The sequence below is a fragment of the Podarcis tiliguerta genome (genome assembly GCF_965153285.1).
Source record: "Podarcis tiliguerta genome assembly, chromosome: Z".
NCBI classification, from domain to species: domain Eukaryota; kingdom Metazoa; phylum Chordata; class Lepidosauria; order Squamata; family Lacertidae; genus Podarcis; species Podarcis tiliguerta.
This window is the reverse complement of record NC_139553.1, coordinates 6,119,586-6,191,674: the sequence shown is the minus strand read 5'-3', so window position 1 is coordinate 6,191,674 and position 72,089 is coordinate 6,119,586. Positions and strand designations below refer to the sequence as shown.

The 72,089-nt window shown below is 43.8% G+C and overlaps 2 long non-coding RNA genes across 5 annotated transcripts; one reads left to right on the top strand and one right to left on the bottom strand.

Annotated features, from left to right (window-relative positions):
- Positions 1-48,506: 48,506 nt before the first annotated feature.
- On the top strand, positions 48,507-68,731 carry LOC310669338. Its single transcript, XR_014507097.1, has 3 exons — positions 48,507-48,516; positions 68,117-68,209; positions 68,573-68,731. It is a non-coding gene; the product is annotated as an uncharacterized lncRNA (long non-coding RNA).
- Positions 50,923-64,295, bottom strand: LOC310669340. 4 transcript variants are annotated; one of them, XR_014507101.1, is made up of 4 exons: positions 64,136-64,295; positions 54,423-54,552; positions 52,985-53,185; positions 50,923-51,691 (listed from the first exon to the last, which is right to left on the bottom strand). It is a non-coding gene; the product is annotated as an uncharacterized lncRNA (long non-coding RNA). The 4 variants fall into 4 exon arrangements; XR_014507102.1 differs by lacking the exon at positions 64,136-64,295 and adding an exon at positions 61,199-61,825; XR_014507103.1 differs by lacking the exon at positions 64,136-64,295 and adding an exon at positions 58,587-58,858.
- Positions 68,732-72,089: the final 3,358 nt, after the last annotated feature.

The window sequence follows — 72,089 nt, the reverse complement described above, 5'->3', positions numbered from 1 at the left end:
CAAATTCAATGGAGTGAAGATGTAAAAAGGAGCTCTCCTGAAGGGAGAGCCAACAGCCTGGAGGTTTGGAGCAGGCTAGGGAGAAAGAGAGACCTTTGCTTTTAGGTCTATTTGGATCATTCCATATTTTTTTAAGATGCTGAGTGTGTGCTGGGCAGCGCAAGAGATTGTACTGATATTTTGGATGTATCATTTGATGTATTCTATTTTATTTTTAAGAGTTCTGTCAGTAAAAGTTTGGACAATGATTTATTCCAAAAAGAGTCAATTCTTATGCTTCCAGTTGCTTCAAAGTGCAGAATATTAATATCTGCAACAAGAAGATGGTTCAGCCTTGCCTCATTTCACCTGGCTCAGTTTGCCTTCTAGTCAGCAAAGTGCTGCATTGATGCGTTCATTTGGAAGCATCTGCTTTTGGATTCCGAGCGGCCATAGATTCTTGCTTTTCTCCTCCTTGCTTCCTCCAAAGACAAATAAAAACCCCATCTGTCTCCCCTTTGCTATAATCAAAGCCTGTATCTCTGAGTGGGAAAAATGGAAGCCATGGCTGAGAACAGCGGTCTCCCTTCTGAAGTGCCATTCAGCAGGCAGAGAGAGCTATGGTTGGCTGTCGTGACAGCTTCTCTCTTGCATGATATACAAACAGTTTGCACAGGCACAGCTCTGTGTAGATCATGGGGGGGGGGGGGGGGTTGGAGTGGTGGAGAGAAAGATCAATGGCAGAAATTTTCCAAAAGGAAAAGGAAGTCACAGGTTTGCTTCTCCCCTCTCTTAAGTGGCTCACCTGCCTGCTCAATCACCGCCATCTGAACTTGCTTGGAAGGTAGAAGGTGGAACCTCATGATTTCTGCTCTATTTTCAGTGCACGTGCATGCATTTCAAGGCATGCTCTTCCCATTGCTGCCAAGACAAGCCGCCCTTTCATTCTCCAGTGGGGACACGTGTGATTAGTAGCTTTGGCTAGAGACTCAGGGAACACAGCAGGTGATGTGTTGTGACAGATGCCTTTTGTGGCGGTGCTTGTTCAACACAATGCCCTGTCTGCCTGGCTGTGTTTTCCTGAATCTGCTTGCAGGATCTCAAGACCTAGGCAGAAAGCAAGGCTGGTGATGGGGGGAGGGGTGACAATAAAACCAGCAGGGCTGCAGAGAGGACAGAGAGGAGCGCCAAGTGTGGAGGGCCATGGGGCCAAGGCTCCCACAAAATTCTAAAACAGAGGGCTCCCCCCCCCTAACTTCTGTGGCATGCTGCTGAGCATGTGCAAGTGATGTCAGCACACTGCCAGGCATGCACATGTGACATCAGCACACCCCACAGCATGCATAAGCAATGTCAGCATGTCCTGCAGCATGTGCGTGCAATGTCAGTATGCCCCGGGGTTGTGCACATGTTGTAAGGCATGCACACACAGTGCACTGACCTCACACAGCTCTCCGACCTCTCTATCATAGGGGCAAGGTGACATACGTAATTGCTACTCTCCCCACCAGCTCTTTCTGGGGAGGGCCATCATTGGGGAAGATCCATAAGCTTAGAGGTAGAGCTCATGCTTTGCATTATGGATGGACAGGTCAGCCAATCTCCATTTTCTGTCAGTTTTGGATGTGCTCAGCTGTATCTCAGTGTGTGTGTGTGTGTGTGTGTGTGTGTGTGTAAAACATGTGTTTAAATTGTATGCATTGTTGTATGCCCTGTTGCTTAAAATACACATTTTGTACACATTTTACCCCCAAATATGCATTTATGTGTGCTTTCTCCCTGAAATACATATTTTATATGCATCTCCCCCATTAGCTTCCCATAAATTCCCCCCCATTTTTGAAGTGAAACCAAAATTTGCAGCATTTTCACATTTATATACAGAACCAGTTTGATGCAGTGTTTAGTCCAGGGTTCAAATCTTTGCTCAGCCCTGAAATTCACTGGGTGGTGAACTTGGGCCTGTCACAATTTCTCAGCCTAACCTGCCCCAAAGGGTTGTGAGGATAAAATGAGTGGGAAGAGAACCATGTATGCTGCCGAGTTTATTGGAGGAAAGGTGGAATATAAATGTGACAAATTTAAAAGAATTCTTGCTTGCAACCTTGCATAATATGCATACCTTTGCAAGCAATTTCTCCTAGTATAATGCACTTTTGCATGTTATTTGCACAAATGTATCTATTTTATGCAAACTTCATATGCAGTTTTGTGCATATTGTTGGGTTGGAGAACTGTGCCACAAAATTTGGAGAAGCGCAGATTTCAAAGCATAGCTGTATTACGGGTTGATGTTCACATTAAATAGGTTGATGTTCACATTAAAAATATGAGTTAAATGAATTTCTCCCCTGCTCCTACCTCAGAGGTATCTCTCGTTTTAAATACTGACTGATTTGCTCCAAACCTTGAAATATATGAAGGAACAAAGAAAGAGGGATGAAATGACTAGAGCTGATAAGCCAGCCATGTACCTTCCCCGCCTCTCATCCTCCCAACCCCTGGCCACCTCCTACTTTAAGGTTCAGCATATGCTGGGAACAAGCCCCCAGGGCAGATGAAAGCCAAGCATTCCTGTGCTTGTTGGCACCATGGAACAGATGGCAATAGTAAAAGGAAGTGTGTTAATTAGTGCTATTATTTTAAATGGAAACATATTGCGTGTGGTGTGGCTTTTGTGAGCGGCCTGGGCCCCACAGAGTGAGTGTGAAGGTCACAGAACCCCACAATACAAGAATGCAATGAGGCTGACTTCCAGACCTCCATCATCTGTGTTTGGTGGGGCATGTGCCATAATAGGCAAACTGCTGCAGTGGAATAGAATCCCATAGAGGGCTTCTTCCCAGAACATTCTCTGACACATGAGACACATACTCCTAGGGATCAGTTAGACAGTGTCACTGAAGGAATGCACAGCTAGAATAGGAAACCTTCCTGACAAGGACACAATGGCCAGCTAGTGAGCTGGGGTCAATTTGGAAGAAACTGCAGTTCAGCGATTCACTACGTGGGACTGCTTTATACAGATCTAGAAGTGGCTCTCCAAATGTTGTTTGCATCCAGTCCCCATCAGCACCAGCCACTATGGACAATGGTAAGGGATGGTGGCAGTTGTAGTCCAGTAGCATCTAGTAGACCACAGCTTATCTGTCTCAAGTCCACTGTTTAGGACAGGAGCTCTTCACCACCTGCTACCTGAGATGCTTTGTAACTGAAGTGACAAGGGACTGAACTCAGGACATGCAAAGCTGGTGCTTTACCACTGAGCTATAGCCCTTCCTACTGGAAAACACAATCTGAGCAGTGTTTTGGAGGTACTTCAGTAACTGCCAGTGAGTAACTGCGCAGAAGCTCCAATATAACAACTAGAGAGACAGCAAGACAGCAACTTGCTTGAGGTAAAGCTATGTATGCAGAAGACCTTCGCTGAATTAATCAGAATAGTCATGAGCAGCTCCTGCAAAAAAATATGATAATAATAATAATAATAATTCACTGAGTATATTACTCAAAGCAACCCGAGTAATGCATTCATCAGATTCTGCTCAAAGAACTCTGGTGGCTTATTTCTGTTTTCTCATCTAATTTCCTCAACCGGAAGTCTGCCAAAAATGGTAAATGATGCTATTAAATAAAGGAGACCAAGGTGTCAGTGGGATTGTGGCCAAATGGCTGAAGATTCTTGACAACACAGCCACTTAGCGGTAACTTAAGTCAAGGGCTGGTTTTGTTTCTGGTTTTTTTTTTAAGTTTAGGAAGCGATGGGTTTTGATTGGGCTGGGGAAATGGGGTGGAGAGATGTATTTGGCAAAAGGTGGGAATAGACTCAGAGGTGGCTTCATTAAGATGGATGGATGGGAGGTGGCAGCTCCTCTATGCTGAGCTATTCAAAGTGAAATGGGATAATTGCCACCGTTGCAACGAGGCTGATCAAGCTGAGAGAAACAAGGTTTAAATTGTACCAATCACTCCTAATCCGGCAGAGTTATTAAGAGAGTTCTACCCTGGTGAGACTGCATCTGCTAACTTGAGATAATGATTTATATCACAATTTATGAAAGTTCCAATTTATCCTAATTCAATAAGTGAAGAGGCAGCAAGCTCTGGGGAGCCACAGATGCCGATTCAATCACGGCCTTTCTCCCCTACCTCCAATGACTTTCTCCAGCAAGGAGGAGGAGGGGGAAGAAGCAGCACTTCCTTCACATTACACCTTTCCTCTTGGCAAACCCATGAACAACCAAGAATTTGGAAAAGGATGCATTTCTAGGGTTTGGATGTGGGTTGTTTTAGGGTAAATGCTTTGGCATAAGAACACAAGAACCATCCTGCTGGATCAGGTCACAGGTCCATTTAGTTCAGAATCCTGTTCTCACAGTGGCCAACCAGATGCTTATGGGAATTATGCAAGCAGGAGCTGAGTGCAACAAGGAGAGAATGCAAATTTCAACTAGTAGAAACGCTACTCAGCTTACATTATTTCTATGATTTAAGAATAAGGATGGAGAATCAATGGCTGTGTGTGCATGTGTGCGATGAGGAACCTTTGGTGACTCTCCATCAGACCTGATCAACAGGCCTTAGAAGGCTGACTGATAAGAATTGGGGTCCAACAACTTCTGGAGAGCCACAGGTTACATATTTCTGGTTTTAGAATGTAAGGTTCATTATGTTGGATGTTAGCATCCCAAATGCACATGTAAAGGGCTGTGGAACCCTGTGATGTCATACACTTTGTGAAAGTTGTTTCAGTTATCAACAGTTTTATGAGTCTTAACAGTCAGAGCGGTAGGAATGTTGTGTTGTGCTGTTGTGTGGTAGGTAGCCATGTTGGTCTGCCGTAGTCAAAACAAAAGAAAAATATTCCTTCCAATAGCACCTTAGAGACCAACCAAGTTAGTTATTGGTATGAGCTTTCATGTGCATGCACACTTCTTCAGATACACTGAAACAGAAGTCACCTAGACTCTTATATATAGTGAAAGGGTGGGGAGGGATATTACTCAGAAGGGTGGTGGGAATGGGTGATTGGCTGATAGGTGTGGTAAACCTGTTGAGGACTGTTAACAACTGCAATTGGTCTTACAGGAAAAAGCAAGGGGTGAGATGGCTAAAAATAGATTTATCATGTATAATGAGATAAGAATCCAATGTCTCTATTCAGACCAGGTCTCTCCATGGTTTTAAGTTTGGTAATAAGTTGTGATTCAGCAGCTTCTCTTTCCAGTCTATTTCTGAAATTCTTTTGTAATAAGACAGAATGTACAGAATGTCCTGGGAGATTGAAGTTTTCTCCTACTGGTTTCTCTGTCTTGTGATTCCTGATATCAGATTTATGTCCATTTATCCTTTGGCGTAGGGTTTGGCCTGTTTGTTCAATATAGAGAGCTGAAGGGCACTCTTTCAATTTGTAAATGTTAGTTGGTCTGTAACAGTTTAATCTATGTAAAATACTTTAGCAACTAAAAGAAACATCCACCTGCATTGTATATGTATTTAATCTGAAAGTGCAAGGATATACGGTAAAGTAAAAGTTATATGTTCTTTAAACTTTACACGAGAGTGTCTTGCGTAGTTTATATAGGAGGGGGAAAAGAACTAAATGGTCAAACAACCCAGGGCTGCCTTCTGCATACTCTGCAGATGGGAACTACAGTCTAATTTCCACACACTATCCATTATGCATTGTCACATTTCTCCAAAATAAAGGAATTTAGGTAGTTTAGTCTGGAAAGGACTATAAGAGGTTCTTTGATAGCCCTTTGCAAATGGCTATCACATAAGTGAGAGAGAAAATTTGTTTTCGCTTACTCTCTAGGGAAGGTCCCAAACAAAAAAGCTCAAATTACAAGAAAAGGATGTTCATCAAAACAGTAGGATGATCTTTCTGATGGTACAAGCTGTTTAGACAGCGGAGCAGTCTTTCGGTTCTGCTGACAGGAGTGTCAGCAGCTGGTGATTAGTCTGCCATTTCCCTCCCAGGAACCCCCTCTAGATGTTTTGGATGATGACTTCTACCAGCCCCAGCAAGATTTTACTTGCTCATCTTACTTACATTTGGGATTTGTAATTGAGCAGTATATTCAAATGGGGTTTAGGAGTCCACCGCCTACATCATTTTTGTGCTGTTGAACGTGGAAAACAAAACTGAATGTTATTGATGTCGAAATGGAATGCGGTTTTAAAGAAACAGTCACATTTTTCTGGAAGCAGAGACTGTCAAGAGGGAGTGTAATAAAACCCAAGATGGCAGAAACACCGCTGAATATCTCTTTGAATGTCGATATTATGTAAAAATTACTAGATAAGCACTTGATAGAATTAAGAGCTGGGATGTGTGTCATGTTAAAGGAGATTGGGTCAGAGAAATATCAGACTGAAGAATGTACAGGACCTGTGGAAAAGGATGGTGATCCAGGACTGCTTGAACCTGAAAAAGTAAAGTCAAATGCACAGCAGCAGATGTTGGAATGGAGTGGACATCCACATAGCTGTCTGGAGGATTTGATCAGACAAAGGATGCCATTGTGCTGGAAGAGAAACAACCCGAGATGGCAGAACACATAAATGATGCTGTTGTGCCTCTGGAAGAAATGAATGGAATTATAACCAGAAACATTAATAAACATCTGTAGAAGGCAAAGGTGAGAGAGAAATGCCCTTGTGTACAAGCTAAACACAGAAGATGCTCCCAAAATTTTGGTGATTGACTTGGGGAAATAATTGAAAAAATGGGAGGAAAGTGACCTTTTCTTTTCTCTTTAAACCAGAATACAGAATCATGGCCAACAGCAAATCAGACTGGAATATATGGAATTGGGTATGAATCAATGAAGAGATAACAAATAATTATGCACTATCATACTGTTGGGATTTGTTTGAACCCTTGGAGAGAAACGCATCATACTGGATTGGAAAATGACTATGATTTAACGATAATAAAAATTGAAGAGCTTTGATTGGACTTTTTTTGGGGGGGGAGGGTGAATGCGAGAGGACTGGTAATGAAGATTGAAAAAAAATCATCTAGCAGATGGAGAAATAGCTGGACAGTAGTACAGCCAGATGTTATCCTGGAGTGCATAGTCTGAATATTTTGAATAACTGTTACATACGTAATTGGCAGACAGAGAACTGGAAGCCCTTCTAATTTCTTTTTCTTTAGTTCCTTTATATCTTGCTTTTCTATGACTTTCCTTTTTCATTATTTATATTTACATTTTGTTTTGCAATTTGAAATTCTCTATCTTGGATTAAGGAAGATACACATAGGAAAGTGCTAGATCACGGGTAGGTAAACTAAGGCCTGGAACCTGGATCCGGACCAATCACCTTCAAATTCCGGCCCGCGGGAGCTCTGGGAATCAGCGTGTTTTACATGAGTAGAACGTGTCCTTTTATTTAAAATGCATCTCTGGGTTATTTATGGGGCATAGGAATTCGTTCATTTCCCCCCCAAAAAATATAGACCGGCCCCACACAAGGTGTGAGGGACAGTGGACCGGCCCCCTGCTGAAAAAGTTTGCTGACCCCTGTGCTAGATTGAAGATGAAAGCCCCTGTGTAAGGGGCAGGGCGGAGAGGATCTCCTAGAGTGGGAGGCTAGGGGGAAGAGGGGAAAGCTCCCAAGTGGAAGCTGGGAAGGTTCACTCTTCTGTGTGTGGAATAAGGGTTAAGATTTTGTTTTAATAAATCTGATAGAGAGCTTTATAATTTCCTTTTATTCTTCTCTTATTTTCTTCTTCATTTCATTTCCCTATTCCTTCTTTTTATCTTTATTTTCTAGATTAGTGTGACTTTTATTGTATTTTATGTTGAAAACTGTTAGTAAAAAAGTATTGAAAAAGCAAAATGAAACACCTGAAGGGCATGAGGCTATCAAAGGCTGGACAAGAGAAATAAAGAATTGCTTGAAACAACTTTATTTTCGAGGACCTCTCAGGAAAAGTTGTGAAACAGCTTCTAGGTTTAGGGAATAACCTGGATCGTGTGCCTTTTAAGGCAAGTTGTAAAAAATTACCAACTTCGTAATACTAAGGGAATCTCCAAATTAAGATTTTATATCATTACATGGATTAGATGGTGCACTTTAATTCAATATAATCAATCAGATAGCAGTCAAATAGTAGAATTCTACACAAGCCATTCAAATATTTTAAAATTTTATTTATTTAATGTGAGAGCTTTTTATTTTTCTGTTATTAACAGCATTGGCAGTGGAATCACAACACTGAACTAGTTGTGCTGTTTTGCAAATGAATAAAAATAAAAATAAAACGAACTCTTGTTTCATAATTTTTTTGTAAAATATTCCAAAGTACTGTTTCTCGTTCTACGCCACCATGATATGAGCAGGAAACAATTTCAGAAACACAGAATCAACAACATCTAGGCGGAATCTTCCAGTGGAAGAGGATTCTCTTACTAATTTTTTTCCTGTAAGTTGCCCCTATGTCAGGAATGGGCAGGAGCCTGAGGAGTGGGGAGAGGAGACAGGTTGTGGGCAGAGGAGACAGGTTGGAAGGAGGGTGTTTTGGGAAAGGGGTCAGTAGTTTGTGGAGTTCTGTGCCACCGTTGCAGCAGCTGCCAGTAGTGGAGAAATGGGGTTAGAAGCAGGAGACCAGGTGGCCAGAGACAGGGGGAAGGAAACAAGAGAAGAACTGTAGGACGTTCCACGGCCACGAGAGCATGCAGAACTCCAAGAGAGAGTCATGTCTGTGGAATCCCGTAGGTCACCCCCTCAATTGTTGCCTGGTGTTTGAGCGTATCATGTCAGCCAAGGGAGTCTGGAGTGGGTGGAGCTAGGCTGTTGCTCCCACCATCCAAGATAGGACACAGGTCAGGTGAGAGGTTGCCTAGATAGCTAGTTAGTGGGGAGTGATGTTGTATAACACCTGCACATTGGGAAGTGATGTAACTGAGCACTTCACCAATTGTTGTTGTTGTTTAGTCGTTTAGTCGTGTCCGACTCTTCGTGACCCCTTGGATCAGAGCACACCAGGCACTCCTGTCTTCCACTGCCTCCCGCAGTTTGGTCAGGCTCATGTTTGTAGCTTCGAGAACACTGTCCAACCATCTCATCCTCTGTCGTCCCCTTCTTCTTGTGCCCTCCATCTTTCCCAACATCAGGGTCTTTTCCAGCGAGTCTTCTCTTCTCATGAGGTGGCCAAAGTATTGGAGCCTCACCTTCATGATCTGTCCTTCCAGTGAGCACTCAGGGCTGATTTCCTTAAGAATGGATAGGTTTGATCTTCTTGCAGTCCATGGGACTCTCAAGAGTCTCCTCCAGCACCATAATTCAAAAGCATCAATTCTTCGGCGATCAGCCTTCTTGATGGTCCAGCTCTCACTTCCATACATCACTACTGGGAAAACCATGGCTTTAACTATATGGACCTTGGTTGGTAAGATGATGTCTCTGCTTTTTAAGATGCTGTCTAGGTTTGCCATCGCCTTTCTCCCAAGGAGAAGGCGTCTTTTAATTTCGTGACTGCTGTCACCATTTCGAGACTGCTTCACCAATAAAGAACTGGAAATCCTTGTTCTGGTTGGTCTGGGTATGAATCTGAACACACAGACATACAACTAAATGCATTAAAAACCTAATTTGCTGGATTTGCTGCTTGGCAGGGGGTTGGACTCGATGGCCCTTGTGGTCTCTTCCAACTCTATGATTCTATGATTGCTAAACCCTCTGTGATATGCAGATATTGAGCCCAGTTTTGCAGAAGTCCAGAACAGTTCCTAAAGATGTAAAATAGGGATAGAAACAGAGTATTCTGACTTATACTATATATTGTGGCCAAAAACAAAGACAAGCACCATCTTATGCTTTGAATATATCCTAACTGTTGAAATACAGTGGTACCTCGGGTTACATATGCTTCAGGTTACATACACTTCAGGTTACAAACTCCACCAACCCAGAAATAGTACCTTGGGTTAAGAACTTTGCTTCAGGATGAGAACAGAAATCGTGCGGCGGCAGCATGGCAGCAATGGGAGGCCCCATTAGCTAAAGTGGTCTTCAGGTTAAGAACAGTTTCAGGTTAAGAACGGACCTCCAGAATGAATTAAGTACTTAACCTGAGGTACCACTGTAATAGAATCATACAATCATAGAATTGTAGAGTTGGAAGTCGATCCCCTGCAATGCAGGAATCACACCTAAAGAATCCCTGACAGGTGGTCACCCAACCTTTGTTTAAAAACCTCCAACGAAGGAGAGTCCACCAATTTCCAAGGTAGTCAAATAGCTCTTACTGTCAGAAAGATCTTCTTAATGTTTAGCCAGAATCTCCTTTCTTGTCATTTGAATCCACTGGTTTGAGACCTATTCTCAGGAACAGCAGAATAGAGCACTGCTATTCCTTCCCTTATGGGACGCGGGTGGCGCTGTGGGTAAAAGCCTCAGTGCCTAGGGCTTGCCGATTGAAAGGTCGGCGGTTCGAATCCCCGTGGTGGGGTGAGCTCCCGTTGTCCGGTCCCAGCGCCTGCCAACCTGGCAGTTCGAAAGCACCCCCGGGTGCAAGTAGATAAATAGGGACCGCTTACTAGTGGGAAGGTAAACGGCGTTTTCGTGTGCGGCTCTGGCTCGCCAGAGCAGCGATGTCACGCTGGCCACATGACCCGGAAGTGTCTGCGGACAGCGCTGGCCCCCGGCCTCTTGAGTGAGATGGGCGCACAACCCTAGAGTCTGTCAAGACTGGCCCGTACGGGCAGGGGTACCTTTACCTTATTCCTTCCCTTGATCTGGACACTACTTCTGTTAAAGCAGTCTACAATAGCATTGGCCTTTTTTGTTGCTGCATCACACTGCTGACTCAGAATCACATTTGCTACTATGCTTGCTTTTATATCAGACCCTGGCCACCTGTAGAATGCAGCCCCTGAAATGTTGTCTGCAGGGAACAGAGACACTGGCCTGAAAAGGTTTCTACAGTCCTGCCTTGGGGTTTCAGCCAGGAGTCTTTCCAAGACCTACCTGCACATTTTATGGACCGAACTTCGAAACATTTGCATGCAAATTAGCTGTACTGCCATACTACCAATGAGCTACAGCCCTGCATTGGACAGAGCCCAAGGCCTTGGTATCTTCTTCAAGTTGAAAAAGCTTCACAGGCTCGCCCTCACTCTCAGATGCCTCCTCCCCTCCCTCCTCCTCCTCTCCCTTTCAATCCAAGTTTTGAAGTAATTGCTTTCAGCTCGTCGTGTGCCAGATGTCACCACCGTTAGACATTCAATCTGTAACAATGAGGGAGACATTAAAAAAAAAACCCCACCAGTGACTATTAAATATTTATCAAGATTATCTTGCTGACCTTTATTTTTATAACTGTTTGCACACTCACAAGGTGCTGGCAAGAGAGATAGAGAGAGAAGGAAATAGCTTCAAATGCACCCACGCCTGTTTTCTGCTCTCCATGGTCTCTTTTCCCTTTCCTCTTTCTGAATCCTCCTACTGTTGAGTATGGAAAAAATCCCACCAGGCTGACAACTTGGCAACATCAGAACAGGCTGTACACTAAATGGGAAAGAGCATTAATTACTACTATTACTTTTAGTGAGAACATATTGCAGTAGCAGAGGGAGGAGGAGGCATCGTGTCAGAATTCTCTGTAGGCCTTGAAGAGGCAACACTGCGGTCAGCAAAGCAGGCAGAAGTTTCCTGCTTCTCCCAGATGTTTGGTGTGTCCCCCCCCCTTGATGTGCCCTTGAAATAAAGTTCATCCTCCCACCCCATAGCAAACTGGAGAGATTTGAGTTGACCCCTCCCCTCGCTTCTTTCTGGTTTGACCGTCATACCTAATTGAATTGCTTTCAGTCACTGCCAGACTTTGATGACTGCCTTAAGAATATGGCTGGCAAAGTAACAGAGAATGACAGCTGTTTTTTGCAGCTGGTTCCAAACTATGGAACAGGTCAATGGGCAAAAATGAACTGGAGCTTGAAAACAAGGAAAGCATAAATTTAACTCTTGGCTGTGCACTGCCTGACAGGAAACTTGCACAGTCTCTCTCTCTCTCTCTCTCTCTCTCTCTCTCTCTCTCTCTCTCACACACACACACACACACACATGTGCGCGCACCAGTTGGTTAGGTCCCAGAGAGACCTGTGGATAAGAGCAGTCCTCTTGAGATGTGTTGCCAATACTCGCTTCCAGTAGCACTTCATAAAGGAGAAATTCAGTTCAAGGCAAAAATTGTCTAATTCACACTTTCCATAGCACAACCATTCTTTCAAAATTTGCACTTCTTTAAATTTTTCAATGCAGTTCTCCAGCAAGGCAATGTGCACAAGGGTAAAGTGTACACAAAAATACATATATACATGAAAACAACATATGAAAATGAATTATGTATGGGGAAATTGCTTTGCAAAAGAAAAGTGGGCATGCTGGGAGGAATTTACATGAAAATGCTTTAATAAAAATAATTCACAAACTGACATGTAAATGTGAATTTAAGATTAGAAAAAATGAGTTACCCAACCAGGGTGCAGGGCTGTGGGGAGCAGGGGGGGGGGTCATGTTGGTGCTTCCCATACATACAGTCCATTTCATTGGGATGTTTAAGGCTACACAGGCCTCATTTGATTTCTGTAAGGTCTTAATGAGGGTTATTTACCTTAGAGTTTCAGGGGGCTTCCAGCAGGTTCTTCTTGCAGGTAGCATTCAATCATGTACCAGCAAATTCAGGTTGCACAATTGAAGTTGATATGGTGATCTTGCCAACAAATCTTCTTTCACCTTCAAATCATATTTTCTGTCAAACGTGGTAAACTGGAACGTGTGAGATAACATTTGCTTGATGCAACATCGTTTTGACTGTGAGTCCTGAGACTCCTGGAAGACATGTTCCATGTCTTGCAGGCTCTTTTCCTTCTTGCCTGGGAAGGTGGGTCCCTGACTGATTCTAGCTACAAAAGCTGATGCAAAAGTTGAAAAGACTATTGGGCCGAGGTACTGTTTGGTGGGTGGGAGGGAAGCGTTCTTACATTTATTGATATTAATTTTTGTATATTTATTTTAGATATTAAGATTTACGTTCAGTTTGGTTGTGTACTTTTTGATGTGTTTTATTTATTGTTTGTGACTACTTTTGTTATGCTTGTAATTATGTAATTTGTTCATGTTACAAGCTGCCATGAGCATGGTTTTAACCATGGAAAGGTGGCATACAAATAAAATTATGTGTATGTATGTATGTATTCATATATGTATGTATTTAACTTCTCCTCAAAACAAATTGGAATGAATACTCATTAAATAGCTACTGTCATCCAATGTCTCGAAATGGCACTGCAAAAACACACAACACATAAAACTGGGTGGTAGTGGGGAAGTGAGTGGAGAATTGCAGTGAAAACTGGGAGAACAGTCAAAGTAGTGGCAATGGGCCCTTCACGCATGCTGAGCTTTAGGTGTTGCCTGACGATTAGGACTTAAGAACACAAGAAAGGTCTGCTAGATCAGGCCAATGCCATCCTGTTCTCACAGTGGCAAGTCACATGTCCATGGAAAACCCAAAAGCAGAACCAGAGTGCAACAGCAATCTCCCTGCTTGTCAGTCTCAGTAACTGCTATTCCGAGGCATATTGTTTCTGGTAGTGGAGCTAGAACATTGCCATAATGACTAATAGTCACTGATAAACTTATCCTCCATGGATGGTACTATCTTTCCCCGAAAGTAAGACATCCCCCGAAAATAAGACCTACTTCCAGTTTTGCCTCTCGATGTAATATAAGGCCTCCCTGGAATATAAGGCCCCCGCAGCTACCGTAAGGCGTCTGACTCCTCTAGACCGTAGCGGTGGGCGCCGCTGCGCAGCTCACTGATTGGCCGCAGCACAGCCGGAGCTGTTCAGGCAGTGCGAGGTCTCTTTAAATCAGAGAGCCCGCGCCGCCGCCAGGACAAGCTCCCGCCTGCTGCTCGCTCTGCCCTGACGGAGTCTGGCGGACTCACAATTAGACAATAAATGTGTACCGTATTCTTCTTCATGGAAAAATAAGACATCCCCTAGCGCATCTTTGGGAGCAAAAATTAATATAAGACACTGTCTTATTTTGGGGGGAACAGGGTAGGATGACATCCTTTAAAGTCCGCTCAGGCCACTTTGGGACTTGAAGGGTGAGCTATGGTCTTCCAGAAATCCTACAGCAAAGCAAATTATTTTTCTCCAAGCATTACAGGCATAGCACTGTGGCCATCCAAATACGTTTGCTAAATCTGAAGGGAGGTGAAGAACACGCAGGATCTTTTAGCAATACCAGCTCCCTCCTACTTTGGAGAAGAGCTTTAGCTTAGTGGTAAAGCATGTCTTGTGCATGCAGTAGGTCCCATGTTCTATTCTTGATATATCCAGGTATAGCTGTGGATGTAGATGACCTGAAACCTTGGAAAGCCCCCTGCCAGCCAGTGCAGGTAATACTAAGTTAGATGGACAGTACAAGGCAGCATCCTATGCTCTTCCTTCCTTCCTTCCTTCCTTCCTTCCTTCCTTCCTTTCCTTTCCTTTTTCCAATAATGTTTATTAAGTTTCTTGCAAATATAACACATACTGAAAAACAAATAAAAAATAAAATAAAAAGAGAAATGAAACAAATAAAGCAAATAACAACAAAAGATATCACAACAAACACATAAATACAATACAAATTAATAATTGATTAAACTTCCAACATCATAAACATATTATTTGACTTCCTCTAATTCCTCCCATCTGAATTTCCTTGTAACTAAATGTAGCAGTTTTCCAGTATCATTATTCAAAAACAATATTCCAATTATAGTCAAGTTTCTTAACTTTTCTTAACCTTCTAAATCTCATTTGTTTAATTAAATCCTAATTTAATCCTAGGCCTAATTGATACTTTCAGGTAACTTCTAATTTTTAATGTTACAATATCTATTCAAATACTCTTTAAATTTCTTCCAATCTTCTTGATATTCCTCTTCTTCCTGGTCAGGATTCTTCCAGTGCAGTCAGCTAGCTCCTTGAAGTCCATCATCTTCATCTGCCATTCTTCCACAGTTGGTAATTCTTGTGTTTTCCATTTCTTGGCTATTAAAATTCGAGCAGCAGTTGTGGCATACAAAAATAATTTAACATCTTTCTTGGGCAATTCCAAACCTATTATTCCAAGAAGAAAGGCCTCTGGTTTCTTAATAAATGTATATTTCAACATTTTTTTCAGTTCATTATAAATCTTCTCCCAGAAGTCTTTCACCTTGGGACAAGTCCACCACATATGGAAAAAAGGTACCTTCTTTTTCTTTACATTTCCAACAAAGGTTAACACTGTTGCGATAAATCTTTGCTAGTTTTACGGGGGTTAAGTACCATCTACACATCATCTTCATAATATTTTCCTTTAACATCCATCCTTCCTTTCCTGACTGGATGATTTTAAGGAGAGGGCCCTCCTCTAAACCAAGCACCCCTAAACTCGGCCCTCCAGATGTTTTGGGACAACAACTCCCATCATCCCTAGCTAACAGGACCAGTGGTCAGGGATGATGGGAACTGTAGTCCCAAAACATCTGGAGGGCTGAGTTTGCCTATGCCTGCTCTAAACCCTCAATCTCACTCAGATTGTGGTAGCCAAGAAGCTCCATTCCAGCTGTGTGAATGCACTTCAATTTTAAAATTTAATGTTGTAAATTTGTTTTTATGTTGTAAACGCAATGGGCTACATTGTATGATCTTAGAGGAATTTTTTTTTTATTCTGTGTTGTCCATTGTAAAGGCCTGTGGCTATATATAATAATACTGACCAGATCACTCGGATTGTGCTCACTATGTTAAACTTTCTAGCGGTGGGCCTTAAATGATTGAATACTTCTCCACAACCACACATAAAAATACAATGAAAACTATACTCTCTTCCAGCATGACATGGAGACAGCTAACTGGATCCGTTCTCCCTAACATGCTAGTGTCTACACGGAGGGATTTTTGTTGTTGTTTTAGTGTTTACTTTTGACAATGTTCACTTTTGACAATACGAAGAAATGCATTTGGTTGTATGCATGGAAGGTCACTTGACTTGAGAGCTCCATCCAAGATCAAGGTCAAGCTTGAGACACAGGGAAAATCCAGCAGTGTTGGTTCAAGAGTTTAAAGACCCAGCGTGCTTGTAGGACCTTGGAAGTCTCCCAGGATTCTTCTATGATAATGTAAGCAGGTACCTAGCTCCAACTGAGGTCTTATATATTTTGGCAGGACTATAGTGCAGTAAGCCCCACCTCCCAAGAGGAGCTTGTTGGCTATTAAAGGCACCTTTGCCTTATTCTGCTGTCTTGGGATTTGCAGGACTGAAGAGAAAAAGACACTGAAAATGACTCCTCTGAATCAGAGGAGAGAGGCAACACTATTCTGGTTCTGAGGGTTCTGAAAATGGTCCTGACAGATCCTCCCCCAAGGATAGAACTGTAGCTTCATCCTCCTCTGAGTCAGTTACACAGTTCATGTTCTCTGGGTTGTATGCCATGACACTGGGACAGAAATCCCATGATAAATTTCTATCCTAAAGCTCATGTTGAATGGGCACTCCAGTGCACAGATCCTAAAACACAAGGAAAAATGGGATGCATACACACACTGTGTACAAGAATGTTGTATGCTGCAGAAGTGGTTAGTGGTGGGTTAGAGGGCTTGGGATATAGAGAAAATTTAGTAGTAGGGGGTCAGTTCAAAAAAGTTTGAGAAATGATGAGTTAGGTGTTTGGTGCAAATGTTAAACATAGTGGGCCTGAGTCTTATTATTTGATGCAGCCATTTTTTCCTGTGCAGTGGCAGACCAGGAATCAGTAATCGAAAAAGGGCTGCTGCTGAAATCAATTGCAAAAGCCATTAAGCATATATATATATATACACACACACAGCAAACTCTCCAGCTGACGCCATTCATTCCTTCTCCTCAACAGCTTGTTGTTCTATTGGCTCTGATTGTCTGGTTGGGACTCTATATCCGGAAGATCCATTGGCTGCACTCAGGCATGACAAAACCAGTCACCTGTTAAATTTAGATTTCTTGAATCTGCCAACAGCCTGACACATTGATAAACAGCCGCGGTTTTTAGAAAAGGTTGGGAAAGCTCGCTCACTCTCCGTTAATTGCTTTGTGGTACTGAACCATAAAAACAGCATTGACTCAGTTCTGAGCAATCTCCCCATAACACAGGGGAATGGTGGCTCCTCGTAACAAGACGAAGGGCTCTCCATCACTCTCCAGACGGTGGGGTCAGCTGACCCTTTGAAAAACAAAGGCAGTTCAAATTTACTGCCAGCACAGCTGCTGTGTCAAGAGAAAGGAGGAGCAATGGCCACCAGGCCACTGTTAACAAAGAAATAGACTTTCCAGATGGTGACTACCAGTCCATCCCATGATCCATGAGAAAGAAGAGGTGACTACAGGAAGTATTCACTACATTTATGAGATAGTTAGAAGGCAGATTAGGCTTTTGAGAGGCCTTATGGAGTGATGGAACTTAACAGGTAGAAACATAGAATTGTAGAGTTGGAAGAAGAGGAGTTTGGATTTGATATCCCGCTTTATCACTACCCTAAGGAGTCTCAAAGTGGCTAACATCCTCCTTTCCCTTCCTCCCCCACAACAAACACTCTGTGAGGTGAGTGGGGCTGGGAGACTTCAAAGAAGTGTGACTGGCCCAAGGTCACCCAGCAGATGCATGTGGAGGAGCGGGGAATCAAACCCGGTTCACCAGATTATGAGTCTACCGCTCTTAACCACTACACCACACTGGCTCTACTTTGGGAAGGGACCCAAAGGGTCATCTATTCAAACCTCCTGCAGGGAATCTCAGCTAAAGCATCCATGGCAGATAGCCATCCAACCTTTGTTTAAAATCCTTCAAGGAAGGAGAGTACACAACTTCCGGAGGGAGACTATTCACTGTCGAACAGCTGTTACTGTCAGAAAGTTTTTCCTGGTATGTTTAGTCTACTTCCTTGTAGCCTGAAGCCATTGTTTTGAGTCCCACCCCCCAGAGCAGGAGAAAATAAGCTTGTTCCTTCTTTCATGTGACCACCCTTCAGATATTTGAAGATGGCTATCATATCTCCTCTCAGTCTCCTCTTTGTCAGATTAAACATACCCAGCTTCTTCAACAACTCCTCTTAAGGCTTGGTTTCCAGACCCATGATTATCTTGGTTGTCCTCCTTTGCACATGTTCCAAATTGTCAACATCCTTCTTAAACTGTAGTGCCCAGAATTGGACACAATATTCCAGGTGTGGTCTAACCAAGGCATAATAGAGTGGTACTATTACTTCCTTAAAGGGACGCGGATGGTGCTGTGGCCAAACCACTGAGCCTCTTGGGCTTGCAATCGAAAAGTTGGTAGTTCGAATCCACGTGACAGGGTGAGCTCCCATTGCTGTGTCCCAGCTTCTGCCAACCTAGCAGTTTGAAAGCACACCAGTGCAAGTAGATAAATAGGTACTGCTGCGGCAGGAAGGTAAATGGTGTTTCCGTGTGTTCTGGCTTCTGTCACAGTGTTTCATTGTGCCGGAAGTGATTTAGTCATGCTGACCACATGACCCAGAAAGCTGTCTGTGGACAAACACAGGCTCCCTCGGCCTGAAACGAGATGAGTGTCGCACCGCAAAACCACCTTTGACTGGACTTAACTGTTCGGGGTCATTTACCTTTTTAAAAAGTTATTACATCCCTTGATCTAGATTCTATACTTCAGTTGAAGCACCCTAGAATACTCATATTAAGCTTGTGGTCTACTATGACCCCTAGATCCTTTTCACATGTACTGCTAGTAAGCAAGGTGTCCCTCATCTTATATTTGTGCATCTGATTCTTCCTGCCTAAGTGCAGAACCTTACATTTGTCCCTATTGAGATTCATTTTATTAGCTTGTGCCCAATTCTCCAATCTGTTAAGGGCATTGAATTACAAGAGGATCTGTCCTGGAGTGTTAACACAAGGGGGCTTGTGAAGAAGGCGCAGCAGAGACTGTACTTTTTGAGAATACTAAGGGAAAACCATCTTCCGCAGAAACTGCTGCTTGCCTTCTATCACTGTGCCATTGAGAGCGTGCTCACTTATGGCCAATGTGTGTGGTACGGAAGCTGTACTACCCAGGACAGGATGGGGTTGCGCAGGGTTGTTAAGGCAGCAGAGAGCATTGTTGGCTGCCCACTCTCCACCTTAGAGCAGATTTATGCCACAAGGTGCCATAGGAAGGCACTGGACATAGTAAAAGATCCATCGCATCCTGGTCACTGTCTCTTCGACAGTCGGGACAGAGATACAGGACGATGAAGACAAGAACGAGCCGTCTTAAGAACAGCTTCTTCTCCAGAGCGATCTCGGCCCTGAATGGGAAGCCCGGACTTTGAAAGTCATCTAATCTCCCTTGTTGTATTATACTGTATTGTTTAATTAGTGTTTTTATGGAGCAGTCAAGTAATTTCGTTGTCCCCGAAGGGGGCAATGACAATAAAGATATTATTATTATTATTATTATTATTATTGTTGTTGTTGTTGTTGTTGTTGTTTTGAATTCTGATTCTGTTTGGATAGGGAATCAGGGGGAAGTAGCTGGTGGCTCTAACCACACCTTTCTTGTCTGTTTGTCAATGAGGACAAGATTGAACTATACATGCAGCAGAATGAGATGGTCTAATCCTGAGCAGGAAGGGTAGGCCATATCACTTCATATTGTTGGCCCGGAAGGCCTGGGAACATGGAACACCATTCCCCTACCCACTGTATTATAATACCCTTCTGCAATTAAAAGTCAAACACACCAGAAAGTAATGCTATAGCCTAGAACCAGAAGTCTGTCTGACCACCTCATTTTGTTGCATACTCTCCCAGTGTCCCTATTTTCCAGAGTCAGTCACAGAATTACGGAAGCCATCCCAGCTCCTGATTTGATAGTGGAATGTCCCTATTTCCAACACCAGTGAGCTCAGGGAGGGGGATGAGCTAGCGCTTGTCCTGAGCAGCAACATTTGTGGCAGTGGCAACTCTGAAGGAGCATCGCGTTGCCTCTACATGGCATCTGCTGTTGGCCTTCTCCCATGGGCAGCTTGTAGCAGCTGCTAGGGAGCAGGTGAGGAGGAGGAGAGGCTGCCACCACCTGGGGGGGGGGGAGACCAAAAAATGGGGGGGGGGGGGTTGAAGATTCTCAGTTGCGGAATGAAAAATGTCAATATTTTCATCTGACCAAAACTGCTGGGCATGTTGTTGCATGTGTAGATTAAGTCTCAGAGCCTGGCTCGCTGATTTCTTCTGGAGATGGACCATGAGACTTGTTGCTTGTGAAGTCACAGAAGATGAGTGTGGAAACAATACAGTTTAATATTCTAATCAAGCTTGCTTGCATAGACAGTTGAAAAGTCTTGGGTTGATTAAGTTGGTCAGTCATGAAAATGTGCTGATGATAAAGCACAGCCTGAACCCAAATGGACCATTTATCAATGTGATGCAGACTTTTTGCAAAAAGTGAACAAGTGACAAGGAGAGTGTACTTAGTGGCAATGCACTGATTCATTGCCCCTTAGGGAGTTTGCCAAAGTTACCTGCTATTCAGCAAAGAGATTCAAACGTTTTGAAGGCAGTTCGAGGGAGGTCTGTTGCTCAGTTGTAAAACATCTGCTTTGCATGCAGAACACCCCAGGCTAAATCCCTGGCATGTATAACTAGGGTTGGGATAGACCCCTGCCTGGAATCCTGGAGAGCCACTGCCAGCATACACTAGGAATGGGAACTTCCGGCCCTTTAAATGTCACAGCACAACAATCCCCACCAGCCTCATGCAACACGCTCAATGGAAGTTGAAGTCCATCATCATCTAGTGGTCCACAGGATTCCCACCCATGTTGTAGACACCAGTGAGCAACAGGGACCAATAATATGCTTCACTATAAAGCAGAATCCTATGCACCTAGGGGTAGATAAACAATCAGACCAAGGTGAGAGATAGTAATAACAATTGGTTATTGTTAGGGTTGATGCGTACCTTGAAAGCACATCACTCAGCATCTGATCACACCAAAACTTCCCACACATTGATTCACTGAGAGCAGGGGTGCCAATTTAAATAAAATATGGGGGGGGGGGGCAAGTAAGCCCCATCCTGCATAATCAATCACAGAATGTGATGCACATATGCTATTTGAATGGCAATGCCCATGAGCTATTCAGCTGCAATTTTAACAGATGCAGGATTTGATCGCCTTTAAGGGATGATGGTGTTGTCTCACATGTGCACTCCCAGTTGTTGATGATATTGTGGTACTGTAGTATCAGCCTGTGTTGTCCTGCCCAATATTTGTGAGTTAAAGGGTCACTCACTGGGTGCCGTTGACTGTATAGTAACTGAAATTATTCCTTCCTCACACACAGAGGAGTATTGACCATGTTGAAACAGGACTGCAACAGGGTTCTGCAACATATTACTGGTAGTTCTGTCTTCATACGATTTTCAGCAGATGATGCTCAGAAGGCACAAAATGCAAGGACCTTGCAGAAACTTCAGAGAATGGTAGGACTGAGCATTTGCTGGGTCCCCTAAGTAGCCAAACAATGCACTGCATAGGACACTTTAGGAAGAGACTTTAGAAGACAATTCCCATTTTGCATGCCTCCTTCTTTTGTAGGTTAAGGAGGCCCAATGAGGATACCCCAGCAGGCCCCACCCCGCGCCAGCACAATATACAGCCCTTAATAATGCACTGGACTTACTACCCCAATTAAGAGCAAAAACATTTCAGCTTACCAATGCCTTACTTCTGCTCTTGCAAAAAGGATTGGTAACAGCAGCTGAAGTTTACTTAATTAATGCCTGAAATCTTAGTCTTCATGCAGGATTTAAAAGTTGGTGAATTATTTTTATTAGTTGTTGTGTTTTTTTAATTCTTGAAATAGAATGGATGTTTGGTTGTTCATATATGATGATAGTACTGAAAATGAATTGAACTTTAAAGTGGTAAAAAAATAACTTTGGGATAACTCAGATATTATATTGGTGGGGGCAAAGGGACCTCAGTCCCCCAGAGCTGGCTCCTATGATGGAGAGATTTCATGGTTCAGTGGCAGAGCACATGCTTTGCATACAGAAAGTGTGGTATAATTAACCTCATATAACCCACATTATAAAGTCAAATTGATGCATCAACGGGTTAATGCCATAGAGTAAGCTTTCCTGCAAGGCTTAGCTGGATCACTCCCCCTCACCTAGCAAAAAAAGTAATCAAACATTTTGTTCTCCTCTCTGTCTACCTGAGAAGCTCAGTGTGTAAAGAGGTCTGAGCTGGTTGCTTCAAGCTTAGACTGCATGGCTCTTACAAGCCCTTATTGTCTTCTTATACCAATAATTTAGGAACTTTCATGACTATAACTAAGCCAAGTTTTACTGCCTGTGTTTTCTGACTGAAAAGCACATGAATCTGACCTTTGGAGAGTTTGTAAGCTACGGTAACCATTTTTTAACTTACTATATGTGTGGTCTTTTTCTATGTTGGGGGAAGAGGGAAGTTTTGGAACTGACAATGACATATTTTAAAGGCCCAACAGCCTATATTTCCATGTTTTACCTTGCTGCATATTTTGTGATTTTTAAAACTCTGCTGGGGTTCTCTCACTAAAGAGTATTTGTCCCAAACTTGGATCTTGGCATTCAGGGAATTCTGTTTTTATATCTTCTTCTCCCCCCCCCCCTTGCCATCAACAGCAATTCAGTGGGGAAGGGTCACCCCACAGTGGTAATCTCATTTGCTTGCAGAAGGTTCCAGATTCAACTCCCAGTATTACCAGGATGAGCTGGGAATGTCCCCGGTCTATGCCCTTCAATGTACTTGAGCATAAAAATTTTCGTGGCCCCTGCCCTAGCTGGTGTGCTAATTTACTGCTTTAAAGGAGGAGTTATTGATTTGGTAAAATATATCACCACTCACTTGCAGTCTGAAACGGTACAGTCCATTTTATCTCCCTAGTATTCTGCCACTGCAATCCCAACTCATTCTAGTCCATGTGTAGTAGGGCAGGTTCTATTTAGGCAAATATGCCTTTCCTTTATCAATTCCATCTCTTGGGAAAATCTTCCCTTTCCGTTCACCTCCTTGATTTCTGTCACCTCTTGGCACCAGAGTCTATAATTCTCCATCTCTCTCCACATTGATGGATAGCTTTTTAATCTCCCCTCTGTCCTCTCTGCCACTATGCCAGGTCAAAGACTGTTTAAAGGCCCTGGCAATTAAACCAGATAAATAAAATCACATTGCTTATAATTACTGGGGACAATTTGGTTTAATTAGATGTTAAGCTAGCTCGCCTCTCTTCTTTACAGGCCCAGATAAATACCTGAACCTTACATTGGAAGGTGGTCACTTGGAAGCTGTTACGGCTTTGTTGCTCTTTGTGTAATTAATGACCATTAAAATCACTAATTAGGTCGTAAGTTTTAAATAAGTTGCTCTAATTATCACTGGGTGCACAGTGAACTGATTCACTGTGGACAAGGCCTTCAAAAGATGAAGAATGCCATTCAGCGGCTTTGAGGGTTATTTCAACTTCACTATTTGTAGGTCTGCAAAACAAGAGAGTCTGTGTTAGTAAGCTATTGCAGGGATGATTTGCACAGTTCCTGGGTGAGGCACAGGAAGTAAGGCACTTAAACAATGTCAAGAGGGGTAATGCAGTGAGCAAGGTGGAATTTAAATGCTGACTGAGGAAGGGGAGATAACTGAGGATTGCCAGTAGGCTTTGTGTCACTTCTCTAGCTCTTAGCTGGGGACAACAATGGCATAGCATGTGGCAGGGCCAGAGGGGCAGTTGCCCTGGGCACAAAATTGTTGGCAGTGAAAAATATCGACACTCAGTGCTGCCTCAATACAGCTGTGCACTTTTGTCACTGGGCTCCATTGAAAACAGCTTCTCCATGAGAACCAGGAAGTAACCTCTCCAGACAACAGAACAACTCTTCTTTCCTTATGTCTGCAGCAGCACTCTCCTGGGTGATGTGGGTGCCATTAGGCAGTTGAATGTCCATGCATACTCAGTCTGTTTTCCTCCCTTCCTCCCACCCACCACTTCTGCATCGCCCCAGCTCTGGCAACCCACACTATGCCACTGGGGGACAGTTTTGTGGCACTTTCTTAATGCTTGAATGAGAAAACATTGAGGAAGGATCATGGTGTTCCAACACCAACACCAGTTGGCTAATGGCACACACCCAGCACCCTCCTGTAGCTGAACATTGTAGCAAGCAAACAATATTTCATGCAAGCTAATTTGTCATTACTAAACCTTCCCTATATCTTGGCAAATGTTCATCAGAAATATTGCACATAGACTCTCTTGAAGAATTGAGGCCCAACTTGCAACATCTAAATTAGTAGCTCTTCAGCAAGGACACACAACAGGTGTTGGAAGAGCCACTTCATATTACTGGCACCATTATGATAATGATGGGTGAGGACAGCAGAGATGGCAGAGGGGAACAAGTGTTCAGTATAATTGGTTTAATTCACACTGCAATGGGAATGGCTATGTGTATTGGTGAAAGAGTTTGATTGGAAGACTCCACTGAAGCTCAATTAAAAGCAAAAAAAGGACCCCTGAACTTTAACCAAGTTGATAATTAATCAATGTTGTTTTCTGCTAGCTAACTTGTGAGTGTTTAACCTTAGATCAGGTGATTAAGGTAATGAATTCTAAATCACCATTTTGAAGGGAGTTGCCTTTGGTCTTTGGTCTCAGACTCTAGAGAGTTAGAATGTAAATGAAGTTCTCCAGGTAAATAGCCTCAGGCATGATGCAGAATGGAATGCAAGCAGTGGGGAGATACAGCTTTCTGCTTCTAAGTCTGGCATATTTCATATTTTGTAAGATGCTGAGCCTATGCCTTTGACTGGTATATGTCTTAAGGAACTGTTTGGATGTATCATTTGATGTTTCTGTTTTGTTTTGAAGAAAGTGCTGCAAGTAAAGTTTTAATGACACAGCAGTGGTGGAGCTTCATGCTCTGGCACCGGGGGACGGAGAGCCGGCGGGGGTGGGGCTGGTGCATGTCCCAGGGGTGTTGTGCGCATCCTGGGGGTGTGGCGCACTGCCTGTGGGGGCGTGGCACCCAGCACGGGCAGGGGGGCAGCCACAATGGCACCCCACCGGGATCACACTGCTGGGGGCGGTGCGCTCCCCCGCACTCCTCTTCCTCTGCCAGTGACTTGCGGGCCTTGACAATGTTTTATTTCTGAAAAGGACTCAGTTTTCATGCAACCAGTCTCTTCAAACTGCACAATATTAATATCTACATCAACAAGATGAATAGGTCATCATGGCAATGGAGGCCTGCATCCCATCCTGCCTTAACAGGAAACCAGAAGTGAAATGGGGCTAAAAGGACCACGTTCACTCATGACCAATTTTCTGGGGACAACATTCCAGTGGTGGGAGGGGTCAGAGGGAAAAGTGGCTGAAGCAATAGATGTGGCTCTTGCCTTTTTACAGTAGGCTACTTGTCAACAACACACTTTTGAATTCAATACAGGATTCCATACACAAGTACACATATTTTCCTACTCAATTATTGCAAGCAAGATGCATTATAAGAGTGCAAAAACACATTCCAGCCAGGCTAAAGAACTTGAAAAGGCTGTAAAGCAAAACTTGTAAGAGGTGTGGCCCTGGGGTGAGGGAGTGTAGCCTGATGGTGGGCATGACCTGGCGATAGTCTTGGGGGCTTGATAGGAATGCATAGGGAGCCATATTTGGCCCATAGAACTGAGGTTTCCCACCCACAATCTAAGTAATGAAGGGTTGCAATTAAGCTGGCATCATGTGAGATGATGGTAGTCAACAAAGCTTTCTTTGGGGGAAACTGAAGAAACTGTCACTTCTGTCTCCATTTCCCTAAAGTAAATAAAGCAATCTGTATTGCAACGTATTGTGTGTCTTTGCCAGGACACACAGTCAGAACATCTTCTTCTACCTTGGGACCACTTCTGGTATTTCATTTTGGGAAGAAGCTGGCAGGAGGGAAGAGGGTTTTCAGAAAATCTCTCTGACCTTTCAAAGAGGTCCCTGTGAGCCAAAGATGTTTACAGGAGTGAAGAATTCAATTACTTGCTACGTGATACTGTTGCGAACTTAGGCTAGATCTCAACACAAGGCAGAGAAAGATTGTTCCAGATAGATAATATAATTATATCATCACTTGGCTCCTGCATCAAGGCTCCCAGCTAGGATCAAAGCTGCTCTGACAATAGGGCAAATGATGAATTTGCACCATGCACAGTCCTAATGGAGTGTGGGTATGGGTGCATATCAGAAAATGGTGTATACTTCCAGGCTGCTGATGACCCTAATAACTAGGGATGTTGTACAACAAGAGTGGGAGTTTCTCCCACATTACTTTATGGTTTAGCTCTAGCCAAGCTAAGGGATGATGGGATTTTTAGTCCTAAATAAACAATGTATATCTATAGGATACCAGGTTTGGGAAAGCTGGTCTAGAACGGTGTGCAAATGACCTTTTGAAATTTTGCTCCCTATTTGTAGGCAGAAATTGGGGAGGAGGCATTTCACCAAATTCCTCCAGTGGAAAATGCCCCAGTAGCACAATGGGTCAGTGTGTTTTTCTGTTAACCAAGGCACTCAGGTTCCGCTGCAGGCAGGATTCCTGCATTGCAGGGAGTTGGACTAGATGACCCTTGGGGTCCCTTCCAACTCTACAATTCTATGATTCTCTAACAGTTGCTCATGGGCCAGGCTCACCATTAGCTATGGCAATAGCACAGATTCTTCACTCCCCCCCCCCCTGATTTCTTCCAGTTCCTGCAAGTGATCCTGCAAGCAGCATTGATTGTGCAGCCTGCCAGACCCCCAATATGCACCCCCTCAACAGTGACTTGCACCAATCACCATCCAGGAACATCATGGTGAGGAATAATAAAATTGTGGAGAATATTCAAAGGACAATTCTGCACATGTAGCGTCAGGAAAGTAAAATAAAATTGCAGACATTTTCTCAAGAGGAAAAGTATTATGACAAATTTTGGATCTGTTCTATATTAAAAAAAACCCTGCTCAGTTGTGTGGCCTGGTCGTGTAATTTTACAGCCATCTATTAAAGTTTTATCAAGAATAAAGGAGAAATATTAAACTAGACTTTTGTACATGCACTTGTAAAGCTTTGTCATTCATGTAGTTTCATGGTGATCAATGAGGAATTATAGGGAGTAAGGAGCTACCAGTTCAGTCTGAATGTTGGCTGCACCTACACAGAATCTTATTTTTTATATCCTGAAATACAGCTCCCATAATTTAGGGATGGGGAACCTGTGTTCCTCCAGACGTTGTTGGACTACTACTCTCATCATTCCTGACCATAGACCATGCTGCCTGGAATGATGGCAATGCTGGATGGAAGTTGGGGTTCACTGTATTATTTTGGACAGATAGCTGTATAAACCACCTTGTGAGCATTGTTGCTGAAAAGCAGTGTATGAACAGAAGGAGGAGAAGGAGGAGAAGAAGGAGAAGGGGAAAGAGAAGAAGCAGCAGCATTCAAGTCCAGCTTTATCGGATGCACAGATGTGTTCAGTGGTGTGCAGTGAAATTTTTCATAGGGGAACTGTTCAGGACAGAGTCGCCAGGTTGCGAGGGCGATGGGGGGGTGGTGTTGTTGTTTTGACATCATGCATGTGAGCATCACACCTTCCTGCCTAAGCCAGGCAGAAGCTTCTCAGGCTTTGGGAAGGAGGCATCAGGGGAACATTTTTGGGACTAGCCTAGTCCCCCATGTCTACTGACCGCACGCCACTGGATGTGTTGTTTACAGAAGGAAGCAAAACACATTTCTAAAGACTACTCTTTTCTGCTCCGGCTGTCTGTAAGGATATATGGGTCAGTATATTTCTATTTTGGTCTGTTTCCCAGTCATAGTTCCCATCTATCCCATGTATACAATTTCTGCAACAGACAGCATGTTGTTGTTTTTAAAAATAGTGCATGACCATGTTATGCTTGTATTTTTTAATCATATTTTTGGTCCATATTGTATGCACCTTGGGTTATATTTTGCATATATTTTATGGGAATCTATGCATAAATGAAATGTAATGAATTAATATGCCATGCACTTTTTTTGCAAAAATCTATATTTTTTTTTCATAGACGACCAGCTACAAATTTCAAAGACGTGGTACCTGGCCAGTCTCTGGCTTTACTCCATGCAGTGTTCTAGATGGTATGAATCTGTTTGGTCTACATCAATGAGCAGACAGAATGAAATTCATAATCATCCTCAGCCAGCTAGGACCTCAGATTGCTTCCTTGTGTCAGTGAACACTCTCCACAATTCCATGAAAGCTGGAGAGGTTGCATACATTGCTTGCCCTTGTTAGTTGGTCTGTCAGCTCTAGATCCATTTGGTGCAGTAGAGCAACCCATGTAATTACTCAACAAAAGTGCAATTGATTTTTTTTTAAAGGTGAAAGTAGTGCTCTGCAAAGGAAACAATGACTCATCACTCATCCAGCCACCCAGCCACCCCTGTGTTGGTCAGAAAGGACTGCCAGGCTTAGAAGGAGAAACATTTTCACTGGGAGGGTACAAAAATAGCCAGTGTGTTGGAATGGGGTCACTTTTTTCCACTTGCTATGCTCTTTTTGTGAGTCAGTCTATTTTAAAAGGGGACTGGTGTCAATGCCTGTGCAAAACTGAAATAGTTCTTCATGCTCAGAAGAACAGTTTTGCACGCAGTTAAAAAGTCAGTTCATATAAGCTTTCTCATTTCCCTCCCCCCCCCCCCCCAGCAATTTACAACTTGTGCCAAGATGATCTGAATTCAGCTCTTTCCTAGGGAAACACTTCCATTGAGCGCCTTGATACTCAAGTCATACAAATCCCTCCTCATCCTCATGCTAACGAACACATAAACTAGGACCTCCAGGGAAGGGAGAGATATTTAAGTAGTATCACTGGGGAAAGTGTTCACTTGTTTCCTTGCCATTCTGGGATTCTGAAGATTAGTGAAATTCATGGAGGTTCTCAGTGGCTACCATCCACAATGGCAATGTTCTGTCTCCACTGCTGGAGATAGTATGTTTCAAAATACCTCTAAGTGGGAATCATGTCAAAAGAGCACTGTTGTGTTCAGGTACTTTTATGGCTTTCTCATGGGCATCTAGTTGGCCACTGTGAAAACCAGATGCTAGGCTAGATGGGCCCTTGTCCTGAAGCAGCCGGGCTCCTTCTGTGCCTTCATGTTCATGCAATTCGAACACCTCCGCTTGTGAAGAAGGTTCAAAGCAAGTTATAAGGCTGGGGAACTTGTCGTGGAGCAAGGAGAAGTTGTGAAGCAACGCACCCTGCACTTGCAAATAAACAAGGAATCAAACAAGCAAAAGGCTTTACCATGTTGTTTTTTAATGCAGTTTGGAAATTGTAGTCCAGCAATATCTGGAGGGCCACAAGTTGCCCATCTCAATGTTAGGGGGGAATGATCCATAAGCAATACACAAAAGATTTTCTAGGATCAGACAGAATAGTATCTGATGGTGAGCAAGCTTTCAAAACTCAAAATGTTTGCAACATTTCTGTCAGTTCTAGATAAAAGTATTTCCCTATTGCTAGATGAGAATATAAAGACCACAAATGGCAGATTGTCAGTCACTGAGCTCCCTTTGAAATGCATCTGGAAATGCAATTTGGTATCAAATAGGGATGAGGGAGTTGTAGCCTTCCAGATGTTATTGAACTCTAACTCCCACCATCTCTGATCATTGGCTGTGTTGGCTGGGGCTAATGGGAGTTGGAGTCCCCCAACAATTGAAGTCTTCTATGCCCATGTACATTACGGCCTGCTCAATTCAATATGCCTTATTTCTATATGCAATTCAATATGCATAGGATGGGGGGGGGGTACCTTGAAGGCATCCTCTGATTTCTCAGTTACATTTAGAGAATTCAATGAACTGAACAGTTACAAGGAAACAAGATGAGCAATTTTTATTCACTCATTTCATGAGAGCAAACAAATATAAGGTAAATTAAATTCCAGAGGAAGGAAGGCATATCAAATGAAAACAAATTTAGGGATTTTTTTGTTTCATTTTTTAAATGAATTAAAATAAATAATTTGGAGTCAAGGAACATCCTCAGAGGTAAGGTGAATGTAAACCATTCTTAAGGATAAGTGAACATTCAAGTCTAATTTTGCAAAACTGGAATCCTTCATTCTTACTGAATCTCTGCAAATCAAATCCACCTCTGTGACTTTTCTGCTTGCTTCAAATGACTCATCCTGGTCTCCCATCAATGCACTCAATATATTTATTTTTTCAGAAACAAAGCATAACTATTTCCAGTAAATTCCCTTAATTAGTTAATGCTTGCAAAGTGCACTGATCAACTGCAGTGCGATATAATTGCAGAGTACTGCTAATATAATTGAGCTGAATTGTGTTGCTTCTTCAGCTTGCTTGAAGCTATGAGAAAATCACCTTTCAATATAAAGCTTTTAGCAGATGAGGGAATCAAGGGGGGAATAAAAACTTGAAAGGCCCCAGTCCTGATTACACTTATCCATATGTTGCATTGGCTTCACAACAGTCAGTTCATCACAGCAACTAATTAATCCCATGCCATATTTCCATAGCATTTCCATATATGTAATGTCCAGTTGATGTGATATATAGAATGTTTATCAAGATTTTAACTAGTGAAGAGTAAGATCCAGATTTAGTTTTTTTAAAACAGTACTCTTATTGTCTGTAAATAGTTTCCAAGACTGGGTGTAATGAGTGGAAAAGGAGTTAATTAAATGAAATTAAACTCATGAAGTCTCAAGGTAGGATTGAGACGCGCCCATTCCTGAGCCCTGGAGAGTCTTTGTCAGCCAGTGTAGAAAATACTGAGTCGATAAGACCAAGGGTCTGACCCTGTATATGGCATGGGAGCATGTGGTGCTGTGGTCTAAACCACTGAGCCTCTTGGTCTTGCTGATCAGAAAGTCGGTGGTTTGAACCTGTGTGACGAGGTGAGCTCCTGTTGTTCTGTCCCAGTTCCTGCCAACCTAGCAGTTGCGGTGGGAAGGTAAACAGTGTTTCCGTGCGCCCTGGTTTCTGTCATGGTGTTCTGTTGCACCAGAAGTGGTTTAATTCATACTGACCACATGACCCAGAAAGCTGTCTGTGGACAAACGCCGGCTCCTGCAGCCTGAAGCAAGATGAGCCCAGCACTCCATAGTCGCCTTTGACAGGACTTTACCATCCAGGGGTCCTTTACCTTTACCTTTTTTACCTCGATATGGCACCTAATAGCTTTAATAGGGAATATGTATATAATCTTGCATGCTGATCGTCATGACCATGCATGTGTATAAATCACTGGGTTTTTTAAACTTTTTTTTATTCAAAATTAAAACAACACATATTATTCAGAAACATATCATCCTTATTTGTTTCCCCATTTGTTTCCCCATTTTTCCTCCCTCTCCCCACCCTCCCACACAACCCCCCCCACCCCCCGGCTTCCCTCAGTTACAGTCTTTGATTTCTCTAAGAATGCTGTTTTCTGCATGTTACACAGTTGTATAGATCCTCAAATTATTTAGCTAATTATCATCAATAAAAAAAGTTTGTGGATGTTTATTCAAAGCCATCCAAGGAGTTCAGTTCGCTTTGTTGCGTCTTCAGATACTTTGTAAAGGGTTCCCATTCATCTTTAAAGTCACAGTTATCCTTTTCCCATAGCTTACCTTATATGTCAATTTTGCCAGTTCTGCATAGTCCATCAATTTTTCTTGCCATGATTCCTTAGTTGGGGTTTCTTCAATCTTCCATCCTTGTGCTATTAGAACTCTCACTGCCGTTGTTGCATACATGAAGACATTTTTCAGTTTTTTTGGCAGATCTTTCCCTACAATCCCTATAAATCACTGTTTGAACGCACTATGAGCTAGATCCAAGTTGCATCATACTTAAAAGCAGTTCCATTGAATTCAATGAGGTTGCTAATTTAAGTTCCACTGTTTTAAATTACCGTACTCCACTGTAAGCTTGCCTAAGGGTGAAATTCAATCCCCACCCCACATCAGTGTGGCTTTGTTAAATGGCAAGATTGAGGCGGGATAGGGCCTGATACCACTGTGTGATGGCAACCAGACCAGATCAGAATCTAGCTCAGTCCCTTCTCTCCCTTGGAACATCCCATTTCAAGGCTTTCTGATCTTGCTGGTTGGTCTCCTGCTCACGCATGCACCTGGGTGAGATTGGCACCAATGGAGTGATGCAGGGCTGGCACAGCCATTAGATGTTGCTGAGGCCATCATGTCAGGTGGTGGAAGCCTCCAGGGTGGTGCCCCATTGGTGCCCTGCATGTCCTGCTGCCTCTGGTGGAAAAATGGTGCTGACATCAGTGCTGATTTCATGTGTGATTGTGCCAATTCCCAGCAAGGTCTCACCAAAACTGCACAAGAGCTTGCAGAGCATGTGAGATCACATATGATATCAGAACAATTTCTCCCAAAATCAGTGCCAGTGCCAGAGGTGTTGGGACTGGCAGTACAGGCAGCATCAAGTCAGGGCAGCACTTCGCTTTGGTGAGGCCAGCTTAGCCTTCAGAACTGAGAGGAAGGACACTCAGTTCACACCCATCCACCCCAAACCTAGGAATGGGGGGGGGGGGGGTTGGATTGCTATATAAGTCTCAGTTTAACTCTATGCTTTACACATTTGAATATGTCATGGGTAGGCAAACTAAGGCCCCCTGGTGAAAAAGTTTGCTGACCCCTGGTATATGTGTTGCTTACAGAACTGCCTAAACCAAAGTGAGCTCCGTAATGTGTATAACAAAAACAATCTCTATTTTTTCCTTTTTTTAAAAAGGGCTCCCATCCAGCTCCTTTTCACTTATTTTTTTTAAAAAACAAGACCCATCCCATTACAATGCTTTCAGCAGACCAGAAAGCCACAATAAGGCCTTCAGATATTAGATGTACTCTTAGCCTATCAAATATTAGATATGCATAAATATTAGATATGTTTGGGGTAGTTTGGCTCCCGTAATGTTTATGCGAATGAACACAGCAAGACTTCACAATGGAATGGAAGCTGGTGATGATGATGGAAAGAAAATCGAATTGCTTGCTTGCATTTGTGTTGGTTCTCTGCTGTTATCCCCCACAAGGATTCCTTCTGTTAGGCAAGCTGCAAATTTGAGTTTAAAAACCAACAGAGGTTGTTGGGGTTTTTGTTTTTTTTTTTGTTTTTAAACTAAGAATGTGCAGGATCCTCTTGAGAAATTTCACTCCTCTCAGCAAAACTATTTTAACTTCTTAGCTACAGCAAAGCCCCAAGGTATACCTACCCAAAATGCAAATTGTAGACCAAATACAATGATGACTCTACATTTAAACACCCACATAAAGGTACACTGGTCTGATCTTGAAAAATGGTGGCTGAAAGTAATAACCCAGAATATTCTTGGTACTTTAAACTTTGGGGGATTCTAAGTGGATAGCCTTCCTCCTATATCACACCTCCTTTATTCTCCACCTTCCTTGCAGGGCTGTTTATAAGAGTGAAGTAGGGAACCTGTGGCCCTTCAGATATTGCTAAACATATGAAGGGCCACAGATTCCCCGCTTAGAATCCCCCCAAGGTTAAGTAAGACACCAAGAGAATTCTGGGTTATTACTTTTGGTCAGCATTTTCCAAGACCAGGCCAAATGGACAAATTTGTCAATTTTCACCTATATCCAAAGACATAGGCTTAAGGCAAGATTTGGAGAAAGGGATTGGCCTGTAATTGCAGTAATAATGGAGAACACTCTATTCCAAATGATTTTAACATTGAGGCATTCCTACTAAATATGAATAAATGAACCAAGCATTGCATAGCTCTTCCAACATAAAAGGGAAAGGAAGGGATTAATTTTGGCTAGCCTGACTGATGTCCAGTGCTGTTGGAAGATGACCTTGAGCAAGGCCATCGTTGTGCACCTTTAGGCACTAGGCAAAAACATTAGTTTTTAACTAGGCCTTTGACTAATAGACATCCAATGCCTTTTTAAAATGTGTGTGGAGGTATTGGGTTGCTTTTGCTTTTATTTTGATTATGTATTTTGTGTTTTTATATTGTTATTTTATCTTGTAAACTGCCCTGAGACCTGTAGTTGGAAGGAAGGAAGGAAGGAAGGAAGGAAGGAAGGAAGGAAGGAAGGCCTCCTGTAAGCAAAGAGAGATGGTTTTGAGCAAGGGAATGGTCCAGATACCCTCCCATTTGTGATCTTCAGTTGGGTGCCCTAAATTCAATTCCCATACGCGTGCACACCCTCCCCACCCTCCTGGCTTCATTATCTAAAGATTGCTGTATATTTGGGGACTTCCTGTCTGGCTGCCATGGCAAATGGCTGTTCCCACACCAGCGGAGCCTTTCCTTGAGGCTAATCGAAGATAATGTGGGAGTAATTATCCTCCCAAGAAAACCCCAGGGCCGAGGGCTGAGGTTACTCCACCCAAAGATCATCTGATACCCGCCACCCATTCTGAAGGAATGCGGGGGACGGGGTGCTGGGTGCAATGCACTGCACATTTCAGCAACTCTCCAAAGCTTTCTCCATGAGCAGTGGACACCTGCTTTTTAAGATAAAATTCAGACTTAACTAACAGGCATGCTCTGAACTAGGGGAGATAAAGTACTCTGCTAATTGATTCAGCCACTGGGTGCCAAGGATTCAACCTGGAGAAGGACTTTTGTCGTAACTGGATTGGTATGTTGGGGCAGGTGGGCCTCCATTATTTTCTCTTGATATATTTTGCATTTGATGTTTCATTTGGCAAATCTCCCCCGAAGCACTGTCTGCTTGAATTATAAAGTGGGACTGAAAGAGTATCTTGCTAATGTTATTGTTATAGTTCAACTACAAAATTGACTGTGTGAAATTTTGACTATGATTCTGGCAATGACCCTTAATGGAATGACAAAAAGAATTTATGATGGGAACTATGGTGTTTTTACTGAGGCATCAGCTTGTTAGCAGCTGGAACAAGATCACAGAAGGGAATTCTGGATATCTGCCCGGTGCTAATGGTGGAATGCAAGCCCTCTCTTGCATGTGATGCACTAAGAATTGCCTTTGTGTGTAGAAAGTGAAAGTGGTGTCGAGGAGAATGCTGGATTACAACAGGGAAATAAAGAGGAAGAAAATTAAAATATTTCTCACAAAACTACAAAGGACTAACCTGCTTGTTAAATGAACTCAGAGGCTGTTAAAAATAAATGAAGGATCAACATCGGAAATGTTTATTGGGACCTTTTGGACTAATTAAGGAATGCAGTACAATATTAGATCATCACTCCCTGAACTTCAGAGCATGGGAAGTCACCCAAAGATATATAATTTGGCATGATTATTCAGCTTTTTTGATTGTATGATAATTTGGAATGTTTTAATGTGGTTTTTATTGGATTGTTAAAATGGAAAATTTAATAAATACCATTTTTTTTAAAAAAAAGATTGCTGTATATTAGGGAAGCAGCACCCTTCAGGTCATATGCTGGCTTGCTGCATAAGGACTCAAATAAAGTAAGTGTGCATAGACCTTCTCCCCTACACTTCATACAAAGTGCAAAAGCATGAGCCTGAGCTACTTAAAACCAGTATGAGTACCTTTTAATTTACCTTGCAGTTTCTCCTCTGAGAAGCAGGTCATGGATTGTGTAAATGCCTACATCCTCCCAACCCTTGAACTGTTGATATTTATCTGTGTGTCTGAAGGCTGGATGATCCGGGAACAGGACCAGTGGTGAAGGGTCAGAGGCCAGTGCTTTGCTCCATATTTTCCACATGATTAGTACTGATCTAGTAAATGGGTTGTCTATTTTCCTTATCTCCTTCAAGGACAAAGGTAAGAAAGGGTGGCCTTTCATTGAAGGTGTGGAAGGGAACATCCTGAGTTGGACCCAAGGGTCCTCTGTTCTTCCCTTGAGCAATGGGTTCGAGAACTTGATTCTTGTACAGTGCAACATTATGTTAGGCATTCCCATCCCTCCTTTTGTTCTATGTCCATAGAAAGTTTTGTTGCTTATCCTAGATTTTTTTGCCTCCTGACACAAATGTGTTCAGTTTGTTTTGCCATCTCTTTAGCTGAAGAAGAGGGATGGGAATAGGCAAAACTTGAAAAATATATAGAAGAACTTAGGTAACACTGACATTTTGACAATGGCTGTTCACCCAAGCCAGCTAAGGCTGAAATGTATCCATTTCCTAAGTTCTTGTTGAATGCCTTTAGTTTCTACGTCCCAGTTGTCTTGTGTCTGCAGTGAGGTTAATACCTAAGTACTTTAATCCTCCATGTGCTATGGCAAATGGAGAATTAACTGGTAACCAGTCTTGTAGTGTTGACTAAATTTATAGGAAGGAGCACAGATTTAGAGTAGTTGATTTGCAGACTTCCGGTGCTTGCCACCATGGTGAACAGCAGCTCCCACGATAGTGGATGCCAGGCATGCAGGCAATTAAGGATAATTTGAGAGTAATTATCCTTGCAAGTCCCCCCCCCCCGGGTCAGAGGGGTGAGCTTTCACTTGCATATTCACTTGAGCTTTCACTCGTTACCCCCGAGGATGTGGACAGGCTGCTTGGACGCGTGAAACCAACCACCTGTCTCCTTGATCCTTGCCCATCCTGGCTAATAAAAGCAAGCCGGGAAGGGCTGGGCGATGGGCTCTGCGGGGTGGTGAATGCTTCCCTCTATGAGGGAACATTCCCAGATCCGCTGAAAGAGGCGGTCATTAAACCGCTTCTTAAAAAACCATCTTTAGACCCGGCCAGTATGGCCAACTATCGCCCAGTCTCAAATCTTCCATTCTTGGGCAAGGTGATTGAGCGCGTGGTTGCTGAACAACTCCAGGCACGCCTGGAGGATGCGGACCATTTGGATCCCTTCCAATCGGGATTCAGGCCTCACCATGGGACTGAAACTGCCTTGGTCGCGCTGGTTGATGATCTCCGGCGAGCTAGGGACAAAGGTGAGAGTTGTTTCCTGGTTCTGCTGGATCTCTCAGCGGCCTTTGATACAATCGACCATAACATCCTTCTGGACCGTCTAGAGGGGCTGGGAGCTGGGGGCACTGTTATACAGTGGTTTCGCTCCTTCCTCCTGGGCCGTGTTCAGAAAGTGGTGGTGGGGGATGAGTGTTCAGACCCCTGGGCCCTCACTTGTGGGGTGCCTCAGGGTTCCGTCCTCTCCCCCATGCTTTTTAACATCTATATGAAGCCACTGGGAGAGATCATCAGGGGGTTTGGACTGGGTGTCCATCAATATGCAGATGATACCCAGCTCTACCTCTCTTTCAAATCAGAACCAGTGAAGGCGGTGAAGGTCCTGTGTGAGTGCCTGGAGGCGGTTGGAGGATGGATGGCGGCTAATGGATTGAAGTTGAATCCTGACAAGACAGAAGTACTGTTTTTGGGGGACAGGAGGCGGGCTGGTGTGGAGGACTCCCTGGTCCTGAATAGGGTAACTGTGCCCCTGAAGGACCAGGTGCGCAGCCTGGGAGTCATTTTGGACTCACAGCTGTCCATGGAGGCACAGGTCAATTCTGTATCCAGGGCAGCTGTCTACCAACTCCACCTGGTACGCAGGCTGAGACCCTACCTGCCCGCGGACTGTCTCGCCAGAGTGGTGCATGCTCTGGTTATCTCCCGCTTGGACTACTGCAATGCGCTCTACGTGGGGCTACCTTTGAAGGTGACTCGGAAACTACAACTAATCCAGAATGCGGCAGCTAGACTGGTGACTGGGGGCGGCCGCCGAGACCACATAACACCGGTCTTGAAAGACCTACATTGGCTCCCAGTACGTTTCCGAGCACAATTCAAAGTGTTGGTCTTGACCTTTAAAGCCCTAAACGGCCTCGGCCCAGTATACCTGAAGGAGCGTCTCCACCCCCATCGTTCTGCCCGGACACTGAGGTCCAGCTCCGAGGGCCTCCTGGCGGTTCCCTCATTGCGAGAAGTAAAGCTACAGGGAACCAGGCAGAGGGCCTTCTCGGTAGTGGCGCCCGCCCTGTGGAACGCCCTCCCAGCAGATGTCAAAGCGATAAATAACTACCTGACATTCAGAAGACATCTTAAGGCAGCCCTGTTCAGGGAAGTTTTTAATCTGTGATATTTTATTGTATTTTTTGTTTCTATGGAAGCCGCCCAGAGTGGCTGGGGAAACCCAGCCAGATGGGCGGGGTACAAATAATAAATTATTATTATTATTATTATTATATCGACGGTACCTGCCTCCTGCTCCTACGGAATGCAGGGGGCAGGGACTCTGAGTGCATAGCACTGAACGTATCGGAAACTCTCCAATGCAGCCACCATGAGCAGAAGTTTTTCTGCTAAATGAAGCAGCCACTGAGTGCCAAGGTCTCAATCTGGAGAAGATTTTCATCATAATTGGATTTGTATGTTGGTGGAGAGGAGCCTTTGTTCTCTCTTTATATATTCACTATGTCGTTTTATGAATTGGCAACTCTTCACTGAAGAAAAATTAGCTACTAATGGAATGTAATTAATATTGGATTGCAAATATTAATGGAATGCAAGGGGGAATAAAAAAAGAACTTTATAATGCTTATGGATTAATTGAAAGAATGGAACTGTGTGGAAACATTTGGATGTTTTGTGACAATACCCTCTAATGAGGACTATAACTTTGATTTATTATGGTGCTGGTGAGATATTAGCTTGTTATTGGACAGGAAGGAAATAAAAGAAAGTGCTGGAAGTCTGCCTGGAGTAATGGCCAAACACCAGGCCTCTTTCGGTTTTCAGAAGAGCAAGGTGACGAGAGGCCGTTACGCAGCAAAATTGAGTCCTTGGAGTGGGGGGGCGTGTCGAAAATGATTGAGTACAACAAAAAAGAAAGGACGAATGTTAAAAAAAAGTCTCCCACACAGAACGTTACAAGACTTAAACTCCTCTTGCAAAATAACGGATATGGAATAGTTAAATACGAATGAAAGTCATCACAGCAGTGGCTGTTAAAATAAAGGAGCAACATTGGAACTCTATTATTTGGATTAAATAAGAGGATTGGAGCAGGCACAAGGAATAATAGCATCTTCCAAAAATCAGAATATAGGACGTCATCCAAAATGTTTAATTTGGAATCGGATAACTGGCTCTTTTAATTGTATTATGATTTGGTATTGTATTAATGTGGTTTATATTGGATTATTATTAATGAAAAATTAATAAAAATATTATTTTTAAAAAATAGAGTAGTTGATTTGCAATCCTGCTACCTTGTGATACATTTCTGTCACTTAAGTGCCTCAAGGACTGTTACTGGATTTTGTAAAAATAAGAGGGTGTCATCTGCAAACGTATTTGCTTTGTGTACCTTATCCCACATGGTGACCCTCTATACAAGTGTCTTTGCATAGTTGGATGGCTAATATCTCTATGACCAATGCAAACAACATGGTGACAGAGGATAGCCCTGTTGCTTGCAGTGTAAGAGAGCTATAGCCTGAGCATTATAGCCGCTGATTGAAATGATTGCCTTTGAGTTGGAGTATTGTTCCTTACTGAGGTGCAAGAACTATGATCCAAATTTTGATTTGGTTAGTAGGTTTGTCAAAACTGAATCAACTCTATCAAAAGCCTTAAAGGCTTCAAGAGAGATTTGTTTCCCAGCTTTTTTCTTTCTATTCAACTCATGTATATGTTTAGTATCCTTCATGGGACATGAGGTGCTTCTTGCTGGCACGAACCCTGCTTGATCTGGAATTATGTATTGAGAAATAAACATGTTTAGCCACCTGATCATTATTGCTGTAAACAATTTCACATCTACATTAATGAGAGCTATTGACCTATATGACTCAACTCCAGTAGGGTCTTTCCCTGGTTTCAAAAGCAGCATCAGTTTTGAAGAACATCATATTTGTGGTACACATCCCCCTTCTAGGATTGAATTGTATAGTTCAGTCAGTCATGGAGCAAGCTCATTATGAAAAACTTTAAAAAACTCTCCTATAAAGTCATCCAATCCTAGTGACTTTCCAGATTTTAAATTCTTAATTGCCTTTCTCCTGAGAGATGGGTTGTTTTAGTTACTATCTGTGCTCATCTGACGGTGGCTGAAAATCTACCTCTGAAAGGTAATCGTCTATAAATTTTGAGGTGGGTAGTCAGATGAGTAGAGAAGCTTAATATCCTCTGAGTAAGTTGCTGATCTCTGTTGTGTCATTGCATACTGTCCCTTCAGGATTGAAAATCCCAGTAATTAGATTTCTACTTCTACATTTTTTGACAGCATTTGCTAGTAGTTGAGATGCTTTGTTACCAAATTCATAATAAGTACTGAGCCATGTAAACTTTATAGGCCAACACAAGCACTTTGAATTGAGTGAGATTCAAAATAAAATACACAATAATGTACTGATGGATTTTGATGAGGTTATAATTGATGTGAAAATGTCGGGAACTGAACTTACAACTGGGAAAATGAGAAATGGAAAGAAAACATAACTGAGAGGTTTGCTTACCTTATGATTTCCTCCAGATTTCTCTGTTGGTCTCTGGAGGATACTTCAGATTTCTCAAAACTCAGAACTTGACTTACAGGTGTATCTTTTTCATAAAGGTAGAGTAATGTGTAACCAAATTCTACCAGCAAGAGTGAAACCCACCTCTTTGAAAGCTGCTGGCAGACCCAATATCCATCACCAGCGAGCCACGAGCACCGATTATGTCTCTGATTTTTTTTACATATAAATGTCTTTCAAGTTATAGAATGACCCTGCAATGTTCTCTGCAGCAGCCATTTGGATTTTGTTGTCAGGCGACTTAGTTCCACTCTGGCTCCCACATTTAAGCCGCTAAACAAATGAAAAGCCAAAATTGTCACATTTAAATAGAGTCTGCACATAATCACATTTCAGAATGGTCCTCTGATGCAGGAAGACCAAGTTATGAGCATTATAATATTGAATTTTAAATAATATATTACACAAAATAGCTTCCAATTTGATTTGGGAAGGGAATATATTTTCATGAATTATTGAATATCTGATTATTGTAGAACGCTCTTGCTATCAGGCATGGAACCTGTCATTCTCCTAAACCCGTGATATATGACTTTCATTATCAATATTTAAAGCAACATACAGTATGTAGGGCTGCTGACACAAGAGATGTGGGCTGTACCTAATGTTAGAGAAGGCTCATTGGAATTAATGGGCATGACTAACTTAGGAATACTGTCAAGGGGTCTACTGTGAGTTGAACTTAGCTGGCTATAACCCATGGATTTATCGGCTGTGATGCCTATTAGACACCACTCTTTATTAAGAGGAATGGAGTGTAAAAGCAATTCTCATCTGTGTTCCAACTCTATGATCACACATAGAACCAGTATAACTAAATGGGTAGACTTCTTCTACATTAGAAGCATGGAACCTCTGACCTTATTTTTTCCTGCCAGGCCTCCACCATTTGACCGACAATGCCAATGTAGGCAAGCCATGTCCACCTGTCCTACACCTTTCAGGTGTAGGGCAGGTAAAGATGTGTCTGTATCAAAGGGATTTCTGTGCACTGTGCAAACCCCAATGATCAGGCAAATGTTAGCTCAGACAGAAATGGGTTACTTCACATAATTGTAACACTAGGGACTCAGCTATACAGCTGCAAATAAAACATTTTGACTGTGATATAAAGTGCAATATACAATTGTTACACCAGATGGTGACAGTGAGCCATAGCAAGTTCAATGCATTTTTCAAAGTGATTTTTTAAAAAGCATTTTAACAATGCTTTTAACATGTGTGTAGATTCCACCTAGGTTATTAAGAGATGGGAACCTTGCCCAACTATCAGACTTGGTCCATGGAAAAAGATAATGTTCTGGCCCCACATCCAGCTCTTTATCCATGTACTGCATAACTGCATTCATTGCTTGGCTTTTGGTCTCCCACTTGACAAATCTGAACAACTGTGTGAGGTCTCACAGGAATAGGATGGAGGTAAGCATAATAAAGCTTGTGAGGCACTTCACAACTTGTAAGTTACTGTACTGTACTGTACTTGAGAGTCCCATGGACTGCAAGAAGATCAAACCTATCCATTCTTAAGGAAATCAGCCCTGAGTGCTCGCTGGAAGGACAGATCGTGAAGCAGAGGCTCCAATACTTTGACCACCTCATGAGCAGAGAAGACTCCCTGGAAAAAACCATGTTTTGGGAAAGATGGAGGGCACAAGGAGAAGGGAGGATGAGATGGTTGGACAGTGTTCTCGAAGCTACAAACATGAGTCTGACCAAACTCCGGGAGGCAGTGGAAGACAGGAGTGCCTGGCGTGCTCTGGTCCATGGGGTCACGAAGAGTCGGACACTAAACAACAACAACAACTGTACTGTACTGTTGTACTGTATGGCTTTCATTGCTTTCTTCTCTGGAATCCCAGAAGTACCTGGGCAAGGATACTTAAGAACTCAACTCAGAACAAAGGCACTTTCGTTTGTGACACGCTGATGAGTTGGTTACTTTTCCTTTGTGTCTTATTATGTCACTGAATTTCCTTCAGTTGGAGAAAGGGCTATACACCAGTTGTGGAGCACCTTTTGAATGCAGAAGGTTAGGGTTAGGGTTAGGGTTCAATCCCTGACTTCTCCAGGTACAGCTAGGAGAGATCCCTGTGTGAAATCCTGGAGAGCTGTTGCCAGTCAGTGTAGACAGTGTAGCCAATGCTGAGCTAGATGGACCATTGTTCTGACTTGATGTAAGGCTTCTTCCTATGTTCTAGACATGTTGAATTGGAGAGGATATATATCTGATACATAAGCAAATACAAAACACAATGCTCTTGCTACTGCTACCACCACCACTTCTCTTCTCCATACTCACCGCTATTACTGGGGATACCTGAGGAATTTCATACTCCATTTCTGCACTTCCTAGTGCAGAAATAACATAAGAATAGCCCTGCTGGATCAGCCCAAAGGGCCATATAGTTGAGCCTCCTGTTTCTCATAGGGACCAAACAGATGTACACAAGTAAGACATGAACACAATAGCCCCATCCAGCTGCTCTTCCCCAGTGACTGCTATTTAGAGGTTTATGCTGCCTCTGATTCTAGAGGTAATATATAGCTGTAAACCATGAATGTGTATATTGAAATCTAGTTCTTCTTTGGATTTCACAAGTCTCTAAATCATGGAATTGATTCCTTTAGAAATTTACAATAATGAGATGATCCAAAGACTGCCTTTTTATTGCTCTCATCCTGTCATTTTGTGATGGCCATTCAATAGGCTAGACATCCTGGCTGTTGCTGTGTGCACTCATAATGGAGCCTTGAATGGTCATTGGAGTGATGGTGTTTGATGCCATGTATTTCTGAGACACACTGCATGTTTGTGGGGGTACAATCAGGGGAATGTAAATTGAGTGATTAATGTGCATAATAACTAACTATTGTGTACATTCACTAGGTCTCATGGTGAACCTTCCATTAAGAGGTTTATATTCTTCAGGTGCAATGAAAATTCTCTGGTCAGTGTGCACAGTGTCTAAGAAATATGATTCTCTCTATTTTTATTTTCTTGTTCAGAAGTTTGTAATATCCCCCCTCCCTGGCTATTTCTGGCCCACTGCATAATCTTACATAGCTCTCAACATACTCTCCCACTGATTAGCCAAGTGGAAGAAAGAGCGGGGAGGGGGGTTTCCAGCTGAATATCAACTTTTGTCTGCACCGCAACCTCTTTTCACCACTCTCAGCTGTTCCTCAGCCACCTGAGCAACACAAGGGAGATTGCATGGAGAGAAAAGTTTTAAACCTCTGTCTGCTCCCCCTCTCATGATTCTGATGGAACTTGTCCCTGGTACTGCTCTTGAGCTTAGGAAAAAGCTTAATAGCAGCATGGGGCCAATCATCATAGGAATCACAGAGGAGGGAAGATTTAAGCAGCTAGAGGAGGGTTACCCAGCAGGGAATGCAGGGCTGAGAGAGTGTGTGTGTGTGTGTGAAGTGCCTCTAATCCTTGGACTTCTAATTGAAGCCAGTCAGCCTCCTGCATCCATGAGAGAAAACTCACACTGCTCCTCTGAACCATTTCAACATGCATAGTGCCTTGGGCTCCATGATGGAAGAAAGGGGGAAAGATCAATGTAGGAAAAAAAGTAAACAAATAAATAATTCCATCTATTCCCCATGTCTTCCATTTCCTCCCTGCAACAAATCACCCACCATGGCCACTGATCATGTACAGGCTTTAGTGTCTCTCTTTTTTTTAGGGGAGGGTTTGATCCCTCCCCTTAGTCCCCCCCCCCCAATTGCTTGCATTTTTTCAAGCCTGCTGATATCTCCCCCATATGCAAGGGATATGCCATTTTGGCTACATCAGTGATGGTGCTCATACTCTAAACATCAGAAATAGAGGGCCTGAGATAGCCTTCATTCCAGATGGGTGACTCGCTACTGTGGAAATTTGTGTCGCTGCTGACTGCCTCTCACAACACACTTCCCATTAAGCAAGTCTCTCATTGAATATGTGGCTGGAACATGTGCAAAAGGTTAAAGAAAACTTATCCTGACCTACTCAATGGGGTGGGGGGGGAGCATTGGTTGGAAAAAGGCTGTATAAACACACCAGGCTACTTTGCTGCTTCTCATCTTTCCCATCCACCCCTTTTTTCTGCTGACTCCACACCTTTCCACTAAGTCGTCTTTTCTCCCTCACTGCTGATTGTATAGCTAAGTTCAAGAAAGTTTAAATGCATTGCAAAATGGCTTGGTTAATGACTCAGAAAACTGTGGAATGGGCAGGACAGAAACATAGAAAAGTAGTGCATTGCTTTCCTTCTGCATAAATTCTATGTCACCGCTTCAGCTCCCCGCTTCCCTCCAACCCTGCCCACTTCTCCATCCCTTACTTATACATCAAGTGGATTTATTTTATGACTAAGGTCAACTCTGCTGGCTTAATTTGGCTGATTTGCATAAACCCATCGAGAGCAAAGGGGGCTGCAGAGAGGGCTCCCTCTCTGTTGCAATTTTTCCAATAATTCATACTGTTAGCTGTGAGTGGCCTTTTGTGGAGGGGGGAGGGAGGTGGCAGCTTTCCAGCTGACATACTGTAATAATATGCACATAGGTTTAATGTTGAAAAATGCCAAGAGGTGGATTAATGGCGTCACGTGGACTGGCAGCTGAGCCGATGCCGTACTCTGTGATATACCACACTGACCTGAAGCAGGAATGGAAAGTAGAAAGATTCACTTTTAAAAAGTGCATCCTTTCTGTGTTAACTCTTTGGATATGTGTGCCACTTCATAGGTTCATAGAACTGTAGAGCTGGAAGGGACCCCAAGGCTCATCTAGTCCAACCCCCTGCAAAGCAAGAATCTCAGCTAATGCATCCATGGCAGATGACCATCCAACCTTTGGTTAAATCCTCCAAGGAATGGGAGCCTACAACCTCCTGAGGGAGATCATTCCACTGTCGAATAGCTCTTGCTGTCAGAAAGTTGTGGCACCCCACTTGTCACTTTTTTCCAGGATGACGAGGAAATGGTCCAGGAACCATTAATGAGTATTCTTTAGATTCAGTCAGTCAACAATTCCAACTAACAGTTACCTCGTCCAACCCACATTTTACCAGCTTCCTCACGAGAATATCATGGGGGGCTTTGTCAAAAGCCTTACTTAAATCGAGATACACTACATCCACAGCATTTCCCTAATCAACCAAGTTTGTAATACCATAAAAAAAGAGAAAGAAATCGGATTGATCTGGCATGACTTATTTTTGAGGAACCCATGCTGGGTCTTAGTAATCACAGCATCCTTTTCTAAATGCTCACAGACCGACTGTTGAATTATCTGTTCTAGGACCTTCCCTGGTATTGATGTCAAGCTCACCGGTTGGTAGTTACCTGGGTCTTCCTTTCCCCTCTTTTTGAAGATGGGGACAATATTTGCCCACCTCCAGTCTGTAGGGACTTCACCTGTTCTCCAATAATTCTCAAAGATAATAGACAAAGGCTCTGAAATTATAGCTGCAAGCTCCTTTAGTACCCTTGGATTCAGTTCGTCAAGCCCTGGAGATGTGAATTCATTTTAAGTAGCTGGGTGTTCCCTTACTACCGCTTTTCCTGTCTTGGCTGCGCTCCCTCCTTACATCATTTATTCTATTATCAGCAGGCTGGGCATCACTTTCCTTTTGGGTGAAGACAGAGGCAAAGTAGGTGTTGAATAGTTTCACCTTTTCTCTGTCACCCAATAGCATTTCTCAGTGGTTCCCTGTAACTTCACTTCTTGCAGTTAGGGAACCAGCAGAAGACCCTCACAGGAGGACCTCAGTGTCGAAGCAGAATGATGGGGGTGGAGATGCTCCTTCAGGTATACTGAGCCAAGGCCGTTTAGGGCTTTAAAGGTCAACACCCACACTTTGAATTGTGTGTGATTTAAAAGGGAGGTAGAGCTGGCAGGAACCATTCTTATACGCTCTGTCTTTGAAAGTCTCCTTGGAGTGTTCTAAGGTCTGTAGCTGCTCTTGAGTCTTCTCCACTTGTTTACGGGAGCTTATCTGGATATAAAGGCAGGAACCCTATGGCTTGAGTACAGCCTACTCTCAGCTTGCCTTGCCTGGAGCAATGCGATTCCCTTTCTCTGAGATTGTCTCAATGGAAGGTAGCAAGTGGGTTATAAGGATACTCATCCAAGATCAGGAGCCTTGGATCTGAAGAAGTTAGGTCGAGTGTAAAAAGACTCCTCCAAGCCCATCTCCTCCTGTCTCTTCCTCCTCCGGGGGTTGGTGGTGGCAGGAATTGTTCTGTGCACTGTATCTTTCACAGCTACCTTAGTGTGTCCTGCGGTATGCAAATGCTGTCCTCATTTTTGCAGCTCCAGTGACAGTGTGACTTGTGGCTGTCCTATTTCTTTGTGTCAAATTCCTCCAGGGGCTAGTCTCTTGCAATAGACATTCTTCCTCCTCCCCAGGGGCAAACCACTGGTGTTGCTGTTCCATCACAGTCAACTCAGCTGTATTGGGAAACTCTGCATCTTGTCCTGTAGCTTGAAGTGTGGCTATGCATGCCTCAGGCTGCTGCACCTTCTCTTCCAGCAAGGCAACCAGTTTGCACCTGCTACATGTGTACTTTTGTACATTCTCTGGCAGAAAGCAAAACATGGCAGAGATGTAACAGCTCCCTCGCCCTCCATATCTTTTGTTTCTTAGCACACCATGAAACTGTACTCTGGGCCTCCCCCTTCAAACTCCCCTTGCAAGAGATAGCTCAGTTGGTAGAGCATGAGACTGTTGGTCTCAGGGTTGTGAGTTCGAGCCCCATGTTGGGTAAAAGATTCCTGCATTGCAGGGAGTTGGACTAGATGGCCCTTGTGGTCCCTTCCAACTCTACACTTCTATGATTCTATGATTCCCAAATGCCCCTATTTGCAAGTTCTGTTCATGAGCTTTTGTTTGCAAGCTCCCAAAAGCTGAAATGAGCTAAATCTGACTGCTGCTGGCTACTAACTATAAAACACACCACGTACATAGAAGAGAACTTACTTTCAAGTGTTATAATGTGTTATTGCATATAAGTATTGTATATGATGATGCTTGCTTGCTTTTCTGTTTATAATTGCAGTTATGGGCTAGCACACAAATAAGTCAATTCCTACCGAATGAATGCTGTTAGGCTTTCTGGCAAGAGAGATCCAAGTCAGCCCCCTTCCCCTTTGTGTGTTCTTAATAGCATTTTAAAGAACTGAGTATCCTTTAAACATTAATGATCAGGTTCATTTCTGGGCTATTAATGAGGGACTGTGAGAATTAATGGCACAAAACATTCCCCCTTCACTTTCAACCTCTCAACACTAGACAATCCTTCAATGAGGAAGCTTGGGCACACATTATGGTTACAAGTCAATATGCAGAATGAAAGAAGTGAATTGATTTGAATGGTGTTTTTAAGCATCATTAGATGGAGAAGTTTTAGCCCTCTGGCTTCATGCCTTGAATCAGGGAGAAGTGGGGGGTGCAGCTCTATGTACCTGGCTGCCCTTTAGAATAGTTGCATGGATAATGCAACAGTTCATCAGAGCCTTTACCTTCTACCGTAACAGGAAATATCTGTCTTCCAATCTCTGGTCACTATGGGAGATTTGCTGTAATTAATGGGGGCTAAGAGAGAGAGCCTTGCTAGGGAATTCAAAGCTTCAACACTCCTTTCCCTTAATCACAATATATGCCAGGGGCTGCATCCTTTCATAATAGAAAGTAGTTTGTATGTAGCCTGAGCTTCTCATAAATCCACAAGTAAACCTGCCCCCTGCCCATCAAGCTATCTAGCACGCAGGGAACGGATGCATCTCCTGAAATCACTTCATAAATTTTCTTCCACTTGCACCTTTCTGGGGCCAGCCAGCTGGCTTGGCATCTGTCAAAGCTGGTGGCTGGAGCAGGGCACTTGAGGCAGCTGTGAGGTGAAGGTGGCACCAGCACCAGCCAGAGCACTTGCTGAAGCAGCAGTGAGCAAGCCTGGCTAAGCGGAGCCTCCACTGGCCATGCCACCTGCAGAATTGCTCCAGCAGTGGCCCAGTGAGCACCCAGTGGGCAGAGGCACCTTGAGGCCTGGGTTGTGATCGACCAGAATCCATCAGGCAATTGACGAGACGATCGTGATTGACGCATTGGACATGTCAGTTGTATAGGATCAATTTCAACCTGTTACCGCTGAGGATGTGGACAGGCTGCTTGGATGAGTGAAACCGACCACCTGTTTTCTTGATCCTTGCCCATCCTGGCTCATAAAGCAAGCCAGGCAGGGCTGGGCAATGGGCTCCATGAGGTGGTGAATGCTTCTCTCTGTGATGGAGTTTTCTCGGACTCCCTTAAAGAAGCTATCATCAAACATCCTTAGACCCAGACTCTATGGCCAATTATTGCCTAGTTTCAAATATTCCATTCCTGGGCAAAGTGATTGAGTGGGTAGTCACAGAACAACTTCAGACATGAGTGGAGGATGCAGAGTACTTGGACTCCTTCCAATCGGACGTCTCATCATGGGACTAAAGCCGCCCTGGTCATGCTAGTTGATGACCAGGGACAGAAGTGAAAGCTGTTTCCTGGTCCTGTTGGATCTCCCAGTGGCTTCTGATACTGTCAACCAGGGCATCCTCCTTGACCATCTTGGAGGGCTGGGAGATGCAGGCACTGTTATGCAGTGGTTCCGCTCCTTCCTCCTGGACCGTGTGACGGATGAGTGATCGCTTGGGAGATCACTTGTGGGGTGCCTCGAGGCTCTGCCCTCTCCCCCATGCTTTTTAACTTCTATATGAAACTGCTGCAGTAGATCAATAGGGGGGTTGGGCTAGGTGTTCACCAATATGCAGATTATACCCAGGTCTACCTTTTGTTTAAACTGGAACCAGTGATGAATGCCCTGTGTAGGTATCTTGAGGTAGCTGGGGGTGGATGGCCATTAAGAGATTGAGACTGGATCCCAACAAGACAGAAATATTGTTCCTGAGGGACAGGGGGAGGGCAGGTGTTAGAGATTCCCTGGTCCTGAATTTGGTAGCTGTGTTCCAGGTGTGCAGCCTGGGAGTCATTTTGGAGTCACAGCTGTCCATGGAGGCACAAGTCAATTCTGTGTCCAGGACAGCTGTCTACCAGTTCTATCTGGTGCAATGGCTGAGACCCCACCTACCCTGTTTCACCAGACTGATACATGCTCTGGTTACCTCCTTCTTGGACTACTGCAATGCACTCTACGTGGGGCTACCTTTGAAGGTGACTCAGGAACTACAAATAATCCACAACGTGACTGTCAAACTGGTGACTGGCAGCAGCCATCAGGACCATATAACACCAGTCCTAAATGATCTACATTGTCTCCCAATACATTTCTGAGAACAATTCAAAGTGTTGGTACTGGCCTTTAAAGCCCTAAACATAGGATTGCTAATTCTGATGAGCAAAAAAGGACACATTTACCAACCTCTACTTTTAACTACAGATCACTATGACGACTCTTATTTTAAATACCTTTACCATATGTAGGCTATAGAAGCTGTGATATATTGCATATTTCCTTTAAGATAACACAAAGAACCACCTTAGAATTTGCTAGCAAACACAAATTCAAGAGCTAAGACATAACACTTAGTGTTTCACAAATTCTGGGCAGCTTTCCTAGCCAACCAAGTATCAGTGGTTGCCAGGAGCCTGACCCTCATCCAAGACCTTATTCCTATTCATGTGCTTAGCTCCTGAAACAATTGTTCTCAAGTAGCATTCCATGCTCTGTTTCTTTGGGTGGGGGTTACAGCATTAAAAACAAAATTAAAAATAATTTAATTACATTATGCATAGCTACGGCCCTCTTTTTCAGCTTGGAGGTTGAGAGAAGGCTGGGAGTCATTCTCAGTTATGATGGGGGGGGGGAATATATGGATGCCCAATGTAATTGCAGAGATGGTTCCTTCTTGTCTCCAGCTTCAAAATGGAGGTCAGGAAGGCTTGTATTGGCACTGTGTGTCCAACACTGAGATATGCAGGGCTCATCTCTGCAAATGTGCTCTAGAAGCCTCCAAATCACAAGTCCTATCACCCTCACCAGTTCAAAGGATGAGAAGAAAGCTAGAGCTAACCATGCTTGCTGAAAACAGCTTATCTCCTCAGTAGCACTACTCAAGAGTGGGGCAATTACAAAAAAAGGGCACAGCAAAAAAGTTTACTAGATAAAGTCAGAGCAAGAACAAGTGGGGGTGGTGGGAGATTCCTGTTAAGGATTTATGATCTTCGAACCATAAAAAGGGGTCTGGCATACTTTCACTGCAAGTGCTAGGGGCCATAAATCAGCAGAGTGACACACGTTATTCTGAAGTGCAAAGGAGCTCTAGCCCATGGAGTAAAACAAACAATAGAGACAATAAAGTTCAACAAGTAATTGCTTTACTTGCTGGTCATAAACACGTAAATGGTTTCAGCTATATACACAGGCTTTCACCGCAGCCGCTGGTGAAGGTACACTTAAAGTTCCAAGGTGCAAAATTTCTTTCTCTCCATGTTGTCAGCTTGGAGAGATAAAACAGACTGAGAAACAGATCACTGTGTTCTGCAGAAACTGTGCATGTCCAGAAAACGGTTTCCATAGAAAATGTCCTTGGATAGACAAAACAATCAGCACTTCGCTGCTTCTTGAATCTTCTATCAATTTCTAGGAATGAATGAACATTTGCACTCACCCAGGCAAATCCTTCCTCTTCACACACAGTCCCTTCACTTGCTATAACCCCCACACGAAGCATTTTTCTCAGCAAACATAGAAACAGGGAAGGCAAACGGAAAGAGAGACAGAGAGAAAATAAACTCCCCTTGTCCTCTTTTAACTGCCGCTCACCTGTGTCTTCTTGCAAACATTCCCAGTTCTGGCTACTGTGGAAGCAACAGGAAACTCTGCTAGGTTTCTAGTTTAAATTTCACACACACACACCCGTCCCCATGTGAGACAGCCCAAATCTCACAATGCTTACTGCTTTCCCTTTTCTGGGTTGGTTAGTGGAGGAGGCAGGGAGCCTGAACCAGCTCCAGATGCATGCACCGGCAACTGGCAACGTTGCAAAAGTAACTATACGCAGCCAGGTCGGGAAATCTCTGTGATTACACATATGGCAAAAGCTCGCTTGAGGTCCATGTGCTCTGCAAGAACAGAAAGCCTAGATATTTGCCAGATTTTAAAAATCCACCCAGACACAAATTTTATTCCCCCCAAAGAGGGTGTATTTGGGGGAAAATGGACATATGGCAAACCCTACCTTATGGCTTTGGCTCTGCATACCTGAAGGAGTATCTCCACCCCTATCATTTAGCCTGGACACTGAGATCCACTTCCCAGGGCCTTCTGGTGGTTCCCTCACTGAAAAATTACAGGGAACCAAGCAGAGGGCCTTCTCGGTAGTCATACCAGCTCTGTGGAACGCCCTCCCATCAGATGTCAAGGAAATAAACAACTATCTGACTTTTTGAAGACATCTGAAGGCAGCCCTGTATAGGGAAGTTTTTAAGCCAGTGTGGTGTAGTGGTTAAGAGCGGTAGTCTTGTAATCTGGAGAATCCGGGTTCGCGTCTCCGCTCCTCCACATGCAGCTGCTGGGTGACCTTGGGCCAGTCACACTTCTCTGAAGTCTCTCAGCCTCACTCACCTCACAGAGTGCTTGTTGTGGGGGAGGAAGGGAAAGGAGAATGTTAGCCGCTTTGAGACTACTTAAAGGGAGTGAAAGTCGGGATATCAAATCCAAACTCCTCCTCCTCCTCCCCTTCTTCTTCTTCTTCTTCTTCTTCTTCTAATATTTGATGTCTTACTGTGCTTTAATTTGTTGGAAGATGCCTCTGGGGTAACCAAGTCAGATGAGTGGCATATAAATAAATAAATGATGGTGATGATGATGATGTGAACAGCCCTGAGATCTACAGGTATATGATGATACACAAATGTAATAAACAAACAAACATGTGTGCTAAATATTGCCATCCATGTGCACATGTGGAACCCAAGAATCCCAGAGCTTCATATGACTGAGGGTGACTCATCACTCGCAGCTTGGAAAACAACATAAACATGGACAGTTTGAACAATCTTAGAGAAACTTTCTTGTTCCCTTCCATGATGGAACCCATGTTATTGGCACATTGTTGTATAAAACTTACTGAAGCTAAGCTTAGGACCAAATCAAGTGTAAGGGCTACTTTATAACCACTGCTTTTTTGTTTTGTTTTTACTGTTACCGTCTATATCTCTTACTTGCTTTATTACAATCCCTTTAATAAAAGGCTCGACTTTAGAAGTCTTTATCTAACTAAGTATTATGCTATCTCAGGGTCTGTCTCACCTACTTACCTAACTTGCTTTGAGCTTATAAGAAGAGTTCAGAGGAAGCTACAGATTGGGCTCTGACCTGAACAGACCAAGGGGGTGCTAAGAGGACTACCCTACCTTCAGACAGAGGTAGTTTCAGGGTAGAGCAACTGGTTTAGTCTTACATATTTGCACCAGCACCACAGGAGATGCTGCAGCAATGATGTACAACAGAGTGCAAGAGGTGGGGGTGAGGGTCGCTGAATTTTAGTATTGCACAGGGTACCACTCAAATTTGAGAGTTCAAAGTCCGCCACTGCTTCAGATTAATTTCCACAGCTAGGGAAAAAGGAATCAGAAAGAGAAGTGGTGTTGGCAGCTGGTTAAGATATTTAAGAAGGATATGCATCTCAGTTTTTTCCCCCTCATAAAGGTGATGTGAAGTATGTATTTTGTTACAGGTTTTTGCTTTAATGCTGCCCCCCTCAAGTTCCCCCATTGCGCTTGGGTTATGGAAAAGAGAAAGTCTTTTCACAAGATGCCTCCTTTGATGAAATGCCTGAAGCTTGTCTTAAACCAGGGATAGAAACATGGTTCCCTCCAAACTCCATCAACCTAGGCCAGCATGACCAACAGTCAGCAATGATGGGAGTTACAGTCCAACGCTATCTGAAGGGCTTCATGTTGGCTATCCCTGGTCTAAACCAAGCACTAGGCATTTCAACATTGTGACCTCCAGATTTTATTGAACTCCAACCCCCAGCTTCCCTGACCTTGGGCTATGCTGTCTGGGGCTGATGAGGGCTGCAGTTCAACAACATCTGGAAGGAACAATGTTGGCTATCTCTGTTCTAAAACAACCTTCAGTTATTTCATCCAAGGAGTCAGAAAGTTTGGACTTTCTTGCAAAGCAAGCTGATGGTGGGCGACACCAGAGAACACTTGTTTCCCAAGTGTTCCTGCAGTCTGACAAAGGAAATCTCTCCGGCTTTTAGGCAAAGCCTTGACATTTATTTATTTATTATGAATGCTCATGTGGAAGAAGAGTCTAATTTTATTTGCTGGATCCCTTTTCTTCCTCAAGAGGGCTTCTTTTTGTTGAGGAGAGGCAGGCAGTTGATGGAGCAAAGTGTTTGAGTTGGATTTGAGTCGCATGCTGAACCTAGGGTTTTATTCACTGGCTAAGCGCTGAGTGTGCCATCAATCCACCTCTTTTAGAAGCCTTGAGTTATTAATAAAGAGCCTGGTAATCTAACACCTGCTCTCAATCTTCCTTTTGGAGGGCATAAAAAGCCACAAGACCAGGCTCAGCAGTTTTCAGCTTCTCTAGCACTTGTTTTCTTGTGTTTTTTTTTTTTTAAAATCTCTGCCACCCCCCTTTCCCCCACCCTCCTGCTCACCTCTCACAATCTTAAGTGTTGATGTTTTATGCTTGGGGTTGGAAATGAAACGTGTTGTTATCATTGGGATAGTGTTTTTATCGCATAAATAATGAACCAAAGCAAGAGGAAATACTGGCACCAGTTGGAATTACTGCCTGGCCTGGGGTGAAAATAATCAATACACTCTCACTTACCAATCTCATCTGCATGTCGACTCCATCTCGTGGCCTGTCTCTCTACAAATTCATTTCATGGGAGGACCAATAAAGCATGTTACTGGCATTGATCTGGTTTATTCATAGCTAGGCATAGAAAATGCATCATCTGAAATTAATAGAAAGGCTTGTGTTTATAACTGTGAAAAAGTAGCCTGGTGCCAGAGCATTGTGAGTGAATGGGTGCATCACAAGGATATGGGAGAAAAAGATTGGGAGGACTGAGGAACTTTGTCCTGTGTGCATGTATGTGTGCATCTACACACACACACACCACACACACAGAGAGAGAGATTGAGAGAGAACATTGTAAGAAAAACCACCTCTGGATCAAACCAAAGGTCCATCTGTTCCAGTATCTTATTTTCCCATTGTGATCAGCCAGATGCCCCTGTAAAGCCACAACTACTAGAAACCTTAATTTCACTGGCATCAGTGACTTATTACTTTAGTGCTGATCTGTGTCTCACTCTGGCCCTAACACCTATATTACAACTTCTCTTCTTAATAATACATTCCAACTGGGGGAAGCATCTTTTGTTGGGGGCCAAAGACTACTTATTTATCGATAAAAATGTGTAAATATGGCTATATCATAATGAATACCAAAGTGTTTTACAATATCTATATTAAAAATGCATTTAAAAATTAAAACCAGAGACCATTAACTAACTGTTACAGAAATATATTTTCTCAATTGCTTGCCTAAATTTGGTGGACCACAAAAGTTTTCAGCAGGTGTTTAAAGGTTAAAACAGAAGAGACTTACTGAATCTCTAGTGACAGAGCATTCCACAGGATTGAGCTGATGACAGTAAAGGTGCCACATGTTGTTAGTCATGTGCCCCCATCATCAGTCTGGCTGCTACATTCTGCATGAGCTGGAACTTTTGAACAAAGCCTAAGGACAGTCTCATATAGCACACATTGCAATAACCCAGCATCAATTTATCAGCTTTGGATTTAACACACACCTGCCAAGCACCTTGTTTTAAGAGGGACAGCCTCACTTTTTTAAGGCAACCTGGGCTCTGCCTTTATTCCGGGTTGCCCCGATTTTGCATGGCAGGTGGAAAAGCACTGCAGCAGGTGGGGAGGGTGAGCCGTGAGGGCAAGGGTGAGCAGAGGTGGCAAAGGATGTGACCACATGCAAAAGGTCCCCTCTTGGAAGTTCAAGAACTAGCCCTATGCTTGCCTAGCAAAATGTACATTTGTGATTTTGGCTGCAAATCCCACATATATAACATTGACATCTCATCATCATTTCTTTGCCTTTGATTACATCATTGCATTATAAAACCTGATTGGTTACACAGATTGGCGTAGCCTTCTTTACCATTGGCTTCCAGATGTTTTGAACTATTGTCATGTATGAATGTTGGGTCCTAGGAAGATGGCGAATTCGCATGCTATGCTGGCAGGCGAAGCGAGAAACTGGTTATATCAAGGAAAAATGTATAACTGTGTTCAAAAGAACATTGGTTTTGCTTAATGAAAGCAAAAAAACCCTGATGCAAAAATCCCCTGATAAAAACAGGACGTCACTGGCGATGAACAACAGTAATAAATATCCTCTGAAAAGAACAAAGACAAGGAGGAACTGGCAGTGGGCCACAGACAGATGATAAAGACCTGAAACACGTATGTATTTCTGAGGTACAACAGCAAAGGTGATGTGTGGTCCAGAAGGAGAACAGGAGGTGAGTGGTGGAAACTCAGTCGTTCTAAAAGCCAGCCCATAGACGCCAAGGGGGAAGACAATAAAAAGGGCACTCTGCTTACCCTCAGTGTCACCGGGACCAGCGCTACAACCAGACACCCACAGCTCTTACGTGATGCTTGATAAAGCCTTGTGTGAGTTTTTGTGTGAATGCATGAGTGTATGAATCTCTTGGTACCAATGTATTAATGTATACTTGACTATATGAAATAAATGTTACATGAAAGGTGTGTAAACCCAGATCTGGTCTCCGGCGTGTCTTATCGAAAGTCCTATAGCATATGGGATCTCACTTGTCTATCCGGATTTCAAAAGAACCAAGTTACCATGGTTTGGCGACACTATCATTCCCATCAAGCACACTGGTATATTCTATCAGGGATGACAGGAGTTGTTATCCAAAAAACCTGGAGAGCACCAGGTTGAGGAAATCTGTATAGGGTATGGATGCTTTAGAAATAAAGTGGAAAGCATAGATATTTGAATTAATACATAAGAATCCCTGGTTGGGTAAGATCACCTATCTCATGTGATCAATTCAGACAGGATGATTCAGTAATTGCTATGGGGAGGTAGGGTAAGAGAAATAATGGCACTGAACAGGATTGGGAAATAAGAATATTTGCATAGCTTAATTCTACTTTAAGAAAATTCAGCATGTGTTATAATGGGAGCCTGGAATAATTCCATGCAGGCACTGACCAGAGTGAGACAGAGTAGTAAGCTTGTGCCATCCAACCCTTGTGGAGACACTTTATTTCTCCAGGATCTGACCCAATATTTTGACCAGCTTCTGGCAGATTTGTTAGGTAATAAATTTTAGTAAACAAAAAACCAAAAACAAAACAAAAACAAGACAGTTATTTGACAGATATATATGAATAGGCTGTGAACTCACTGGGAGGAATTTCCATAGCACAAAACTTAGAGAAACTCTAAATATCCTCAGAATAATCAGGTGGATTGAAATCTTGCAATATTAACTTGATGGATGGAATCAGTTAAAAGCAAGTAAACTGTAAACTGTAAACTGAGTACAAAAAGCATTTAGCAACTGACAGCCCTGTTTCAGAAGGCAAAGCAGAAAAGGAATAGTGACGTGCTTAGGCCTGCTACACAGAGGAAGGTCAGGCAGAATACAGTAGAAGCTGAAAGTATAATTTATTGGCCAAACAAAGCCAGTAAAGGAGTGGGGAGAAAAAACCAAAGATGTCAGAAATCCTTACCTGAAGAAACAGATAACTATGAGAAATGCTGTGCCAGTTTAAAATATGTTGTGGTCCCTGATTTGTTGGAATCACCTGTGCAACTAAAGCAGGTAAGGGAAAGAGGCCATAACCGGAGAAAACAAAAATGACCATGAAGTTGACGTCATGACTCTTAGACTGGGATTACCAAGTCTTGTCATGACTTAGTGTCAGAGACATAGCTGAAATGAATGCCTGGGAAGAGTCAAGCTCTGGAGATGAAGGACTGCCAGTAAAGAGAGAACCAGAGTCTGACCCTGGAGACAAAAGAGTGCAGACAGAGCAGGAGGGGGTTAGCTCAGAAAGAGCAGCACTCAAGACAGTTCACAGGCAGGGGGAGGAGAAGAGATAGACATTGAGAGGGTTGCTATGCAACCAGTAGAGAAACAGTGTTCAGAGAAAATAAAAAAAATCATTCCAGTAGCACCTTAGAGACCAACTTAGTTTGTTATTGGTATGAGCTTTTGTGTGCATGCACACTTCTTTTGTGTGCATGCACTCTTCATTTGAGAGCGGGGGGGGGGTTTCCACCCACCTTCTCCCCGAATCAGAAGAGCTGAAAGGGTTAAAATACAATGGAAGTGTAAAAGAGAAAGGACTTTGGGGCCCATTGTGCTGTGACAGGGGTGGGGACTCAGACTGACCAACTCATAGCTAATGGCGGCAGGCCTGGAACAGTTGGATGTAAATTGTAAATAAACGTGCATAAATGAGGAACATCGCCCATCTGGCCTAGGGGGCAGAGCCCAGACTCACCAGCCCTACTTCGTTGAATATGTATTCTGTAGCTGACCTCCTTTGTAATGTTTTATGTTGAAATATTTTAAGATAACATTGCAGTCTTCTGTTATGTACTATAATCAAACTGATACAACTTGTTTGTTCAAATTTTGGGTAATTTGTACCCCCAGATATCTAAAACATTGCCTAGCTATTGGAATCTTCAACCTTGCTGTAAAAGTCTTTTGTAAATGAATGTGGTGGTGCATGAAAAAGCATTACCTCTAATTTCTTAAAAGTATCTTGCAATCCTGAGACCCTGAAGAACTGTTCCAACTCTGTACAATTTACATTGCCTGGCTCAGCAATGCCTACATCACCAGGGAACCTCCAGTGCGTGGGCCAAGTTGGGCCAGCCAGGTTGTTTTGCCCAAACCGGGCCCACCTGCCCCACACCTGACATCTGCTGTGCCCTGTGGAGAGTGGGACTGAGCTGCCTGCAGCGGAGCTCATGGATGATGAGTTCAATCCTTCGTGCTTCACATCCACGAGAGAGTTCCCTGGGGGGCTTGGCCAAACCCTGCAGGAAGCAGAACTGAACACACCCAGTGCTGCCCCTCATCAGCTGATGTGCAGGGAGGCCTGTCCTGTTTGCTTATTCTCTTCTCAAGTCCCTGGGGGCCAACTCTGAGAGGTGGGCATGACCATTCTCCCAGCCACAGGGAAGGGAGAGATAAAGTTCTTCCAAAACCAGGACACCAATGTGTCCCTACCACCATTGTCTCCAGAGTTTCACTAACTGGCAATAGATCTCCAAAGCTCTGCTTGGAGATTGAACTTGGGACCCTTCTGGATGCAGAAAGTGTGTTCTAACCACCAAACCACAGCTCATTCCCAACAAGAAACCACAGCTCCTCTTCTTCCCTTCCCTCAACCATCCCTCCCACAGCCCTCTAGCTACACCACTGAGTGGTAGCCCAGAACCAAGGGGGCACTGCTGCCTCCAGTTACCAAGGTATCTCTAGGTGCTCCTGCTTTACCTCTAGCAGGTTTAGGTGGCTTTCACTCCAGGTAGAAAACATGGCTCCTGTGTCTAGTTGGCAATTGTACTGGTGGCCGTCTATGTGCAATGCTGGGCAGCGGGTGGGGAGGGAAAGGTGAGAGCGGGGTGCCCACCCATGTGGATGCGAGCCAGATGGTTTTGCTAACGGCTCGGGGTAATCCACATGGATGAGCAGGAACAGGTGTGCCAGCCTCCATGCAAGTTGGGCTGCTGGCTTCGGCAGGACAGGGGCCTGGGGAGGGGGCACCATCCAAAAGAAGCTTTTGGAGTGCTTTTAGGCCTTTATTCGAGAGTTATTTTGTTCCCTAGGATGCCCCCTTTCTCCACTTTTGGGGCTTCCTTTTGGGGCTTTGGTATTTTTTTTCTTTGGGGGTTCTCTTTCTGGGGGGTTACGTATGCCTATTCCTTTTATGGCCAGGCCTCCCCTATCTTCCTTCCCACAGGTGGGTGGGCTTTTTTGGAAACCCTCGGGGATAGGTTCCAGGGTTCTTCTCCGTCTCAGGCGTTCACCCTGAGGTATGATCATTATTTTCAATGCAATTGTTTGTCCATAATGGAGAGTCTTCATTTATTCAAATGCATTATATTCATTCAATGTATTACATTCATTCATCAACGTGCGTGGCACTGTGGGTTAAACCACAGAGCCTAGGACTTGCCAATCAGAAGGTCAGCAGTTTGAATCCCTGTGGCGGGGTGAGTTCCCGTTGCTCCGTCCCTGTTCCTGCCAATCTAGCACGTCAAAGTGCAAGTAGATAAATAGATACCGCTCTGGCAGGAAGGTAAATGGCGTTTCCGTGCACTGCTCTGGTTCGCTTGAAGCAGCTTAGTCATGCTGGCCACATGACCCGGAAGCTGTACGCCGGCTCCCTCAGCCAATAAAACCTGTTGTATATGAATGGGGTGGTATATGAAAAAGCATTATCTCTGCTTTCTTAAAGGTTTTTTTTTTTTTGCAATCCTGAGACCCTGGAGAACTGTTCCAACTCTGTACATAGTACTTTGCCTGCTGTGATAGGGTCAGAGGTGCATAAAATTATATCCTCTGCAAAGAGGCCTGAATTTTGTTCATTTCTGTTTGCAACCACTCCTGTACAAGGAGGTCCCAGGGTGGTTTGGGCTTCTACCTGCTGGAAGACCAGAAGCATTTCCTTATTTGCGGCTGATGCCATAGGGTCAGAGCTCCCAATCTGGACAGTGGGGTTCCTCTGTTCCAGTGAAATGGGGGCTAAGCTTCTGCAATGGTAGAGGCCCACCCTGGCTAAAGATTTAGGCACTGGCTAAATCTTACACCTGCTAAGCTCGCCTGTTTCTATAATTCGGCGACAAAGATCATCATTCATCTAAAGAGCAATTGCTATTTCAGGCTCACATGAGAGCAGAATCTAACCAAACTGCTTTTGGTTCTGAATCAATGTGGATCATTTATGGATATTTATGTATTTATCTACTGCTTTTCCTGAGCTGAAATTTTGTGTTGTTGCTGCCAAGAAACTCTTGGTTCGTAAGCTGCTTTGGACGTACAATGTACATTGTTCTACAAAATGCAATGTAGATGGACAGTAGTACTGAAAATAAATATGTAATTTTGAAGAAGCGTCAGACTTTATTGGCACATCTAGTGAAAGATATATTCAAGACTAAGTGCCACTGAAGCCCATTGAATGGTCCTTAGTCATGGCTTATCAAAGCCCCACAGGGGGTACTGGGACCTTGACTAACTGGGGTGGCTTTTTAAAGGAATCTGCCTTTCTCCCTTTTCTCTTGCTGTCTATCACAGCACCCACTTGCATGTATGTTACCATCTCTAAGTTGTCCAAAGATTTCATCCACCCCCAGCTATAAATCCTTAACTTCCCAGCTGGCTTCTCTGTCTGCTTCATGGGACAATGAAGCAGAACAGGTGAACATCTAAATGGTACAATTTCCTACCTGCCATGTTGATAGGAATGCTGACACAAAAACCACAATTATCTAATCTGAGAACACGCCTCACACTGCTTACTGAACAACGTCCGGTAAGAAGTGGGCAACAGAATAGTGATGGTGCAAAGTTGTTTCTTGCTGTCTCTACGGTAACCCTGCAGCATGTGAGGAGGAGGCTAGGAGAATATTAGAATCAGAATGAGATTATGTCATCATGGAAGGTGGAAGAGCAGCCTGGGGATGAGAAAAGGGTGATCTGTTCACCCTTCCTGGTTGACCATTCATCTTCATAAATGCTCCCTACACATGTTTAAACATAGTCATCTGAATTTTCCTTTGGAGTTTGTCACTATCTTCCATGGAGACGATGTTGGAGAAAGAGAATTGCACTCTGGAGATGGCCAGCCGAGAGGAAGTTGTAGGAAGTACTCAAACCGTACAATTCTTGCTTTTGTAACTTATCCCCACGATATCAAAATAAGCTCCAATAGACAAGAGGGGAAGACTCAAGAGCAGCAGGTGCAGACTTAGAGCACTCCAAGCAGGCTTTGGATGGCACAGCGCATCGAATGATTCCTGCCCTCCCCAGAGGAGGAGGAGACGAGTGGTGCTGGTAGGTGACTCCCTACTGAGGGGAACAGAGGCAGCAGTGTGTGGAGGAAACAGGATGTCCTGGGAGGTGTGCTGTCTTTCAGATTGACGATGTGGCGGAGAAGTTGCCAAGTGTTCTCAAGCCCACTGAGTAGATTCATGTGGGTACAAATGATACTGCCACACAGAGCCTTTAATAATATAGCAAGGGACTATGCGACTCTGGGCATGGAGCTGAAGAGCATTGGGGCACAGGTGGTCTTTTCATCACTCCTTTCTGTTGAAGGTCGTGGCCCAGGAAGAGAGAGGGGCTGTGTTGTGAGGTACCCACTGCGTGTCCCGAACCTCACTCACCAACACTATAAAGGAGGACAAGGAGCACAACTTTGAGGCAGTGTGGCATGACAAAAGCCACCTGAACAAATATTAGCTCCTCAACTAACCAACCAAGGTGTTTATCCCCTGAGTACTGCTGGGATTATAAAATTGTCATCCCCAGTGAGATAAGAAACGTCAAGTTATCCTGGATGCCAAAAGAATATGAAGAAATTAGAAGTAACTTATGACTCTGCGGCCCTCCTAAAATCACACCGGCAGGGGTCAATGAACCTTTTGATTACAGAACCATTTGAGCATTTCAACTCTCGTCCTCTGTGGGAAGGAGTATTCCACATTTGGAATACTGTACAGTGCACAGTCCTGGCCTCTCTACGTCAAAACAGGTCTTTGAGACCTGGAAAAGGTGGAGAAAAGAAAAACCAAAATTATCAAGGGGTTGGAATAAGTCCCTTATGAGGAAAGGTTGGGGCCTTTTAGTTTAGAAGGAAGGAGGCAGTCTTTCAGCTATTTGTCACATTCTGAGTCACAATGACCCTTGGTCACCTCCGTTGCCCTTCCTCTGGGCAAACCCACTGTAAGAACATCAGAAGAGTCTGCTGGATCAGGCCAATGGCTTTAAAAGAAGATCAGACAAATTCATGGAGGAGAAGGCTGGCAAAAGCTGCTAGCCATAATGACTATTCCTTGCTTCTAAGGTCAAAAGTGGTAAATGCTTCTTAATTCCTGAAATCTGTGGTTTTATCACTTGAGTAGCATGCTGGGTGTGGAGAAAGAGGTCCCAATGTTTCCCATGATGCTCTGCAATTTTTGGTGAGACAGATGATAGATTGATAGATAGATAGATAGATAGATAGATAGATAGATAGATAATAGAGATAGATCGATAGATCAATATAAATGATAGATGATAGATAGATGATAGATAGATAAATAGATAGATAGATAGATAGATAGATAGAGGTATATTCATATACCACCAACTCCTAAAATATCTACATGGTGATCAGGATATAAGCAAGTGCAAAATAATCACTAAAATGTTTGCCTGCTCAAAAGTAATTTGAACAGCTACACTTGGCATACAAAGGTCTGCAAGAGACGCTACACAACCCCATGATTATGAGACCCTTCAAACCTAAAGCAGCTCAGGCACACTGTCAGGTGCCAAATGAGAGGTCTGATGAGCTTCTTAGGAAATTTGATGTAGGTCTGAGCCACATGGCAGACTCTTCTGATAATAGCAAGGTGGGCAAAAGGAAAAACAAAATATCAGGATATGGATGAGCTTCAAAGGCTCTAGTAGAGCTAGCTTCACTTCCCAAAGAGGTAGCACTACCTACAGATCTACAGCAAGTTATCCACTTCAGAACACCAATACCTAGCTCTTCTCAACTCTGCACAATTTCCTCTTGAGTCCTTCTCCTCTACCTGTTTTAAGAAGTAAAACTACATTTTCTACAATACTCAGATATACTTCAAGAGACTTTTTTGTGAAGGTGCTAGTATGCTAAGGATTTCCTTCTGCATGCACTGAGTGACACACTCTTCTCATACTATTGAACAATATTGAGCACAATAGTGTTCTAAGGTAACCTTGGAGGTCATCTAGTCCAACTCAGAGCACGAAATTTGTGACTACAGCATCTCTGACTGTCCAAGGGTGGCTGATCTGTGGCTTTCTATATGTTGTTGAATTACAACTTCCATAATCCCATGGTATCTAGGACTGATGGGAGCTGGAGTCTAGGGACATCTGGAGGCACACAGCTTAGCTATCCCTGGAGTATGTAGTGCAGTTGAATTACATAAATTAGAAAATCACATTATAGAAAACGGTAATAACCTTGGCGAGCAAAATACATGAAGTGTGGCACCCATCATTACACTACACAGCATTAGCCTTCATATGAGTAAAACTAAACTGGAGATAAAAAAGATAGCTTCCAAACAGCTACACATCTTCTCGTTACCTGCACCCCTCTCCATGTCTATTGTACAAGAATGCAGAATGTATCATATCCTAACAAGAAATCACAAGGTGTGCAAGAGAGGCTACACACTGGGCTGCCTTCTCCTCCTTTCTCACCTGTCTATAAAGGCTGGCTGGCTCCCTCCCTGACCCAGCTGTGCTCTGGTGTCCAGGCAGAGGGGTGGATGCTGGTCAGCAGAACAGGCTCTGTGACCTCAGTGAGTAGCTAAGGGAGGCATTGTGAGCTCCTCATTCAGGGGCTGTTTAAAAGGCCAGGCAGGCAGGCACCCTACAAGTTAGCTATGGTGTAGCTATGTATATGTATAAGTTATATGTTATATGAGATATGCTATATGAAATGTGTCATATGATATAAGAGATTCTTAATAAAGGAAAAGAAGAAAAGAAGAGGCTCCTCATGAGGCTGGAGGAACATTGCCCAGCTTGGGGCATGAAGGCCGCTCCCTCCAAGGCCATTTCCACCTGGCCTAGGGGGCAGGGCCCACACTCACCAGCCCTACTGTGTTAAATATGTATTCTGTAGTTGACCTCCTTCGTAATGTTTTATTTTGAAATCTTTAAGGTAATATTTTAGTTTTCTGTTATGTTGCTTTGACTGTAAACTCTATATTTCACTTTCTTCAGATTGCTTTATTTATGTTTTATTGTTTTAATATGCTGTAAACCGCTTTGAGATTTTTCCTAAAAATATAAAGCTGTATGGAAATTAAAATATAAAAAAACTGCCAGCGACATTAATTCTTATCAGAGCTTGCTTGCCTTCCTGAGATCATTAAACTTAGGATAGTAAGAGTAGGGAAACTAGGCTGTTGATCAGGCTGCACATTAGTACTGTGCACAAAATTTGACTATTTAGAGGGACTTTGGCATTGAATGAGTTGGGTTCAGACAGCCACTCATTGCTACAGGTTGTGCTGGGTGGCACAGAGCAGTCTGTGTCTTCCAGTGGATGGGACATCAGGCATGTTGGATGAAACCCCATGAAAAAGCCAAGACCTACTTCTGTTCACCAACTGCATCTTCCACAAGAAGCTTGGCCTAACTTCCTCCCTTCCTTTGCCCCTGCCTGATACCTCTCCCACCTAGATTGCGCTCACCACTCAACAGCTATTGAGAGCAGGGAGCAATCCTGTAGGGTGTGGTTGTGGCTCTGCTCCTGAAGGAAAGTAACACACACACAAAATCCCTCCAGTCAACAGCTGTTGAGCAGAGAGAGTGATCTAGAGGGAAGCAACCCCCAGTTTCAGTTGGAGAGGAAAGAGATGCAAGATCTTCTCCCATCACTTCTCAACTATATGCTCAATTAGAGTTCTGAACCTCTAATTGCATATTAGCCCTGCACCTGACCTTATTCAGGACAGGATCTGGGGCAGGGGGTGTCCTCAGGTCAACTCAGAGTAAGTCAACCTGATGTCCACCTCTGATTGGAGCCATGTGGGACATCGTGTGTGTTTTGGTGTGTGTGTGTGTGCTGTCACGGTGCAAGCATGGACACAAGATGAAGTTTGGTCTCACAAGTTTTCTTCATTCACATTGATTTGCAGACACCTTAAACCTATACCCAACTTGCACCCATTCTCTTCTTTTGCATTGCCAAAGGTAGATAAACACCTGAGTTTGAACCCAAATAAGTCATATTCAGAATCTATTTATTTTAACAGGTCTCCTCTACAATTTAGTTGGATAACAATTTTTAGTTATGACTCTCCAGTCAGGGAGTCCCACTGTCATCAAGGCTGGGAAAAGCTCCAAAGAGTGGCAAAGTCTCTCTGCTATCCAGGATATGGAAATATTCTCTGCAGCTGTCCATTCTATTGACTACTTTTGGAGCTCTTCCAGATCTTTGCCTTCAGGCAGACCTGTCTGTTGTCTCTGTTCCCTCCCACTCCCTGTTCTGAGGCCAGGCTGTTCCAGACTGTACAAGGAATGACACTTGCACCCAAGAGGCTCCTTTTTACAGTCCTAATACAAAATGGCTTCTCCTGGCTTCTCCACTCATTTTCAAGTTCCTGAAAACACTTTTAAGCAAAGAACAAAACACTTGCCAAGGGAAATCAATGAAGAATGCTCTAGACACAATTTCTAAAACAATAACCTTTTGCAGAGAACTTGAAAACACCAAAGCAAGAGGAAATGACAGCAAAAAAGAGAAAGAAAATGGCTGTGAAATCCAAAGATGTTGTTGTTGTTTATCATAGACCATGTCAAAGAGAATTAGTGCAGTGTGTGGTAGGGTCATTTAGAGGGCAGCTCACCCAGTGAATGCCAAGAGCATGTCTGCTCTTCCAACCACTTAAGGCAAGGCAATGACGGATAATTCCATTAAGGGAAGCCAAGACCCTGTTTGTGGAAGGCAAACAGCACTTAGCTGGTTTACATGTTCTGCATCTTTCCAATCTAGGAAGGAGGAAAAGACGGTCCAGAGAGCTTTTATCAGAACTGCTGGGACTGATTCATCCAACTCTTTCTGAAATAGAAGAGTCATCAGAAGATGGCACCTCCCATAAATGTTCTCATTGTAAAATGCTTCTTCTGGAAGGGTCTCCATGTTCCTAAATACATAAAAAATAAGTTTCCATTATTTAGTAATTTAAGCACATTAAGAGCAAGTGTGGTGTAATGGTTCAGAGCAGTAGTCTTGTAATGTGGTGAACCTGGTTCGCATCTCTGCTCCTCCATCTGCAGCTGCTAGGTGATCTTGGGCTAGTCACACTTCTCTGAAGTCTCTCAGCCTCACTCACCTCACAGAGTGTTTGTTGTGGGGGAGGAAGGAAAAGGAGAATGTTAGCTGCTTTGAGACTCCTTAGGGTAGTGATAAAGCGGGATATCAAATCCAAACCTGCTGGATTAGACCAATGGTTGATCTAGTTGCCTTATACCCAGACCATCTAGCTCTGAATTTCATACCCTGTTCAGTGGCTGTCCAGGATTTCAGAGATAGTTCTTTTCTGCCTATACCTGGAAATGTTTGTTGGGGGGGGTTGTATTGGAGACCTTCTGCATTTAAAACAGATGTCCTACTACTGAGATATGGCCACTTTCCCCAAATGGCCAAATAGTGGGCAAAAAAGATATCCATGGGAAACTCCCAAGCAGTACATGAGGGAAAGAGCACTCTCCTATTTTCCCCAGCACCTGGTATTCAATAGCATCCTGCCCTTGTTTCTGAACGCTGTACACAACCATCATGACTAAGAGAAATTTATAAATACATTCTCAATCAATTATTTCCTATTCCCTTTTTAAAGCCATCTAAGTTGATGGCCACCATCACATATTGTGGCAACAAGTTCCATAAAGAAATGTGAAATTCTACACGTTTGCTCAAAAATAAGCTGCACTGAGTACAATGGGACTTACTGTGCCTCCCCCCCTCCCCCGATCAGTATGTATAGAATTGCAACCTTACAGTTATGCAAGGTGTGAATAAAAGTTTATTTTAGTCTTTCCTGGGTCTCATGCCAACTCTTGTATGAAAACTAAGATACAAAGGTGGGGATGTTCTCTCCTTGAGATGTCTGTTACCAGAGCATTTTGCTATTCTTTTTATTGATTTTGTACTTTCCCTGCAAGAGGCCTCAATTGTATTGGCATTCTGCCAACCTTTAAGATGCTCTCATTTACACCAACATTCCCTTAACCTCTCAGCTTGAGTATCCTTTTTAATTGCTGTGCCGTTTTAATAGGATTCTTTTAGTATGTATTTTAATTATGTATAGAGAGAGAGAGAACAAAGCGTTTTTATGTTTTGTAAACTACTTAGAAGCATGGGAATTCCATTCCTGGCCCTTTCATGTGTTGGCAGAGTGCGCATTAGCCCACTCAACTCCACTTTGCCATGCCGTTGTTCCACCATGCCCCCAATCCACCTTCATTCTGCCCTCTTCCAGCTCCAAAGGGACCTACATGTCAGTCAGTGGCGTAGCGTGGGGGGTGCCAGGGGTGCGAGCCGCACCGGGCGCAACATTTGGGGGGGCGCAAGTCCAGAGGGAAGGAGGTAGAAGGCGGACGCCCTTGGGCGCCCCCAGCCGCGGGCGCGCTGCAGCCGCGCGCGGAGTTGGTGCTGCCACACTGAAGCAGAGTTGGTGGAGGAAGGAAGAGAATTTTTTTTAATGAAAAAAGGAGAACAAAGACCTTGCCAAGCTGCCCCACAAAAGGCCATAGAAACGGGTAAGGAGACCGACTTTGATTCTGATTTATTTGCAAATGTTTGGGGTCAGGCTTAGAGAAAGAGAAATATTTGCAACACACCCCGGGGGGGGGGGGGAAGCCAGCTGACAACCTTCCTCTGTTTCCACCCTCTTCCTGACACACACACACACATCTGCTCCGCAGGAGAGGCAAAGTTCTTCTGGCGGGGCTCCCTCGTGGGGGGGGGGACCCCTTTGTGGCTTGCGGGGAGGGGGGGGTCCGCCCGGTCTGGGTGATCCGCCTTTGCAATGCATGGCTCCATACTCCTCCAGCATTTCAAATCTCTCCCTTTTGTCCGCCCGCATCCGCCCTGCCCCCCCCCCGCCCCCGCTTCCCAACTAGTGGATTCCCAAAGTGAAATTCCGGAAATTTGAGGAGGATCCGGATCCGGAGAGAAAGAGCTGAAGAAAGGAGGTGGGGAGAGCAACGTGGAAAGGATCAAAGGGAGACCTGGAAGAAAAGAGACCTCCGGGAGAAGAAGAAGATGGGGTGAGAAGAAGCCTTTGACTTTTGCACGGCTTGCACAAAAAGAATTGGGGTGGTGGCTTTTTGCCACTTTCTAAAACAAAAAAACTATGTGTGGGCGGGGTTTTTTTAAAAAAAGATTTTGCTTCCCATGAATGAACAGATTTGCAACAAAGCCAAACCGCTGAATCGCTCGAAAGTTTCGAGGTCCCGGGGAGAGGCGTTTCTTCTGAAATTCTCTGCCACAAGGTTCTCATTTGGAGCCAATGGATTCTGGTCAGGGCAGCCCCTGCTGCAAAAGGGGAGGATTTATTTTCTCCTGTCCTGCTGCCAGTGACCTTTTAAGCTGACCCTGCCACAGGCTCCCTTCCTCTTTCCCCTCCCCAGCCCCCCCCCCCCCCCGCTTCTGGCCATCACAGGGTGCAAGAAGTTTCATTTTAAATAATAACAATAGCAATGATGATAACAACAGAAAAAGCGGTCCTGTTTTGGGTCATCCTCTCTAGCTCTTCTCTGCTGAAAGGCAGATGGATCATTGGGGCGCCTCACTCTGCTCAGTGACTAGTTTCACCTGACCCCCAGTTTTGGAGAAAGTGGGGTGGAGCACGAGGGGTCAGCTGGCCGCCACGCCCTCCTCCCGCCCCACCATTGCCTCCACAAATCCCACCTTGCAACCCCCACTGGGGCAACTGCCTGTTGCTCCTCCAGCCTCTCTTTCCTTGGATGCAGGGGTGTACTTAGCAGTGGCATAGTGTGGGGGGTGCAGGGGGGGCCAGCCGCACTGGCCGCAACATCTGGGGGTTAAGTTTAGGGGGCGCAAATCCATGGGTTAGGGGGCGCAAATCCACGGGTTAGGGGGCGCAAATTACTTGCCTTGCCCCGGGTGCTGACAACCCACGCTACGCCACTGATGTCAGTGGTCACTCATCAATTGGACGCTTGCAAAATGGTATCTGCCTGTATTACAATACAAGTGACACTAAATGATAATGATGTCTCAGTTTTCTTATATCAGCGACTTCATCTTGGCTGTGAGTCATGGAAGACCTGCTCGCTGCCTTTTATCACCTGGCCTGGGAGGGTGGGGCGCTGACTGACTCCACATACAAAAGCTGAGACTTCTGAAAAGACTTGTGGGCTGGGGTATTGTATGTGGAGGGATGTTGTGGGGGGGGGTTGTTGCTGTTATTGATATTAATTTTTGTATCTATTTTCATATCTTATGATTTATGTATTAATTGTTTGGTTCTGTTGTGTATTTTTTGATGTGTTTTATTGTTTACAGCTACTTTTGTTATGTTTGCAATTACAGTGGTACCTTGAGTTAAGAACATAATTCGTTCCAGAGGTCCGTTCTTAACCTGAAATGGTTCTTAACATGAAGCGTGCTTTCACTAATGGGGCCTTCTGTTGCCGCAGGAGCACAATTTCTGTTCTTATTCTGGGGCAAAGTTCTTAACCTTAACCACTTCCTGGTTAACGGAGTTTGTAACCCGAAGCGTCTGTAACCCAAAGCGTCTGTAACCCGAGGTACCACTGTATGTAAAATCTTTTCATGCTATAAGCTGCCTTGTGCATGGATTTAACTATGGAAAGGCAGCATACAAATAAAATAATGATGGTGGTGATGGAATTCAAACTTGGATAAACGGGTTCCCACATAGTCTTCCATCCTCATGCTGTCCAGATACAGTGCTGCTTAGACTGTGGTGAGAAGTTGTGGAGTCTGTGGGTGGCATCTGCAGCACTTCTTACTTGAGACTTATGTGAGTGCATTTCAATCCATTTTGGTCAAGTTAGTGTGCAAATTTACATTGCCTCCTGGGAGATCTATTGCTTAGGGTCTAATGACTTAGCAGTTCACAGCAATGTCTGCCACTCCCTCCCCTCCCCCAGCTGAACTGGATCATCTAGCTGGGCTGGTAGAATAAAAGCTGGGCTACTTTGGGGCAGCTGCATCACCAGTTAGGATGCCACCAAAGGGGTTCACACCTTGGAGGGAGAGCAAGGACAAGGACCAGATCCTTAACATCATCTCTTATGGTGTCAGCCTTGTCCTAAGTATTTCAATTTGTTTAAAACTGATTTTAATTGGTGGGGTTTTTGTTATTGTTGCTATGTAAGAGAAATAAAATATGTGTCGGGAGGAGAGGAGTGGGGGCACAATTGCAGTGAGGGGGTATAGTGTGGGAGATGGGGCAGGCCAGATCCAGCAGTTGAAGTCCAGTAGTCTACAGGGAAAGGGGGCTGATATCTCAGCAAGAGCCAAGGAGAAACTGAGAGAATTATGTCCACACTGCCAAGTTAGCTCCTCCCTTTCCAGACTGGAGAGCCTGTAAACCAGATGTCAGCAAACTTTTTTTGCAGGGGGCCAGTCCACTGTCCCTCAGACCTTGTAGGAGGCTGGACGATATATTTTTTTGGGGCGGGGGGAATCCCCCCCCCCACTGACTCTCCCCTCCCTCTCCACAGCCCCGGACGAGCCCCGGTGGCTGCTTACCTGTGCCTTGTGAGTGGCAGGGGGTGGCGGCGGCAGCGGCGGAGGGACGATGAGCGGCGCGAAAGGGCTGGTTCCAGAGAGGGGCTGCTTAAAATGGCGCTCAGCCAATTACGGCTCAACAAAGCCCAGCCTCCTTTTTCCTCTAGGTAGGGCAGGGAGAAGCCAGGAGGAGGGAGGGAGGATGCGCCGCCACAGTGTGTGTGAGGGAGGGGGGGGGGAAATGGTGCAGCCCAAACGATCAGAATGCCCATGCCGATCCATGCGGCAATTCCCGGACCTTCCATGGGCCGGGTCCAGAAGGCAATTGGGCCGGATTCAGCCCCTGGGCCTTAGTTTGCCAACCCATGCTTCAAACTCTTTCATTTATTCTGATTCATAACACTAGTTATAACATTAGCCATATCATATCACACCAGCTGGTCTTTAAAGTCCTCAATTTAATCTGATTTACAGTGTGTGTGTGTATGTGCATGTGAACACACACACACATATTGTGCCCTGAAAAACTATAGATGAAAGTCAGTGCTGGGGCCCTCAAGTGCCTTTGCAAAGTGAAATCTGAAATGCTCTATTCCTTTCAGCTTCATTCTTACGTCTTGCTGGGGATCGAGAGGGAATTGTGAATGTGTTACTCTTTGTATCACTTCCCGGGAGCTCATTTTGGGTATTAAGAAACAGCCTCTTGCAAATGCATTTGAATGGGAAGCTATCAACGGAGGGTGTGTGTGTTGAGGGGGGGGGGGAGAGAGAGAAAGATTTTCCATTTTAAAAATGCAATCCTTCAGGGGGCGTTATTACTCTCCAAACTCCTGCTAATGTCTGCTGGAATTAGGCATTCTTACCAAGGTCACCAGCCCCCTTCTGTTTTTATAGGCAGGATTGCTTCATTGCCTC